The sequence below is a fragment of the Cupressus sempervirens genome, chromosome 2, assembly GCF_028749045.1.
Source record: "Cupressus sempervirens isolate cs-2001-9-10 chromosome 2, ASM2874904v1, whole genome shotgun sequence".
Classification (NCBI taxonomy): Eukaryota; Viridiplantae; Streptophyta; class Pinopsida; order Cupressales; family Cupressaceae; genus Cupressus; species Cupressus sempervirens.
The window spans coordinates 128,958,955-129,031,043 of NC_143119.1; the positions used below are offsets into that span (position 1 = coordinate 128,958,955).

The 72,089-nt window shown below is 32.9% G+C and overlaps 1 protein-coding gene across 1 annotated transcript; it reads right to left on the reverse strand.

The window, feature by feature from the left end:
• Positions 1–27,612: 27,612 nt before the first annotated feature.
• Positions 27,613–29,585, reverse strand: LOC149571377 (pectinesterase-like). The gene is made up of 2 exons (XM_089812915.1): positions 28,513–29,585; positions 27,613–28,387 (listed from the first exon to the last, which is right to left on the reverse strand). The coding sequence occupies exons 1-2, from the start codon at positions 29,558–29,560 to the stop codon at positions 27,690–27,692; spliced, it is 1,746 nt and encodes a 581-aa protein (XP_089669041.1). The 5' UTR covers positions 29,561–29,585; the 3' UTR covers positions 27,613–27,689.
• Between the last annotated feature and the right edge of the window lie 42,504 nt (positions 29,586–72,089).

Below are 72,089 nucleotides of genomic sequence, written 5' to 3' on the forward strand. Positions count from 1 at the left end.
CAATGACATTATCTAATAGAAGTCCATACTTGGTTCCAAATCTCCCAAGGTGGCAAAGCCTAACATTATCTAATGGAAGTCCATATTTTTTTCCCAAATCTCACATGCTAGAAAAAGGAGGTTGGGTGCTGGAAAAAGAAACATCGTTGTCTAAATCTTTGTTACCAAAATAAGATCGTTGACTAAATGATGTAATAAATGTTTCTTAAGTTCAATGTATATATACCAAATAGACTAAATTATCTTTAATTAGCTTTTCCAACATCTTCTGCGTACCCATTGCACACCAAGGTGCCATTGCTAGTTATTATAATCTTTATAGTTGCTGGAATTCCGTCCCTAGCCTAGTCACATTATCTCCGGGCATAAAAATGATGTCACGATTTCTGCCAGTTGGCATCTTTACAGAAGGGGCACTCGTATCGGTTCACGACCCACGTGGAGAAAAAGGTTCGCGTGGAAACAACTGTTACCGGCAAACGGGAGCTCTGCAGACGGGGCAACTGGTTTGACAGAGAAGATATTGATCGATGCAGCGCCCATGCAAATTATAATGTTTGCAGTTTGGAAGAATGCGTACAATCTCTTCCTCACCAATTCCTTCCATACAAATACAACACTTTTCCCTCTTCTCTTCTTCCACTAAACTCCCATACGCTACTCTGGGCATCCGCCGAATGTTCCACCTGTACAAACATTCTCCTTTAATCCGGATAAGGCAGCCGTCTGTTAATACTGAGAAGCCAGCAAGGAGTCCGAGCGCTCCATTGATAAATTGCAAGGAAGGGAGCAGGAATTGTTGTGTGAGATGGACAACACCATCCAGATATCTTTCCCCTGCAAGTGAATCAGAAAGAAGAAACAGCATCCCAGTAATGCACAAGGCGTCTAATATCAAAAGCGCAGGGATGACAGTCTCCAGATTTAGGATTCTGGCAGTTGATCTGCGTAGAAAGAGTTTGAGAGAAATCCAAGGCTTGTTTGTAACTAAAATCGAAGGCTGTGCCATCTTGTAACTTGATCGTCTTCTCCCGGCCGACTCTTCCAACTACTTATAAGTAGTTGGGAATGAGTCATTCTGTTTTTAAATATTAAAAGTATCCTAATCTAAATTCTTTTTAATAATAGAGGCTTCTAAATGCGACAATGGCAGCGGCTCAATCGCGCTGGTCATTTGTCGGCTGGAGAGTACTCTTGGGCTTCAACACCCCTTCCATTCGTGGTGGTTATGCTGCCACGAAAAACGTTTTATTTGCGTTGCTTTTCACAACTTTTGAAAAAAAAATCTAAAGAAACTTCAGATTCTATGATTGCTGCTCCATTCGTCGCCCATGGTTTTTGCATGTGAAAAGGAGAGCATATGTACTCCGAGTAGACAGAAATTATTGTTCAATATAAAGATGCTACACAAATATATAATATTTACTACTGTTTAATTAATTGTCTTTGTTTTATGTGATATGCTTTTACTATGCATCAAGTTAGCGAAATTTTAAATATATTATACTGTCAATTATTAGGTTTTTATCTTGTCAATTATTTCTATGAAAGAATATAATTTTCTACACAAAGTTATAAGAAATTTGATTGGCAGTCAAATATATAGGATTAAAATTATCATTATGCAATTCTTTTAATAGAGATATTTTGTAAAGGAGAATTTTGGGCAACTCTTACCTAGTAGGCTAGTAGCATCAATTCACTTTGAATCATTACTTCCAAGTAATGTGGACTTTGTTTGGGAGTCAGGGACATTCCTAGTATATTACATATAGCAAAATACATTAGACTATGACGGGAATGTTTGTTTCTTTTGTAGTATTGAAATGAATTGACAAGTTGTTGCAACTTCGTTGCAATATCCTTGGACACAACTTAAATGTTCCACTAAATTCTCTCATGTTTAGACATGCACGTTTGTGAAATAATATACCGTTGGAAACTGAGTGGTTGCAGGTGTTTATGGAAGTTCTGGCTGCATTTGGTCATTTCTGCACTATGGAAAAACACACAAAAAAGAAGAAGGTATATTTCACATGGAAAGCCTGCTTCATAGTTGTATTCCTCAAAAGGCAAGTTGGTCTTCTTTTCTTGGAGATGGCACAAAGAAAATTATTGTCCAGCTTATTGTTGTTTAAACATCATTGGTTGAGAATTTTTTAAGAGTATAAGTGGGTAATCCATACAAAACTTTGTGTTGTCATAGATACCTTTCTATCCAAGTGACGTGTGAATCTTTTGAAAGTTGGTTCATTCGTTTTCTCTCAATTATATCTAACACAGTTGATTTATTTGGGTATACAATCTACAATCTATTACAATCTATTAGGAATGATTGTGTTTAATAAGTTTTTTTTTTTGGAATGTATTTCGGCATACAATGTACAATGATTATGTCTATTAAGACTGATTTATTTGAGTATGGAGTCAATTATACTGATTTATCATAGAATTACTACATTCACTTGTTTCAAGTTTATAAGAAAGTATTTATCATAGAATTTCGATAACTTTAAACTTGAAGAGTTATGACATTGCTTAAAGCTCTAGGCTAGCTTTGCATTAATAAATTTAATGGGGTTTGTCATTAAGTTGATTCATATATAAGACATATAGGTATATCTTTTATTTGATTGATTTATATTCTTATTGTTTGATGGATCGTAAAGAATATCAATAGGATGGTATATTTAATTTATAACGATATAATAGGACAAAACACTTTCTCTATATTTAGGAATTCAAAGGAGTTTTCCTATTTCTACTCATTTTAATTTTAATCATTATTTGATCCATGTTATAATTAAGATAGGGCAGTTCATGTGAAATAATTAGATCTAAAGTGTCATGAATATAAGGTGTAATTAAATATCACTAGAGCTATGATCCTTATCTTTTATTACCTTCCTTATTCTATATCCTTGTCTCCTCCATCTAATGGTTGGGAATCAGTTAATACTACATGTTGATCTTTGGACTTTTATATCCTAGAGCATCTTTCTCACTAGGTAACATTACGCATTTATTGTCCTTTTAGACAACCCTCCTTAATTGCATGTTACTACATTGTATCCTTATCATTATCTACCATCATATTCATATTTCTCCAAGTTTCTTTCTTCTTTTCTTATTCAACATCCAACTCTGTCATCATGATCATAATAGTATGAGAGTTTTCTAAATGAGGAACTCGTTTATTCCTTGATTGATATCTTACCTTGACATGTGTTTGTATAGGATTAATAAGAATCCATTTGACTTCATCTAATGACACACAACTCCTTTAGAATCTTTCCCTACTAATTTCCAAGTGGGGTGTTCGAGACCAAGAGTAGGTAACTCACATTCATTTGAACCTATACCATAAGCATATTGAAATACTTGATTAGCTATATGATAGCTATGGTATTCAACTTCTTGATCCATGGATTCACAACCAAGCATATCTAATCGATTAATTTCATCATAGTAGTATATGTATCCTTCTTCATGGAAGAACTATTTTCCATGTTAGATAGTTTGACAATTACATAAATTTTGGCCCATTTTGACAATAATATCGTCATACCATGATAAGGCCTCTTAATAATTTTATATGTCCCTTTTAATAAGATACATAATTAGTTCACAAATTGTTTCTCAAAATCCTTTTTCTATTCTAGAGAAATCACGATTAAATATTTTACTATGCAATTTTATTCCTTTGTTTCAAGATATTATGGTAGATATAGAGGTGAAAATCTTTTTTTTAATCCTCCTTATATAACCAGCCCTTGAAAACACCCATTATTCTATCCAACTTGTTGTTTATAACTTGAGAGGCATCTATATTTCTATTATCTAGCTATTCATACATGATATTAGCTTTTTTGATATATTTCATAGATTTACCCATTGTTTATTTCAAAATTTATTATTGTGTCTTATGCATCTATCAAAATTTGTAGCTTTTCAAGTTTATAAGGAAATATCCAATTTTAGCATCAAAGGCACCACATTATAGGACAAGGAACACATAATTATTTGGCCTAAGATTTGGTTGTACCTTTCTCATTATATTTATTCATTTCTTGATGGTTGTGAGTTTACAAGAGATTTTTTTGGATCTATTATATACATATGCTATAATCTAAAATTTTTAAGAACTCATCACATATCTATATGTGATCATTTAGAGATTTTTTTGCCACCCCTTTGCACTTCACATTCTCATCCTCATTCTCATACTCATTTATGACTTTGATGTAATGTCTCAAATGATCCTTTCATTAGAGAGAGAGAGAGAGAGAGAGAGAGAGAGAGAGAGAGAGAGAGAGAGAGAGGTGGATATGGAGAGGTGGGGATAGATAGGGAGAATGGTAGAGAGAGATAGAGGGAAGGATAGGGGAAAGAAGGAGACAAAGGGGGAGAGAAAGAGAGAGAAGGATATTTGGCGAGATACAAATAGAATGAGATAGGAAGAGATGGGAGAGAGGGGGAGAAGAAAAGTAGATAGTGAGATATGGTGAGAGGGAGAGAGAAGGACACACACACACACACACACACACACATATATATATAGAGAGAGAGATGAAATGAAAAGAGTCATGCATGTGTGTATGTATAGAACTATAGACATTCATATATACACACATAGACACATATTATATATATAAATCTATACATGTTTTTACTATATAGTCAATTTAGAAGAATTTTTTTTAATGTCTTTATAGCCCATGCGAGTTATGAAGAATTTGGAAATGTATATTTTAGTTTTCAAAACCCAAGATGGTTATGCACATAATTGCGATCCATCATAATTTGATCATATTCCCATAAAAAATTAATTATCATTGCCACAAACTAATTGTACTATGAACATTAATCAACTGAAACAAAGTTACAATTATTAATCATGCATCATAACTTACCAGAGACAAGGTAGTTGCAATTGTATAGCCTCAAAAAAGAGGAAGTGACTGATATAGAATTATAATATTCCCTTGAGCCAAATAGTTACTTGGAGAACAAGTATCAAGACTCGATATAACAAAATTCTCACCATTACCAAATTTCTTCTTCCATTTCATTTTAGTCTTCACTTGAAAATGTAAATTCATACCATTTCTATATTTTATCAAGTACCACCAAATCTACACGTGTTAGCATAATGACCAATATAATCACACTTGAAACAATTTGCATTCCTCTATTCAGATCTTGCTATTTCAACTCTATATTTGTGTTGATTAGCTTTATGAATAAAATTATGATACATTTAAAAATTTGTGTGAAAGATATTATTCATTCCATTCCTTTTAATCATGAGATTAGACACTTTTAAATTCTATACTAATTTTCTTTATGACCAAACATATCATAATTAAAGTGGTGAACATTTGTTTCTTCCTCATCTTGCATTCAACAACCTTATGAACAAAATTATTTCATATAGATTGTTTTATAACTAGATGAATGATAGAGAGAAAAATTATTGTGCTATCAAGTAAGAACATAGTTTCATCAAATAAATAAAACTATTGCACATATAAAAAAATGAATGATAGGTTGACTAGTTTGCATGTCATTCATTGAACAACATAACTATTACATCTTTTAATTGCTCTCTAGAAATGAAATATTCAATTTCATCAAGCCAAACAAATATTTTAAAATTCAACATCAGTCTTAGACAACTATAGAAGTTCCCATTGTGTCTTACGTAAAGAACATTATTTTATAATGATTTTTAGACTGATTGCTTCATCCTCTAATTGACTCACTAGAATGAAGAACATGACAGAGCAACTAAATAATTTATATTATACTTTCATATAAACATTGTATCAAATTTTGGTGAAAAAACTATGAGGTTTGATTACAAATAGCTTAGAGAGGAGATTGAAAATGCCAATGAGAAGATTACAAAAATATTAATATTTTAATTATTATTTTTTAATGAATTTCATTACAAATCTTTTCTAGACAATAGAACTACTCTCAATTTTTTAGTTGTCGGATATTATGGTGGAACACAATTCAAGTTCCTCAATAGTATTTTATTATAGCCTTTAAAGTATTTTCTAGATAGTTGAACTATTCTCAATTTATTTTAATATATTTAATTGATAGAAAAGTTTAATAATTTTTCACATAATAATGGTAGGATATAATAAAATGATTAAACATTTTACTTTCATACCTATTAAAAGTTTCCTTTTGAAACATATATGAAAGGCACTAATAAATTCTTAACCTTTACATTTACCAATATTGAGGTTGTCCTTTTGTTATTTCTACCTTGTTACAAACCTTTTAAAAGAGCATGTTTCCTCTTGGATACAATTGGTTAACTGTGTATTGTCTTTGATGTTGCATAAATGCCATATCATTATCAATCAGTTTATGCTGAGCTCTCTCAGGCATTGAAGATAATTTTCTATGTCAACAGAGTGTTCCTAGTTTAGAAGGCAATATCTACTTAGTTCACTTTGGCATTGAAGGAAAATTTTCATAAGATGAGTGTTAAGCAAGCTCACTCGGTTAATGAAAAAAAGTTGGATGGAACCAATTTTAACCAAGCTCACTCAGTTGCCAAAGGATCTTTGCAAGTTTGTAGTGTTAACTGAGCTTTCATTGGTTAACACAAGAAATCATTTCTGAGCTAGTGTCTATCGAGCTAGGTCAGCTAACGAAGGCTTTTCTTGTTTTCGCATATTAAGCATAATTGATTTATCTATTGGTTCTAACCGACTGAGGTGATGAATATTAGTTATTCTAAGTTGTATATGAGATGACTTGACAATATGAAAGATACAAGTATAAGGTCAAGTTGTGGATTCAAAAAAGAGTGAGAAGTTATGAACGTATTGAAGATTTAATAATGAAGAAAGGAAGTGAATTTGAAGGATAAGAAGCATATCCTTATGGACATGAAAAGATATATTCGATCAAGAAGGATCAAGTACAAGCCAGAATAGAGATATGTAATTAGCAATTCAGTTGCATCAGAAATCATGTCATATAGCAGTGATCTAAATCTCTTAACAGAGTTGGCTTAACAGCTATTTGTAAATCCTCTAACAAGGTGGCAGTTCTATTGAATTGTCTTAAGACGTCTAACAAGGCCACTCCTAATAGGGTGACTAGATCCTTTAACATGGTCACACCTAATAGTGTGTTTTGTAACCTTTAATAGGGTTGGCTCCTAACAAGGCTCACTTCAAAAGAGTGAAAATAGTAACTAGTCGTAATTGGAGGTTTTTCTCAAATTGTTCATTTCCACGTTAAATACTGGTGTCAAATGTGTTCATGCTATTTTCTTTTCTATGTTTGCAACTAGGTTAAAGTAAGGGTAATCATAGATAACATTAAAGATTTTCATAATCAATACTTACCAAGTTACAACATTTTATGTGTTTACTGAGCATCAACAGTATTCAATTTTTAGACTTTATTTTGTATTGACATCTAAGGGATCTGGGATTTATTTTAGTAGTAATTGATTCACCCCTCCCCTCTCAATTAGTCCTCTTATATTTCCAATAATCAGTATCAAAGCTTTTGGTGCTTGTAGAAAAGGTTTCAAGGACCTAAGCTAAAGATCAGGATGTCTTACAAAAGAGACATTCCCAAGCTGAATAAAGACAATTTTATAGCATGGCAAGGACTTATGAGGTTACATTTGGCTACTATCAGTGATTCATGGTGCAAATATCTTGATGCTGAATAGAAGACTCCCACTATAACATTATTAGTTGAAGATATTGCTGAAAAGAAGAATCATAAGATCATGATGATTGATATTGCATTTGCTCTTAGTTATGTTGAATTTGATGAAGTCAAAGACTGCAAAATGGTTCATAAGATGTGGACCAAACTAAAAGACATATATAGAGGAGATGACAATGCAAGAAGAGCTAATGACGAAAGTCTTAGAAGTCATTTTGATTAGATGAAAATGAGAGAAGATGAAAATATTGCAAAATGTGTGGAAAGAATCAAAGCAAGTGTAAGTGCAATCAAAGCATCTGGAGGAGACATTGAAGAGGAAATAGTTGTAAGCCAGGTACTTATAACTCTTCTTCCTATTTATGCAATTAGAGTGTCTATTATTCAAGAGATGAGATGTGATCCAAATAATAAAATATCTTTGGATGCTCTAGTTGGAAGATTGACAGCTTTTGAGTTATATAACTTTGATAACTAAGTTCCTAGTTCAAAGGTTATTGAGTTTGCTTTTAAAGCTAAACTCTCACTCAAAGAAAAGGGTAAGAAATCAAAGTCCAATCAATCAGGAAGTGAAGAAGAAGAAACATAAGAATGTTTAGATAGTGATCTTGAAGTTGTTGAAACCCTACTTGCAAGAAAGTATTCCAAAGGTAGAGGAAAGTATAAAGGTAAAGTTCCTTTGATCTATTTTTTTTTGCAAGATGTCCAAACAAAGAAATCAAAGATGAAAAGAAAAGCAATAAGCACAAAGGCAAGAAGGATTCCAAGAACTACAAGAACTACAAGAACAAAGGTAAGAAATCTTGTTTTATAGCTAAATATTATGATAACAGTGAAGATGAAATGGTATATATTGTTGTAGAAGATGAATCTGATGACGAAGGAGATAGGATGGCACTTATCTCTCATGTTAGCAAGAATGATATATTGATAATTGACAAGAATGATATATGGATTATTGATAGTGGTTGTTCACATCATATGACTGGAGATAAAACAAAATTTGAGCACATGGAATATTATGATGGAGGTAGTGTGAGATTTGGAAACAATGAACCTTGTAACATAAAAGGAAAAGGATGTATTTCATTGACTAACAAATCTGTATGTGACAATTCTTATTAGGTTGAAGGACTAAAGAATAATCTACTGGGTGTGGCATAGTTGAATAACATTGGTTTCAAGTTAGAATTCATGAATGGATAGGCCAAACTATAAGATGGAAAAGGAAATTTGGCTGGATCTAGCAAGAAAAAAAAAGGTAATCTATTTTGTCTTGATCTCAGTGAATGTTCATGTTTTACTACTCAAGTAGAAGAAAGTTGGTTATGTTACAAAAAAACTATGTCATGTAAACTTTAATAATCTGGTTAAGATAAGAAAACATAGAAGAGTAAGAGGTATTCCTAGTTTGAAGAAACCTGATATGGGTTTATGCAATAATTGCCAAATTGTAAGATGAAAAACACTAGTTTTTGAAGCAAAAACTATCAGTCAGAAGAAGTCTTAAAAATTATTCATATAGACTTATGTGGACCTATTGGAATAGAGAGTTATTGTGGAGAAAAGTTTTTCATTCTTTTTGTTGATGACTTCTAGAATGATGACTTTAATGTATCTAAAAGAAAAATCAAAAGCCTTTCAAAAGTTCAAATGGTATCTGGTAAGAGTACAAAAAGAAACTAGAAAGAGATTGAAATGTTAAGATCAGAAAAAGGTGGTGAATTTATCTCCAATGAATTCAATAATTTTTGCATTGAAAGAGGAATTAAAAGACACGTATCAACCCTTGGTACACCACAACATAATTTTATAGTTGAAAGAAGAAACATATCCATCATGGATTGTGCAAGAACCCTAATGATTGAAAAAAATGTTGCTATCAAATACTAGAAGGAAGCTATCAACACTACAGTTCATACCTTGAACAGAGTACAATTGAGGAAAGATTCAAACAAAATTCCTTATCAACTATGGTATGGCCACAAACCTAATGTAAGTTACTTGAAAGTATTTGGCAAAAAATGTTATATCTTGAAAAAATCTAAAAAAGGAAAATTTGATGTAAAAGGTGATGAAGGAATATTTCTAGGATACTCTTGTAGAAGTAAAGCATACAAATGTTTGAATTTGTCTACTCATAAAATAATAGAAAGTGCACATATTAGAATTGATGAATTTGTAGAAAAGAGTGAAGAAGAAAGCAACAAAAAGCCAGAGGATTGCAAAAGATTTGTTTACTATGAACCTGATACCCTGCCAAACCTATCTGAAAGAAAGGAGGCTTCATCTCCTAAGTCCCTAAAATCGCCAACAATTACCGAGTGATCAACAGTGCAACCTGAGTCACAATCTGAAGGACCTGAGTCATGATCAGAAGCTACCGAACTAGTTCAAATCGAGTCTGATGGACCTGAGTCACAAATAGTGGGACCTAAGCTTGATACTGAAATTCATGATGACTGGAACTCATTCAAAACCCAAAGAACCCATGTTAGCAAGATATGTCAGAAGGCATCATGCCCCAGATCAAATCATTGGAGACAAATTTGATGGAACAATGATAAGAAGAAAATTAAAAGGTACTTGTTACTTACTAAATTTGAAGCTAGAAATGTTAAAGATGCTCTATCTAATGAAATTTGGGTTGAAATAATGAATGAAGAGATAGAACAGATAGAGAAGAACAAAACTTGGACTCTTGTTCCTAGATCCAAGGATAAAAATGTAATTGGCACAAAGTGGGTGTTCAAAAATAAGATGAATGAAGATAGAAAAGTTTTCAAAAACAAGGCAAGACTGGTATGTAAAGGTTATTCTCAAAAAGAAGGTATTGATTATGGTGAGATCTTTTCTCCTATTGCAACATTAGAAGGTATTAGAACTTTACTAGCATATGGAGCACACACAAGATTTAAAGTATATCAAATGGATGATAAATCTACATTTTTTAATGGAATTCTTGATGAGGAAGTCTACATTGAACAACCAGAAGGTTTCGTGGATCCTAGCAAAAGAGACATGGTTTGCAAATTACACAAAGTGTTATATGGTCTCAAGCAAGTTCCCAGAGCTTGGTATGAAAGACTTCATAATTACTTGATATAGATTGGCTTTCAAAGAAAATATGATAATAGTAGTCTATATATCAAAGAAGGACTAGACAAGAAGATTGTGTTGGCAGAAATATTTGTTGGTGATACTTTATTCACAGGAAATGATGACTTGTGCAAAGCATTTTTAGAAGAAATGAGTAAATAATTTGAGATGTATATGTTTTGTGAGATAAAAAAAATTGTTGGGTTGCAAATACAATAGAACAAAAATGGTATCTACATCACTTAATCTAAGTATATAAAGGATATACTAAAGAAATTTGGAATGGAAGATTCAAGATTAGTTGGAACCCCTATGTCTACTAGACATAAGCTTTCCAAGAATGATGATTCCAAAGAAGTTGATCAGACTACATATAGATCAATGATTGGAAAATTTTAGTATGTACTGCATACAAAGCCTGATATTGCATTAGCAGTTGGTATGGTGGCAAGATTCTCAGAAAATTTCAGAGAAAATCACATGATGGAAATCAAGAGAATCATGAGATATTTGAAAGGTACTAAAGACAATGGATTATGGTACAAACTTGGAGGCAATTTGGACTTGAAGGTGTCTATTGATGTTGATTGGGAAGGAAGTCTTGATGACAGATAAAGCACTAGTGGTGGAGCATTCTTTCTTGGTAAAAGACTAGTGTCTTGGACAAGCAAGAAACAAAATTGCATCTCTCAATCCACTGCAAAGGTAGAATATGTGGCAACAACAATTAATTATTCTAGCATTATTTGGTTCAAACAACTATTGGAAGGAATGAAGATAGAGATCAAAGATCCAATAGTCATATACTATGATAAAACCAGTACAATCAATGTATCAAAGAATCCAGTGATGCATACCAAATCAAAACACATTGCTATAAAATATCACTTCTTAAGAGAGTTGGTGCAGAGTAAAGAAGTCAGATTGGAATATGTAAATACAAAAGAGCAGATTGTAGACATATTCACCAAGCTGTTACCTAAGGATGCATTTTTGTATCTAAGAGGTAAGCTAGGGGTCATTCCCCTATCTGAAGCTCACTAAATAAAGTTTAGTGATGCATCAACCAGAGTAAGTTGAAGATCAATCTGTTGGCGCAGAATTGACAAGAGCATATTGCAAATGAATCAGTACTTAAGGTACATTGATATTAATAAAGTTGTTGTCTTTGGCATGTGTTGTCAAAGAGGGAGAAGTTTACTATAATATCTCATAGATATTTTATTACAAAGAAGGAGAAGTTTTTTGTAAGAGGGAGAAGTTTGCTATCATAGAAACTTTATGAAGAAATTTATCTATGAGGGAGAATGAACTTGGTAGAAGTTGTTGCAGACAGAGGGAGGAATAGAAGGAAAAAAGAGATCACACTAATAGAGGGAGTTCTCATGAATAAAACTAAGGATATGTTCCTTACTTTATTCTTGTTCTAAACTTTTATTGTGTTATGACATGTTGTGTTGCCATCAATGCCAAAGAGGGAGATTGTTGGATACAATTGATTAATTGTGTATTGTCTTTGATGTTACACAAATTTCATATCATTATCACTAAGTGTATGTCAAGCTCACTTGGGTAGTGAAGACAGATTTTTGTGTCTATCGAGCATTCCTAGCTCAGAAAGTAGTATCTACTAAGTTCACTTAGGCATCAAAGGAAATTCTGCAGAAGATGAGTGTTAACCGAGCTCACTTAGTTAATGAAGAAAAGTTGGATGGAACCAATGTTAACTGAGCTCACTCAGTTGCCAAAGGATCTTTGCAAGTTTGCAGTGTTAATTGAGCTTCTATTGGTTAACACAGGAAATCATTTCTGAGTTAGTGTCTACCAAGTTGGGTCAGCTAACAAAGGCTTTTCTTGCTTTGACCTATTAAGCTTAATTGATTTATCTATTGGTTCTAGTCAATTGAGGTGATGAATATTAGTTATTCTAAGTTGTATATGAGCTGACTTGACAATATGAAAGATACAAGTATAAGGTCAAGTTGTGGATTCAAAAAAGAGTGAGAAGTTATGAGTGTATTGAAGATTTAATAATTAAGAAAGGAAGCATATTTGAAGGATAAGAATAATATCCTTGTGAAGCTGAAAAGATATATTCGATCAGGTAGGATCAAGTACAAGCTAGAACAGAGATCTATAATAGCAATTTAGTTGCATCAAAAATTAGGTCATCTCATTGTTACTCTCTAACCATTGTAGCAATGATCTAAATCTCTTAATAGAGTTGGTTTAACAACTATTTGTAAATCCTCTAACAAGGTGGCAGTTCTATTGAATTGTCTTCAGACCTCTAACAAGGCCACTCCTAATAGGGTGATTAAATCCTTTAACATGGTCACACCTAACAGTGTGTTTTGTAACCTTTAATAGGGTTGGCTCCTAACAAGACTCACTTCAAAAGAGTGAAAATAGTAACTAGTTGCAATTGGTAGGTTTTTTCCAAATTGTTTGTTTCCATGTTAAATCTTGGTGTCAAATGTGTTCATGCTATTTTCTTTTATGTGTATGCAACTAAGTTAAAGTAAGGGTAATCACATATAACATTAAAGATTTGCATAATCAGTACTTACTGAGTTACAACATTTTATGTGTGTTTACCAAGCATCAATTGTATTCAGTTTTCAAACTTTATTTTTTTTTAGTAGTAACTGATTCATCCCTCCCCTCTCAGTTACTCCTCTTATATTTCCAATAGTTTCCTTCATAGATTTTACTTAAAATCCCTGCTTAAGCTCAATTAATTTAATAAATAAGTTGCTAGGTGTTGTCATTTCTTATTTGTTTTTCAATGTTTTAGCTCAATTCTCTCAGTGGATAGGAAGAGTTTCTAATTGATTTATATCACCTAATTGTCATATGGAAAGCATCACATTTTTTAATAAAGCAATTAAAAAGTTAAAATCTTTAATCAATGTGAGATTCAACAACTACATAGCCTCTATGACATTGAAATGTAAGTAAAGGGGAAACTTTCCATGACTTTATCTCGTATCTCCTCTCACTCTTAGAGCTTTTTGTGCATGGTTAATTGATCTAACATCTTAAAACCACAATAAGTGCAAGTGTGTAAATTTATGACTACAAAAATAGTTTTATTTTTATTGTAGAGTGGAAAATCCTTTTTAGGAAAATTTTACATTATAAAATAGGTAACCAATGTATAATAAAATTTTAATAATAAAATTTTATTTTCCTTTATAGAATTTGAACAATGTTTTTTTCAAATTCATCCTATAAAATAGATAAGAAAAGGAACCAAGAGATGACAATTCTTTTTATATTAATAGAATACAACATCATTTTATATAAGTTGAATGAAAGAAAGATATATTATCGATAATGTATTGAAGGGTCAATGTAAATTAAGTAAATTAACAAGAGAAGAAAATTTGAATGACTTTTCATTAAATTCATCCTATAAAATAGATGAGAAAAGGATGAAAGAGATGGTATTTTTTTCCTGAAGTAGGATATAAATTTATTTTATATATTTAGAAATAAAGGGATATATATTATGGGCAATATATTGAAGGGTCAATGTAAATTAAGTAAAATAAAAAGTAATTAAAAGGCAATATTTAGTATAATTCAATTAACTCAAACATTAATAATAGAATACATGAAATTTAAAAATATAGATTTGACTCATCATATTAAATATATTACAATAGCTTAATTATATCACAAAAGTATAGAAGTATATATAAAGTCTAAAATGAGTGTGCATTTCAAAGTATTAGCAATCTTAAATATATTTGTAAAGTAATTATTTAGAGACCAAATTATATAAAAATGATTAATATAAAAATATATATATCCTAAAATTTGTTATTGTACAATTATGTACGTCTTCTACTTGGGAGAATACAAACTAGAGACCAAATTATATATAGAGAATTATTATGAAATAATATACCCTAAAATGTGTTATTTGCAAGCACATTTTATAATGTGTTCTACTAGAAAGAATACAAAGTAGAGAGAATGCATTGTAAGAATATCTTATGAGTTCAAAGTAAAAATTAGGTACAAAATAAGAGCTTGTTTAATTATCCAAGAAATATGAGAAAATATAGAGAAAATATACATGTTTAAGAAATAACATTGGTGTCTTTTTGGTAATGATTACATGACAAGGTATATTGAGGACATGGTGAGAATATATGAGATTATATTATTTATCCATGATTACAATTCTATATAACATATGCTACCAATCAAAATCTCAACATAAGATTGTTAATTTAGGATTAAGCACAAACATAAATAACAATTACATGCAAATATAAGCAATATCAGAAAATAATAAATTGCAAAAAAGAGAACACAAGACACCAAGATTTAATGTGGTTCACCCAATCCCTAGGCTACATCCACCAAATAGTGAGTCCAATATTATTATCCTCCAATGGTTACAACCTTATTACAATTTGTAATCCCTTACAACTCAATACCACCGCAAGAAGCAATTTTCGCATCAATTGCCACTTATCAATAGTTGATAGCACCAAATAATTCTTCAAATAAATTTATCTTTATGTTATAACTAAATGAATGATAGGGAGAAAAATTATTATGCTATCAAATAAGAACATAATTTCATCAAATAATATATATTATGACAAATAAATAAAAATTAATGATAGGTTGACTCATTTGCATGTTGTTCGTTGAGTGGTATAATTATTACATCTTTTAATTTCTCTCTAGAAATAAAATATTCAATTTCATCGAGCCAAATAATTTTTTTGAAATTCAACATTAGTCTTAGACAGCTATAGAAGTTCCCAATTTGTGTCTTACATAAAGAACCTTATTTTATAATGGTTTTTAGATTGATTGTTTAATCCTCTAATTCATCCACTAGAGATTCAATAAAAGGTTCAATAGTTGCCAATTAGTTTCAAGTTTCTTGTATGCACAACACACAAGTGAGTGGGGTTACAAGTTCAAACTGATTTTCACTGTCAAATCAAAGCTTATGCCTCCTTATCAAGTTCTATTGTAATTAAAAGACATTCTTTAGCTTCTCCAAAACCAAATTCATCTTGCCCACCATGCAAACAACCCCTAAGTTGCAACTACAACTACTTGGTACAATGAGCTATACAAGTAAGAAACGAATAATAGATCAAATTTCTTACTACTACAAGTTGTGACTATAACTGACAAAATACACCTGTGCATTATGGTTTGATTGATGGTTGTACTTTGTTCCGAAGCACCCATGGTGGTAGATCTAGGAAGAATTTGACAAAGATTCTAAAATGTGGTGTTGCACCTACCTACAATTATTTTTAAAACCTTTCAATAATTCAATTCTGTGCATATTTTGTAAGCATTACAATCCATGAAATAACATTTATTTGAGGCATTCTATCAAGAAATTCACATGCCTTGTCTATACTTCCACACTTTGCATAAATGTCTACTAGGGCAATTGCAACTACATCATCATAAATGTCTACCAGGGAAATTGTAACTACATCTGATAAAATTCATCCATCGATTTTTCTTTGATGGATGAATTTACCCTGATCTAAAGCTCCCATTTTGGCATAGGCAGCAAGGATGCTGGCAAAGATTGTGGAGCTTGGCTCAAGGCCACCAATTGAATTTGCCTAAATGTTTCTAAAGCCCTTTCATCCATTTATGCATTATACTACAATCATTGCATTCCATATGACTTTGAATGTCACATTGGAGAAATAAGTAGCAACATCCTTTTTATTAATGGCTCCCTTAATAAATGTCACAATATAACCCACTAGATGATTATCGATTTGAGATGTAAAATAACTTCATGTTGTTTGATTTAGAAGAGGCATTCAACCAAACATATGTCTATTTCAAAATAATCTTAGTGTTCAAAGTGTTGTTGTGTATGTTTATGGTCTTGTTGGATTAATATAACCTTTCAAGGTGGTTGTGAATTTATTGAATAGATGGAACCTTGTGGATGTGGATTGGCATTTGGCTCTGGTTATTCAACAAATCACTTGGTTATGCAATTCTCTGGATTTCGTGTCTTTTATGCATATTCCTTGTGAGTGGAACAATGTGGTGGATTGCTTGTATAAATGGGCCTCCGAGCATGTGCCGGATTGGAACATTATTGATCATAGGATGCTTCCCCCTAGTTTATCTTAAAAGCTGGCTCAATTTGAGGACCAGGATAAAGCTCTTTAGTGCTCTTTGTTTCTTCTGTTGTTCTATTTTCTTTTGATATTCAATAAAAAATTTATCCTTCTTTTAATTAACAATATGGTTTTATTCCATGCTTCCATATCTTGCATACATGTCTTAAAAAAACTAGTGTTTTGTGTAAGAAACGACAAGAGGTTGTTGCTTATAAAAATGTATATGCGTCCTAATATAAATTTCTTACCTTCAAAAGGATTTTTCCTTAGAAAGGATCATTCATTGGATTCAAAGTAAATACTAGTGCACATCGAAAGACCGAACAAGGATTTGTCGTGAGGAAATTACAATATTTGGATTTAATTTGACCTATTTCAAATAGAGATTAAGATTGATTAGAATAGAACATACCAACCACTGTACATTTGAAGAGATTTCATAATAAAAAAATGGTACTCTGTGAGCAATTTTTAGCAAAATACAACTCAGACTCTGAAACAACTGTACAATGAAAGTGGAATGTGCAATAATGACTTCTACGCAGAAATAGGAAAAATGAAACCAAAATAGGACTAATTGAAGCGAGGACCTTTCTTCATCTTGTGTTGCTTGTGGGAATGGTTGGGTGCCTATAATTTCCAAATCTGGAGAAGTAGTTTTTTCTGTACTCTAAGACATGCCCACACCAATTATTTTTATGTGCAGACCTGCCACCACTAGCCATGGGTGTCATCACTTGGCATGAATCTGTAGCACCTTGTGATAGACAAAGCACTTATCACCCAACATCCATATTGAATCTCAATGATACAATACAGAAAAACAAAATACATGGTAATTCTAGAAAAAACAACATTTGGAGAGCGTCTACAATGCAAGCAACTGTTGCAGCTTCGTTCCGATATCCTTGGACACAACATAAAACTGAGCCACTTGGACGTTTATTGGGAGTTGAATACACATTATAAAAAAATGGTGGATTGGACGCAACTTTTGTTTCCTACTAAATTCTCTCCTGTTTACACATGCGCATTTGTGAACTAATATACTATTGGAATTTCAGTGGTTGTAGGCGTTTATGGAACTTCTGGCTGCTTTTGGTCATTTCTGCACTATGCAAAAACACACACACACACAAATCTATATTTCACATGGAAAGGCTGCTTCATAGTTGTATTCCTCAAATGACATGTCAGTCTTTTTTTCTTGGAGATGGCACAAAGAAAATTATTGTCCAGTTTATTGTTGTTTAAACATTATTGGTTGAGAATTTTTTAAGAGTAGACGTGGGTGATCCATATAAAATTTTGAGTTGTCATAGATACTTTTCTATCCATGTGACGTGTGAGTCTTGTGTAAGTTGGTTCATTTGTTTTCTCTCAACTATATCTAACACGAATGATTTATTTGGATATGCAAATCTATAATCTATTAGGAATGTATTTTGGCATGCAATGTACAATGATTATGTCTATTAAGACTGATTTATTTGAGTATGCCGTCAATTAAACTGATTTACTATAGAATTACTACATTCACTTCTTTGAAGTTTATAAGAAAATACTTATCATAGAATTTGGATACCTTTAGACTCAAAGATGTATGACATTGCTTAAAGCTTTAGAATGCACCATGAAGTTATAAACTAGCTTTGCATTAATAAATTTAATGGGGCTTGACATTAAGTTAATTCATATATAAGACATATATGTATACCTTTTATTTGGTTGACTTCTATTCTTATTGTTCGATGCATTGTTAAGAATATCAGTAGGACATATATTTAATTTATAAAAATATATTAGGACAAAACACTTTCTCTATATTTTAGGAGTTCTAAGGAGTTTTCTAATTTCTATTGATTCTAGGTTTAATCATTATTTGAGCCATTTTGTAATTAAGATAGGGCAGTTCATGTGAAATAATTAAATCTAAGGTGTCATGAATATAAGCCATAATTAAATATCACTAGAGGTATGATCCTTATCTTTGATTGTCTTCTTTATTCTTTGTCCTTGTCTCCTACATCCAATGGTTGGAAATGACCTAATACTACATGTTGATCTTTGGATTTTTCTATCCTGGAGCAACTTTTGAACTGGGAAGCATTATACATTTATTGTCCTTTTAGACAACCCTTCCTAATTGCATGTTATTGCATTATATCCTTATCACTATCCACCATCTTATTCATAGGATCATATTGCCTTTCTCCAACTCTCTTTCTTCTTTTCTTATTCAATATCCAACTCCATCCTCATGATCATCAATAGTACAAGAGTTGCCTAAATAAGGAACTCATATATTCCTTGATTGATATCTTGTCTAGACATGCATTAGTATAGGATTAATATGAATCAATTTGACTTCATCTAATGGCACATGGCTCCTTTAGAATCTTTGCCTACTAATTTCCAAGTGGGGTGTTCAAAAGCAAGAGTAGGTAACTCACATTCATTTGAACCTAAACCATAACAATATTGAAACACTTCATTAATTTATGATTATTATGATATTCAACTTCTTGATTAATGGATTCACAACCAAGCATATCTAATCAATTAATTTCATCGTAGTAGTATATGAATCTGTCTTCATTGAAGAACTATTTTCCTTGTCATATAATTTGACAATTTCATATATTTTGGCCCATTTCAACAATAAGATCCTCATACCATGATGATTCCTCTTAATAATATGATTTTCCCTTTTAATAAGATACACAATTAGTTTTCCAAATTGTTTCTCAAAACCTCTTTTCCATTATGTAGAAATAATGATTAAATATTTTACTATGCAATTATATTCCTTTGTTTAAAGACATTATGGTAGATCTTGAGGCAACAACCTTTTTTTTTAAATCCTCCTTATATAACCAACCCTTGACCACACCATTATTCTATCCAACTTCTTGTATATAACCTGAGAGGCATGTATGTTTCTATTATCTAGCTATTCAAACTTGATATTAGCTTTTTTGACGTATTTCATAGATTTTCCCATTGTTTATTTTAAAATTTAATATTGTGTCTTATGCATCTAACAAAATTTGTGGGTTTTCAAGTTTATAAGGAAATATCCAACTTTAGAATCAAAGGCACCACTTATAGGGCAAGGAACACAAAATTATTTGGCCTAAGATTTGGCTGTACATTTCTCATTTTCCTAATGATCTTGATACTACAATCCACCACCATTACATTTATTCATTTCTTGATGGTTTTGAGTTCATAAGAGGATTCTTTGGATCCATTATATACATATACTATAATCTAAAATTTCAAAGAACTCGTTGCATATCTAGATATCATCATTTAGAGCAATTTTTTCCACCCCTTTGCACCTCACATTCTCATCCTCAATCTCATACTTATTTATGCATTTGATGTAACATCTCAAAAAATTAGAGAGAGAGAGAGAGAGAGAGAGAGAGAGAGAGAGAGAGAGAGAGAGAGAGAGAGATGAAATGAGAAGAGTCATGCATATGTGTGTATATATATACAACTATACAAACATACACATATTATATATGTAAATGTACACTTATTCTTACTATAAATTCAATTTAGAAGAAATTATTTTGATGTCTTTGTAGCTCATGTGTGTTACAAAGAATTTGGAAATGTACTTTTTAGTTTTCAAAACCCAAGCTGGTTATGTATAATCATGATCCACCATAATTGATCATATTCCCTTCAAAAACTAATTATCATTTTCACAAACTAATTTTACTATGAACATCAATAAACTAAAACATAGTTACAATTATTAATCATGCATCCAACATAATAGAGACAAGGTAGTTGCAATTACATAGCCTCAGGAGGGAAAGTGATCGATATAGAATTATAATATTCCCTTGAGCCAAATCATTTTAGTTACTTGGAGAACAAGTATTGAGATACGATATAAAAAAAAAATCTCCCCATTACCAAATTTCTTCTTCCATTCTATTTTAATCTTCCAAGATTTGCTTGAAACTATAAATTCATATTTCTAGAATTTATTAAAGCACCACCAAATTTGCAGATGTTAGCATAATAACCAATATAATCATAGTTAAAATAACTAGCATTCCTCTATTATGATCTTTCTATGTGAACCCTATATTTGCATTGATTAGCTTTATGAATATAATTATGATGCATAGAAATTTCTGTGAAAGATAGTATTCATTCCATTCCTTTTAATCATGAGATTAGACACTTTTAAATTCTATTCTTATTTTCTTTATGACCAAACGTATGATAATTAAAGTTTTCAACATTTGTTTCTTCGTCATCTTTCGTTCAACAACCTTATGATCAAATTTATTTCATATATAATAATATCCATAAAGTATAAGTATGTTTGAGCATTCACTTGCCTTACTAGAGGCCTTTTGTAGATGTATGGATTTTGTTTATATCCATGATTTCACTTCTTCTTCAACCATATTTTTGTTGCCTTTATCCTTCAAATCTAAACATTTTCCACTAAATTCCAATCCTTTTATATCTTTACAACTTTTCTATATAGCCAAATTTTGATCTAGAGTAGTTATTCTTTCATAAATATTTGCTTCAATTCCAATTCTAGGTCCTCATTTTTTTTCAAACTCTTTTTGATGACGTCTTTTATATCTCCTTCTACTTCTTCGATTCTTCCAATTTTTATTCATGAATTCCTCCATCATAGACTCCTTGACATTTTTATTGTCATTTAGCTTATTTTCCAAATTTTCCACCTTTTCCTTTTATTTTTTCAATTCCCAAATGCCTTCCTTGTTCTTTTTTGAAATTTTAGATTTGATTAATCAATTTACATATACGTGCATTTTATTCCTTAATATTTTCTTTTAGCTACTCATTATTTGACTTAGCACTCTCAATTTTTCTCATTGTGATTTTCCAATCCTCATCAAAATAGTATTTTCCTTCATCTATCCTAAATCTTTGACAATAGGTTAAGATTTATATGTAAGGGACCAATCTTTGATATCAAATATTAAATAGGATGAGTAATTAGAAGGGGCATGAACATGTTATTCCAAAACATATTCTTAAAACTTAAAGAAACTATTAAACACTTAAAGCCTTCAAATAATTACGTCTGAACAAACATAAAAGAAGAATAACACTGAACACCAAAATATCATATATAACATTGTGCAAACCCATTTTTTGAAAAACCACATGTACAAGCAAATTCTCATGAATGTAAACACCAGTTAAGATGATTTTTACGTAGGGACCACTTCTAGTTTTCTCACTATTGCTTGACTCACTAGGGGTTGGGCTAACTACCCTTATAAAAAAGGATTAATATGAAATATTTTATTGACATAATGAAAACTAATAAGGTTGCATCTGAATATGCATGATTAGTTCTAGCTAGTAGCATAGTTACCACAATCGTCAACTAATCTATTTATAGATATTTTGCAAATATACTCTAGATCAATCTTCTACAATTCTCTATGTAAACCCTCTTTTATGTCATAACTATCTTTCCCACATTAACTTTCATCTTACATACAATACCACTACGTACTTGCTCATAAAATCAATACTTTAATATCTGCCATAGTATAATATCTCCACACACTCTCTCTACTACTTCAAATATGAAGAATATCTTTATTTTACATACATCTGATATAACACATATATGTCAACCAAGACAAGAAACATGTTAGCCACAATTCAAAAGATATTATTATTATATTTAATGCACTACCAATGAACCTAAATATAGGTCATATATAAGAGATATTTTCATTACGTTACCATAGGACCTAAATATTGGTCATGCTTAAGAAACACATGTTTCATATTATATTTACCAAATTATAAGAAAGTTATGGATCTTCCATAGCACCAAAACCAAGTACATGACTTGGTCAACAAAATATCTAAAGCAATTTATCAATGAAACTAGATAAAACTATCCAGAAGAAGAAATGATCATTATATCAAAAACATTTGATGAACAACATGAATGTTTAGGTAGCTAGAATACCAAAGGAGTTATGGCTTAGTAATCAACCGTTACCAAAAAAAAAATCCATTTATCTACAATCACCAAAACACATAGATGTACCAAAGCTATGTATAATAGTAGTAGTAGCAAGTACATCTAATGTGTACTAACCTAAAAATTGTACATACTGAATCTAGTATGCATATAACTAAAACCTTGATGTCTAAATAGAAACCAACAACCATTTGACCAATTCTTCCAATAATAACCAATACAACTAGGTAATTAGCATAAGATTTTGACATCAATGACAATGGTGTTGTAATCTTGGTAATATATTTAACTCTCTAATCCATGTTATATCTATGAATAGTATGCTCAACCTTCTAGATCTTGTTCGAGCTATTAGACTCTTTCAAAGGAACTAGCTTTGATATTAATGATTGAATATACATAAAATATTGAGAGGAGAGAGGTAAATTCTAGTATTCCTAAATGAAAGACTTCAAAATTTTAAGAAGTTATCCACATAACATTATTTAACTTTACTAAAAAGGAAAGATCAAAAATAAAATAACACAACACTAGATAACATCATATATTTTATCATGGAAACCTAAGATGGGAAAAATAATAGAGGGGATTAACTCTCAAGCATAAGGTAGTTGATTACTAAATATAAGGGTGGCTCCCTACAAGATAGATTACTATTGGGAGGCTAGAGTAAAAAGTACAAAATTGAACTATCATAGTTGCATTTGAATATCCATAATTATAGTTCTTTCTAAAGTATAGAGTCATTCTATATAATCACTAAAATACATATCAATTCAATACATAACATCAAAGGATTGTACTATCATAAATCATATATCAACACATCATAGGGAAAAAAAAATCATGTCGATGTCACTTCCAATATTTACATGCAAAAAGTTGTATCCTTTCATGTCATCTTGGACCAAAGACAACATCTTGTGAGTGTGCTATCCAAAGTTGTTATAGGTGTTAGCTATATACAAATATATTTCATTTTAACAAACATAGGTGTTGATCAAAATATTGGCACATCATGATATAGAATAAAAATATACTAGTGACAGTACTACTAGTAATACCAGTGTCAGGTCCAGAGATAGACCAGAGATAAGAATGTGGGACCAACTAGGACAATGACATGAATGAGAATACATTAATAATAATGAATGAATAATGCCATCAAGTAGTTATTCTATGCAAACATCACCTCCACATCTCCCTAAAGAATCAAATTAATGTGATCCCATAATTCCAAGAGAGTCCAAAAGAAACTTGGATTCCTATTAACTTACATATTAAAATATGATCAAACAAATAAATCACATAACCTATAGTTGAATCCAATCAAATAATTAGTTCTTACCAATATTCACTTCTTTGTAAGCACACATTCACCTTCGAGACTCATGGGTTCCTTATTTAAGATAAAAGCTCTTGATTCTGGTAATTTCTTAAAAATTTGTGTACATGTACATGTACAATTAGGGATAGATCCATCTCATTTAAACCCTCACATTTTTTCCCATTACACTTTCCTTTTGATAAGCTATCAAACCACCAAAATAAAAACTAAAATGATTCTCAATCAAAGTTCCCACACCTCTACACTGGGACGGCTTAAAAATCACACACTAAGTTTCATTCCTAGGCTAAAAGTGCTAAATAGTCAAAGTTGACTTATTTTTTTCAAGCTTAATTTCTTCCTTAGTGTGTGATGTTTAAGGGTGGCCCTCTACACTCACCCCACAAAAACCATACATTCATGTAGCTCTAACAACATTGATTGATAAAAGTGCGAAGTTGTGTCACTTTTCAAGATGACTTATCAAAATGACTCAATTTGAATATTTCTATCTAAAAATAAATTTTTATTTAACATATGGTCTAGATAAATTCATTCTAGCTAAGTTATTAAATACATGTTTTATACTAATTTGTATCCAATTACTAAAGAAATAAAATTAGTTTAGAAAACTAACATTTCAATAACTCTTAATATTTTTAATGATATTTTTTTAATAACATATAAACACCATTTTATAGAGCTCAAAGTCAAGAATATTCCCATATAGAGTTTATGTTGTTTTAATTAGATATAGTATATTGTAATCAATAAATTCTACAAGCACGTATTGTAACACTTGTAAAGATGTTGATTTTGAGAAAGAAAGAAAATATTAAATTATATAAAAAATAAAAAATTATATGACATTTTAGAGGAGAGAGTCGTCTTCTAGAATGTATAATTTTTATTCTGGTTAGAATAGATTTTTTTTGAAAAATGTGGTGGGAGATGAAAACTATCAATTTTAGGTGAGTTGAAATTTGAATCATTATAAAAGTGAAAATATAGGTCTAAAGCCAATTTTTATATTTGATTTTTCTAGTAGCTATATATGTTATCTATAACATAGTCTCAGATCAAAGAAAAATGAGTTTATTTCCATATAGTTTTGTAGTGGGAACTAGACCCCTAATTTTTAGTGTATTTTAACAACTAAAAAATTATCTATAGAAATTAGGAAAATATATCAATTCTTATTTCAAATAATTATTAAAAATAAAAATCATAAACTTCACCAATTTCTACATATTTCATTACTTTACTTTATTTTCAATTCTAATTAATAATATCAATTTTATGTCATTGAAGGTGAATAGTTATACTTTTGTTAGCCTTATCCTTTACAAAAGGGTGGCCCCAAAGAAAATAGGAAAAAATTCACCCCCACATGCTTGTTGATTACTATAATGCAATACCCAACCTTACACAACAAATACCCTCTTATAGATTATAGAAAACTTTAAGAACAAAGAAAGAGGTGTGGCTAGCCATGTTAGATCCTAGCACATTATCCAAGCTCTCTCCTCCTCCATTTGGACCTCATTTAATCTATATTAAGTAATTTGCGTTATTAGTTAACTCATTTTTTATATTTGTAGCATCTTTATGAAAAATAAATATTTAATAAATTTATAGCTACATTCTTACATTGCTAAACTTCATTTTCAAAAAGAAACTTCTCCTAAAATATTGATTAAATAAATTAATCTATTTCTTGATTTATCTCTCATGAATTGGAAAAGTTGTTTTTCCAATCATGTTGACTCTTCAACCTATCTAGCTAGCTCAATTCTTTGATCTGATACTCATCCATTTATTAGACTTCAATATCATTTGTATTGTTCAGACAAGTTTGTAAAATTATTGAATACATGACATAAAGATAGACTCGTAGTCATACATAAAACTTGTGTTGAATAACACACAATCTTATTCAATTATTGTAACCTTTCTTATACAAACAATAATTTTTTGATTATGCATATAGATTTTAAATATATATATATATATTTATTTATTTTATTTTTTTTCAAAATAGTTTTAATTTCTTAAACATTTCTCAATAACTTAGTTTTCATACTATATAATACTTTTAGTGTGTAAATTTCCTAAAAACTATTTCAAAAGCAATAGAATGATATTGAGAGGACTTTTTAATGACAACAAGTTTCAATAGATTTTTAACTCCTTTTTAATGACAACAAGTTTCAATAGATTTTTAACATTTTAATTAACTTTTTATAGATTTTTTACATTTTAATTAACTTTTTATATAGTATTTTGAAAACAAAATAGTTAACAATGATAAACAATTCTTTATAGTTTTTAATTCCTACAGAATATATAACTAAAAATAGATATTTTAAATGCTTGCTTTCATTTCTATCTTATCTTTTTAAAGAGAATATATTATTATATTATGACTTCAAATAAAATTTAATAAGATAAACATTTTTAAACTGTCATATACAAATTGTATGAGAACTATAAAAAAATATCTTTCTTCACACAAATGAAATTCGCTACTCCATACTCTAATCGCATAGAACCTTGATAAACTTCATATGATAATATTAACATAAAAATTTAAAGAAAAAGTTAAATCTCTAACTTAAAACCAGTGCAAATCTAGTGATTGATCAAGAACATGTGCAGCATCACATAGGTCCACGTGAAGCACAATAACTTATTATGTGGTGAGAAAGGCAGCCAAATTTAATGAAGCAATGAAATCTTGAAAACACCATACAAGTAGAGCCCCGCCAACACCATGGGGATGCCCTATGCCACAACAAGTGGAGTGAAACAGTGGAACCCAAACTAAGCCCTGGAGCCCCACGAGATCACATGGTGCATGCCCATTTACTTTTGGTGCACATTAGAACCCCAACAGGGATGTATGCTTATTATAACACACGGGTTAGAAAAGAGTGGGGCTACGGTGTGAATAAATTACTCACTTGAATAATAATGGCGCGCACTAGATGGGGGACGAAGATTTGATGGGTAATGCACATCATAAAGAAAGGTTGGGTAACGTGGCCTACAACCGACTTGGGAGTGTGACTGTTGCAACATGAAGTAAAGGAGAAGAGAAGAGCAATGGTTCAGATGGTACCTACTATAACTGAGCCAACAGTTGTACACCATTATCTCAAAAGTTGCATGCTCTACAACCTGTCAGCTAGTTCTCTTACGTGCAGCTTTGATTTTTAATAAGTATTTGTATTTCTCAAACAAGTATACAACAATATTGTTGAATGCATATGTAGATTCACGCCAACACATTATTGATGTGCTGAGAAAATCAGAAATACACAAAATCATATAATTAATTTATTGCAACCTTTCTCACACGCTGAAATATTAGATAAGGAATTATTTTCTTTATTCAGCTAGTAAGAGCTGCAGTAAACTGAACGCCTGTAGAGGGCAACCATGAATTTCCTTGTAGGAATTGATTGACCGTAAACTGGGTGGCCTCGGTGGAGGTTTTAATGACACGGTAGCCCCCCCATTTGACCCTATTAGCAGTGCTAGCCCCGGGTCCACGGTTCATGTACTCTCCATAGTACAACGTACTCAATGCGAAGTTCCCCTCCCATTCATGCCATCCAGCAGGGTGAATCACATCGTCCAAGTGAGACTGCATTATTACAGTGCGAGAATATTGCTTCCACGGCCTTCCCAGATACACCTGGAACGAGCTCTTCGCTGCGACCAGATCAGATGTCGCCGACATCCTGCAATTTTGAATGGAGATGCCCGTGTTCTGGTTGGGATCCTCCCTTCCCTGGGCGGTGTACATTATCTTCTGGTTTGCTGCGGGCTTTCTGGCCATGATGTTGCAGTTCTGGAAGACGACGGCGGCGTTGCCGAAGATGAAGTCCACGGTGCCGTAGATGTCACATTCCCGGTAGAATTGGCGGAGGGAGTGAACGTAGAGAGTGTCCTGGAATCCCTCGAAGGTGCACCTCCAGAACGCCGACAGATCTGATCCCACGCGAAGTGCCACCGCCTGGTGCTTTGCCGGCCCTGCCGTGTTCTTGAATGTTATGTCACGTGCAACGAATCCCTTCCCCGTCACAGCTGCAATCATTACCCATGGTCCATATTTACAAATCTTTGCAATTGGATCTTAAGAGACCTGTAGCTATTGAAATTGACAACAATAGAGATACTAAGAAAAAGTTTAAACTTGGAGAATGGCTTACCAACGGTGGCAGAATGAAAAGTTGTGGAACCATCTTGAACATTTCGGCTGCCAGTGATCACAGTGACATCTTTGCCGTCTCCGATGAACATGATGTTGTGCTTGTTTTTTGAAACTTCAACGTTCTCCTGATACACCCCCTTCTTAATATGGATAACATATCTGGAGCTGCTCTTCTCCGGAGCCGCAGCCACAGCCGCCGCAATGGTCGTGTAACGGCCGGTGCCGTCCTTGGCAACGACGGCATTAACCTTCACGCTTTGTGCAGGGCTCTGCAAAAGCCGTCGATCTCCCGTCGACATCCACGACGGGAAGCCCTCATTGTCCGACGACACGAAATCGTCGGACAGAAGACGGCGCTGCCGATCGGGAAGTGCATCAGCGTTGCCAAGCAATTGATTCGCTTTATCGGAAATGTTACACACCATGGCCAGCGAATTGCTGACGAAACGCGAGATGTTGAGCAGCTCGGCATTGAGATCTTGTTTGAGATGGCCTTTGCAGAGGTGGAAGCCGTCCAGACACGTGTACTGGTTCGTGATGGCCCCGCTCAGCAGCGTCTTCAGATCATCCGCGTGGCGTGGCATCGTCAAGAAGGTGGTGTTCTGCAAGTCGGACAGCGTGTCGTGGAGCTCGTCCAGCGTGTCATCGAACATCTCCACGCAGTCTTTGAGGGCGCCGCGCTGCCTCGTGTCAAGGCCGGGGCGAGACAATTTCTGCACGTGGGTTTTGATCTTCTCCACGGCGGTTATGCCCACCTTCACGGCGGTTTGCACGACGTCCATATGACCGGCTCTCTCCGACAGGCCGCCATAGCTTGAGATGGTTGAGACGCAGAGCTCTGGATGAAGCGTGCTGCTGCATGCATCATGCAACACGTTTGGCGTCTCTTGCAACCTTCTAGAACCTCTCGCAGATTCCACGTGCTCTTCTTCTTCTTCTACTCTCTCTTTATCGACTCCCGTTGTAACGAAGATGAGTGCACCCAATACCAGCAGTGAAGCCAATGCAGGAAACAGAAATCTCTTACTCTTGCTGTCGGAGCCCATTTTGCTAAGAAGCTAATGAAAAGATAAGAAATATGAATGGGTGGAGCAACTATAAATACACTTTTCTGGTGAAGCGAGAGTGGGCCATTATCCATCGCTTTGTCTGCAACTTGAAGAGAAAAGTCTCGTGGGCTCTTTGGCCGCCTCGTGGGCGTTATCAAAAGCCTTATTTCATTCATTCATGTTCGGCATCAAATGGAGACTGACAATCGTACAAACGATCACGTGGCTCTGCATCCTTTAAGAACAAACATTTTGTCTCGGTGCGATAAAATTATAAAATCTTTAATTCTCCTTTAGTTTGAATTTCTTCTTTTAACAAATCCTGCGCTTGGAGGTTTGACTGCTTTAATCAAAACTGGTTGCGATTGATCGAGACCGCAGACCTTTGAAGCCACTCAGTTTCTTCCCTTACGTGGGTTTAGCTTGATTAGGTACGTCTTAACAGGCAATGGCTAAAGGGTAAACTATTTTGTTTACCCTGCCTATGCCTTAGACACCGCGTACGAGGCTAGACTGTCAGGCCTGACGTTCCATTCTGACATCGTCAGTTGTGTCACAGTTTTTACCGCATTTTGTTTCATAGTAGTGATACCATTGTACTAATGTAAAAAATTTCACATCAAATTAAAAAATTTCTTCAAGAACTAAATCTATTTCTTTTTTTAACAATAGTGTTTTATTATCTAAATTTTACTTTTTGTTTTGTTCTATTAGAATAAGATTAGACTTCGTTTCATAGTAGTAACATTATGATGCGTTAATTAATATAACATTTTTATAGATTTCTTTTATAATTATTAAAATTTAAATTATTTGATTTTGATTTTTTTAAATATTATTTTGTTAAATCTTTCAACATAATAATTGAAATTATTTTGTTTTATATAATTATATTATTTTAAATAATTATAAAAGAAATCTATAATAATGTTATATTAATTAAACAAAGTCAAATCTTATCTTATTCTAATACAACAAAACAAAAAGTAAAATTTAGATGATAAAACACTACATAAAGTTGTTAAAAAAAGAAACAAATTTAACCCTTAGATGAAGATATTTTTAATTTTAAATATATAATTTAAATAAATAATTAGAAAATATATTTAGAAAATATTATGTGAATTGTTTTACATTAGTACAATGATATCACTACTATGAAACAAAATCAAATATAAGAAATAAAACATAGAGCATAAAATAATACAAAATGCTTCTTAAATTAAATTAAACAAATAAGTTTTGAAAAGCTTCTTAAATTAAATTAAAAAATTTATTATTATATTTTATAAAATACATTAAATATTTTTTTTAAATGTTAAAATTTAATAAGTTATAATATTAATTTATTTTAATAACGTGCCAAATTATTTCTTCTCCCATCAACTACTATAACTAATTTATTAAAAATTTCTTTAAAACATTTTACTTATAAAATTTAAAATTTACAATAATAAAATTGAGATGATAAAATAATACAAATAAGTTTTAAAAGCTTCTTAAATTAAATAATTTATTATTATTATTATACATTAAAGATTTTTTAAAATCTTAAAATATAATAAGTTATAGTATTTGTTTATTTTAATAACGTGTCAAACTATTTTTTGATAATAGTATAAATTTGCTTTGTGAGATTTAATTTCATCCTCTATTATAATTAATATATTAAAAAATTTCTTAAAACATTTTATTTATAAAATTTTAAATTTTCAATAATACAAATTATTTTATAATTATAAAAATTCACCTATAACTTTTTCTACTTATCTAAAAAAAATTTAAAAGAATGAATATTATACAATTCCTAAAAACAATAAAAAAATTAGAAACTATTAAAAAAACAATACAAACACAATATCTTATTTTACAACAATATAAATAAATATGTAATTATATTTATAATTACATATAATTTTTTACTTAATTCAAAAGAATATAAATACAAATTATCTTACAACAATATAAATAAATATGTAAATATAAAAATTTACCTATAATTCTTTTACTTAATTCAAAAGAATAAAATTTATTTTAATATTGTACAAAAATTTAAAAAACACACAATATATTATAAACATAATAATCTAAATAAAATTATAACTATCCTAAGTTTTGGGGGGCGGTAAGAACTGTGACACAACTGACGATGTCAGAATGGAATGTCAGGCAAGACAGTCTAGCCTCGTACGCAGTGTCTAAGGCATAGGCAGGGTAAACAAAATAGTTTACCCTTTAGCCATTGCCCGTCTAACATTCTCCTATCGGTCACTCTGCACTTTTTTTAGACAGCATATTAGCAAATCGATAAGGGCCTGTTTGGCGAGTGGAATAGTAATACATATTCTAGAATACATATTTCAAAAATTTTGAATTCCTTCTTTGGATGCACCAAAATGGAATTGGAATACGAAGTAAAATAGGAATACACATTCCAATTTTGGCCCAAAAAAGGGGTTTTGCAATTCCACCCAAATAGGTGTTATTGGAATACGTATTCCTATTCCACTTTTTTTTAATTTTAGAAAACATAAATTTTGGGGTCTGCAAATTCCCATCAAATATTGGCTGAACCAAACGGAGAACAGGAATACGTAGCCCCCTTTTCTATTCCAGAATACTTATTCCTATTCCACTCGCCAAACGGGCCCTAACAGACACCATCAATAATATTATCTTGGTAAAGAGTACACATGGAAGTTAACATCTAATAATTATTCTAGCGACGAGTTTGGCCGAGTTTGGCCATGAAGGGAAGGAACTGGCAAAGGTGACAAGGGTAGCTGATGAAACAAGTCTGCAATGCTTATTCTTGGACCGAGAGGAACCTATTCGACATAGAGGTGGTTTTATGTGGGAGAAGCTCCTTGAACCATGTAATGAGGTCTATTTGATGTTGATGAAGTACCTAACACTAGAAGGGGGGTACGATATCTATTATTATTACTGCTTTCTCCTCTTAAATCATTTTTGCCACTAGGATTTAATTCCATTCTTCTTCTTTTTTCTGTTGCATGATTTAGAAGACCTGGTGACTAATGTAAAAGAAAAAATGAGAAAAGGGGTAAATGTTACCATTTTACATCAAGGGTTAATTTTTCATTTGTACCAGTTCCACCTTGACCTAGTCCCCTATAGGATAGTGGAGGTTGATATTCCAGCTCATCCCAACCCGCGTCCCCAACTGGTTCCCCTCAGGATCACGGGTCCTAGAGCCCCAACCCCACAACCTTCACCTAGCGAGTCTCCTATGGAATTAAAGCCCACTTCTCTTGGGGAAAAAGGGAGACAAGATAAAAGGAAAGAGAAAGAATAGGTGGAGTCGAAGGAAGAGGGAAGAGGGGGGAGGAGGAGGTCGGGAAGGTTAGCAAAATATAATGCTAAAAGGAAATTGAAAGAAAGGGGCCTTGCAAAAGGAGTAGACATATTCGAAAGACATAGGCTACCCCAAATGGAGAATGGAGGAGAAGGCTTTGACCTTTGGAGAAGGGAGAATGGAGGAGGAGGAAGAGGAGATCACAGATTCTTCTTTGTTAGGCTTGGATGAGGGGTTAAAGGAGAGAAAGGAGGTGTCACATGTTTCGGCAACCATCAGGCTAGGATGTGTGGACTTAACAAGGGACCAATTCCCTAATACAGTGGACAGAGCTCCCTCCCCGATAACAATTTCCTCCCTTGTTAAGGCTTTTTCCAAGGATAATGCTAACTATCCAATTGTGCAGGAAGTTAATATGATGCAAGCGGATGATTTTCCTAGTGACATGCAGGAGGTTAACATGGAGGTCACGAAGAAGGCTGGCAGTGAGGTCTAGGAAAGAATTCATGCGCTGGAGGAGAGAATGCACTTACTAAAAAAGTTCATTGTTAAAGTGACACATGCTATTGCTACCATACTAAACCTGCTCAAGGACTCGGAGGGGGACCTGCAAAAGGAGGATACAAAAATGTTTTTTGACTTCCTTGTGGAAGATTGGGCTAACATCCTCCTAGGGAAGAAAGAGGCTAAGAAGCCTTAATGGCTTTTTCTTTTTTCTTTTATGTTGTAATCTACTGGTCTTTGAGCTTGATGGGGTTTAAGGCTATCATGCCTTTGTTTATATATTACTATAGCTTTTATGGTTTTTACACAGGTAGTATGTATGTTAGGCCTACTAATACTCTTTTAATTATGGATTGGAACCTTGTTTTTGTTCTATTATGTGGTAGGGGGTAGTTTTGTTTGATGGTTATCTGCTAGTAGTAGGCCAATTTGATTGTTAAAGGGCCAACCCCCTAGTTTTGGCTGCTTTTAATTCAAAAACATCTAATAATTGTTGAGATGTGATGCATGAGCCTCACATGATGCAATCTAATTCATCGCACAAATCAAATGGATGTGTAGTACACTAGTTATGATGTGCAATGCAAATAAGGCATACGCAACTTATGGTTTGGTGATTAGTTAGTACCAATAAAGCATGCTTGACATGCGTAGTTTAACTATAATTTTCCACGACAAATTGCTTGTGCTATGTAGTTGCAAGTATTTGCCAGATAATTAAATATAATTATAATAATCGATATTATAATGTTGTAATATCTAATATAATTAAAATTATAAAATTTAATGTAATAAATATAATTTTAAAATATGGATCTAAATGATTATTAATTAATTAGTATTATATAATTAAAAATAATTGATAAATTTTTATAAGGATGTATATAATATAATAAATAATATTGATAGAATGAAATTTAAAATGTGCCAAATTTTAAATTCTTTGGAATTGAAGCATTTTATAAAAAAACGTTTAAAAACATTCATTTTGTTGAAGATTACTTATATTAGATTATAAATTTAATAGAGTTGATAAGAATATTGTAAAATAGGAAGAAATATAAAGAACACAAAAAGAAAAAAATAAGTAGTTCTTTCAAATATATTTTTAAAAATAAAATAAAATTTTAAAAGTTATTCAAATGCAAAGAGTAATCATATAGCTTTATCAAACAAACTTTTTATATATTTCTAATTATTATTCAAACAAATTTTGATTTGTTAGTATTAAAATATTTTATATTATAACATATATAATTATATATATTATTTATATTTATAAGCTACAAAGAAATTTTAAAATTAATATAAATTAACAAAAAAAATTTATATTGAAAGAGTCAATGATTAAAAATCGTTCACAATTATTAAGTTTTTAAATTTTACTAAGTAAATAAAATTGGAGATAGTAAGCAAATAGTTATTATGAGTTTTTTTTTTTTGGAAAATAATAGGTATATAGATAAATACTATAATATATAAAATAATAAATTTAAGAAAACAATAATGAGATGTGTCCGAGAAAATTGCCCTAGAAAGTGTGATACATAGTGTTCTTGCAAAATCTGTGTATAAGACCCCAAATTGATTAGCCAATCACTATGCATAAAAATAATTTTGATCATATTCATACTTAAAATTTTAACATCTTTAAATTATTATTTTTTTAAAAAAATTACCAAGAATAAAAACACAAAGTGATGATTGGTTGAAATCAAGTTTTATTAATAACTAGTAAACAAAACTTGATTGGAATAGTATAGAGCCTATAGAAAATACTAATAAGGGTAGTTAATATATAGTTAAAATTGTTGTTTGAAGCAGTAAGTTGTAGCTTCTTTTCTTCGTAGGTTTTTTCCAATCAATATTACTTTATATATATGCATCTTAAGTTGTAATTTCGAAACAGTTATAGCCATAATGATAGAATAAAGTTCGTCTTTCTCCATAATTGTGTATTCTCTATTTTAAATTTTTTAAAATAGAGTTCTCTCAATCATGTTTATTTTGTTATTTGAGCATTTTGATTGAAAAGGAAAGTTGTGCATAAATGTAGCTAGTTGATATTCTACAATAATATATAAAGGGAAGATTCATTAGTTAGAGTACATGTTCAAATTTGAAGTTTCTCACATAGGATACTCCTATCTAATGTGTCATCTTTGCTTTTAATTTTCTTATCAATAATATATTTTGTTATAACATTTTGTGCAAATATATGCATTGTATTTATTAATAGAAAGGGACTATTTATCATAAAAAAATGCACTATATTTTAGCAAATCTTTTACTTATATTTAAAATTTTAAAGTTTATGTTATCAGTTATTGAAAATATTGAATTCAAATCAATAAATATTATTACTCTTGTTAGTCCCTGCTGAGGTAGAGAACTATTGTTGAGGCTGCAACATAAACGGTGATTAATCTTATCTTGCATTGCCAATAATACTTTCTCATTTTTTGATTATCTCAAAAAAAGATGATCAATTTTTAAGGGTCTTTTGTATCATATGATTGGTGTCACATTTATCTTGGCCACTTTAGAGACATGCACATGTTTCTATGCACAAGGAGGAGTGAATATCAAAGCAATGGCGTTGGGGTTAGAGTTTTTACAAATTATCTTTAATAGCTGGTGTGTGTTGGCAGGAGGTCATCAAATACATTAACATTTTTATAGTTGGTGTAAGGTTTTTGTTACTACATATAGTGTTGACAATTGGTAGGTTTGCATATTTTGCTTGTTTTTCCTACATATTGATTATTCATGTGTTGAGCTGTGTAATATTCAATCATTGATTTGGGTGATACACATTCACCCATAATAAAGCAAGAAACTACATTGAAATTTGTAAATATGCAACTCTCTTTTTTTAGTTGTTGTTTGGGAGATAATGAGATAAATGTACCAAAAATAAACTTATTTGTACAGAGTCCTTTTCGTCGAGGCTCAAGAGACTACAGGGCATCCTTAACCTATCTATTGGGTATGGTTGCATCCGTTATTTCATTACACACAATAATCATGAAATTCAATAGATTATTTTGTTTTCATCAATTTAAGATTTGTGATTTGACTTTAGCTATGAATCTAAGGTTTTTGTGTTTTTTCTCCTGATTTACATTCATCTTTCAAAACCCTTGTGTCCATTTCCAAAGTTCTAGAAAGCTCACCTTCGAGTTGTGACAAAACAACATTGGGCTCTAGTTTAGAAGTCTTAACCCCCATTAAATCTTCACTTTCATCATCAATTGTGTTCATTTCCAAAGTTCTGAAAAGCTCACCTTCAAATTGTGACAAACAACATTGGGCTCTAGTTTCTAAGTCTCAACCCCATTAAATCTTCACTTTCATCGTCAATTGTGTTCACTTCCAAAGTTTTAGAAAGCTCACCTTCGAATTGTGATGTAAACAATATTGGGCTCTAGTTTCCAAGTCTCAACCCCATTAAATCTTCACTTTCATTGTCAATTGTGTTCATTTCCAAACTCCTGGAAAGCTCACCATCGAATTATGACAAACAATATAGGGCTCTAGTTTCTAAGTCTCAACCCCATTAAATATTCACTTTCATCGTCAATTGATATTATGAAAAGAGTAAAAATAGAGTTTATATAAAGAGGAATAATAACTATTACCATAAACAAAAGAAAAAGGATCAATGAAAAATATTTATGCACTTGACCAAACTCTATGTGACTATAAACATCCTCTGGCATCTCCAATGTCAAAGAAGCTTCACTATTAACAAGCTTCTCTTTTGTTAGTGCTTAATCTAAATATTATTGTTGGTCATATTCCTATTTTGTTTCTTGCATAGTGCTTTCATAGATTGCATTGTATCATTATTTCTAAGGATGTCTAAATGTGAAAACATAGGGGATGATTTTGTGTGTCTTTGGTTGTCTTGGGTGTAAAAATTGAGCAATTTAATAAATTATAGCAGCATTAGTATAAATCAGGAAAGCTAATATTCCTTTAAAGCTGAAATCAAAACATTCTATTGTACTTTGATTTATTAATGTTGGGTAATAGATTATCAATGTTGTGTATTTCATTGTCATATATCTTATTGTAGATTGGTTTTTGTTTTGGAAATGTTGGCATTTATCCATTATATTGGTATCTAATGAAATTAATTTTGTTTTATATTTTTTGAGTTTATCAAAATCTAAAAAGACTTTTGTTTTTCGTAAGTATTATGTTGTAATAGATGGTAAACTCAAATTTAATGTTCACATATAAATTTTCATTTTCAAGGCTACTCAACACATTTAAAACTATTATGAGAAAAGAAAAGTTTTGAACGAATAGAACTAAAGTTAATAACCTTCAATGTTAATATAATAAGGGCAGATCTATCTACATACAATGGTTCTAGAAAATTTTGAGATTAATATTTTATCTAGAAAGAGTAATATCAATAGAATTGAAATTAATATTTTATTTTAACTATGCATATATTATAAAAAAAATTTACTATTATACTTCTTTTTAAAATTATATTATTTCCTCAAAATATTTTATTCATATGAGAGATTGAAATTATATATTAATAAAATAATTTAATTTTAATTTTTAATTGCTTCTTTGAATATTAGAAAATAAATCTAACAAGATATTGTACTTTTATAAATTCAATTTTTTAAATTTCTATATTCATCTTCAAGTTTGTTTACCCAATTTTAAAAACTAATTTGATTTGGATGCACCAAGAATTCAATGCTATACATTTCTTAGTTTAAAAAAGACATCTATCAAAAATTTAAACTCAAAAATTCATTAAGAAGAACTAATATTTCAAGAGGCTGCTCAAAAAGAACAATTTGATTCAAATCTAAAACAATCAACAGTTCTTAGTTGGTTGCCAAAATAGCTTGAAGCGAATCTATGAATGAATTTGTTTCCACTAATTTGGAGTTCTCTACAGAATTTTTTTTAAAAAAATCAAAAGAAACACAAGACTTAACCTGGGATACATCAAGATCATGAATTGCACATTTATTATCCTACTAGTTAACAAATGCAAAGATGATAATGCTCCTACAAAATACCAAGTTAGTTTTGTCAACCTAAGCACTACTTCAATTAAAGGAAGCTCAAATGTTGTAGGATGCAATAGAGACAATACTGAAGAGGATCTATAGCTCTACTAAAAGCTTAGGTACAAGAACTACAAGATTATATCAAAGACTAGTCAATCAAATCCAACAAGAAGAGGGATGTTTTATGCCTCTACTAACTTGATTCTATCTAAGAAATCAATTGATAAACTAGAAAAGATAGAATCCATCACAAAGAACAATAAGAATTTGATTACTAGTTTTCTTGTTAGAAAAGTTCAAACCCTGGAAAAATTTGATTGCTACATTTTTGTTATGAAAAATCAAACCCTAGAAAATTTTGCTAAAAACACATGATATGGCCCTAATGTACCTTTAAAGAGTAAATATTATAAAATTGAGTATGACAATTTTAACACTTTTTTGAATGAGATTATTTCTCATTTAAAAATATAACTAGGCATTTTGGATAAGGTTCCGTCAAATGAGAAGATATTGTATGTAGAGAACGTACATAATCTAAATGATTTGGTTCATTCTTTGAGCTTTAAAAAAAGGTTATGGAGAAACTTACAAATGATTGCATCAAGATATTAGAGATAGTTTTTGATAAAAATAGCAGCAAATACGTGTCATTCCCACCTCACCTCCATGAAATTTCCAATGGTTCCCCTCAATGACCAAGAATAAAGACACTGGTCCACCTCAAATAGCTAATTAATCAATTGCATTCTATATTTTAATATAAAGTATATTGTACATCAAGAACTTCGATATGAACTCCTAAGATGTGAAATCTTGATATGTGAAATTTAAAATTTTGGGGTTTGATTATTTTGTGGATTTAGGTAAATACTAAAAATTAAAGGATTAAGAAATCAAATCTTGTATGTTTTCATATGTGAGTTCTTCTTCTCATTGCTAAGGCCTTGGTTTTTAGCCCCATACTTAATAGTTAGTCTCTTTTTGAAGGTCTCTAATTATAAATTAAAGAGCTTATAGACATTTGGATTCTTCCATCATGTTCATATTTGTGAACAATTTTCTTATCTTATTTGCTAAGTTGGTCCGTTGAAGTGATTTTCTCAAACTTGAACTATTTAACTTTAACTTAATTCACACTTTCATCTAACAAAGTTGTCTAATATTTGGATTTGATAGAGATAGGTTTTTTTCTTGAGATTAAATTTGAATATTTAGAATGTTTTACCTACTTTGAATGAATAATTTTCTTTCTCAAATGAATTTCCATGGTGACTTAATTGTGTATGGAATATTTTTTTTAGTAGAGATTTATGTGGTTTCTCAATTTTTCGTGTACAGTCAAAATCTCAGTCTTCTATCTAAATTATGTAATTTAATTTGTTCTGTTTGTATTTACAAAGTGATATGATTGAAATTTTGTCAAGTTGATTTCTTTGGCTGTATTATTACCAATACCTCGCTAAAATTACCTTCTAAAATTCTCAATCTCTGGAATAGTCCATTGAATTGAATGCAATATGTTGTATTGCACTTGCATCTATCCTTGTAGGCCTTGGAAACATGCAACAAACACAAGAGATGACATAAGAATATTGTCTGGTAGCTAAAGTGAGGTATAAGTTGCTTAATATAATTATATATTGAATGACCAATGGCAATAGAAGTAGTATGAAAATATTAAGCTGTAATATCTCATTCAAGTCTTCTAACTTTGTTGCAAATATAGGAGTGCAACAAAATGACTAGATTTCAAACCATCTTGTAGAGATTCATGTACCAATTAGATTGACAACGAATTGTACCCATATGATTTGAGCATGTGAGATGGAGCTGACAAAACTATAATAATTTGGATATAATATTCCAATGCAGTACTAACTACCATGTATGATAGCAAGTCACATAGATTCACAAGGATAACTTTAAGAAACCCCCTTTAGAAAAAGTACAAATTTTGGCGAATTGAACATTAGCTAAGGGGGAAAAAAATTAATGATCCTATTATTATTATATGGAGTCTAATTAATTATCAAACTTTAAAATTAAATTTAGCCTACTTTTATCATCACGGATTCCCTCCAAATTATTGAATAGTGCTTTGGGGGAAGCAACCCTATTATTTTTAACCATTGGATGATCCTAAACCAATGGCCTAAATTCTATTTCGAGCAAATTTTTTAAAAGGATACCAAGTTTTAAAAAAATTTCCTAAAGTAAAGACGTGTGTCCCCAATCAAATTTATTTCAAACAACAAAGTGAAAAATATAAAAAGTTTCATGACAAGTCTTTAGACTAGAGACACTTGTCAAATCTACTTACTTTATATGTAGTGTAACTTCAATTTTATACTAAATATTGGTGAATATAACCATCAATTAAGACAAGCTTTGAAAATTGTAGGCAAATATATTTCAATTCCTACATAGAAAAATTAGATTCCATTGGCAAAGTCATTACTAAAATATTAATCCTTTTGTACTATTATTAGCAATTAGCCTAAGCATGAGACCTAATTTTGGTAAAGCGCAAGCAACATGGACACCCCAAAAGTGCAAAAACATTAGCCAAATCTAGGGTCCCCAATGAGTGAGATTAGCCAATTGGTGAATATTAGCCACTAAAGTTATCCTTGACATAGAATAGAATAGATACCACAAATAATAGATCTCTCTTCAGTAAGTAGTAAGCATAGCTAAAATCCACTCATAAGTCATAGTAGAGACAAGAAGGCAAACTAATTTCGTAAATGAATTACAATATTTTATGCATGTCCTTGTTTCTAGTAATTTGGCTCATCTTCATTAGCACTAAGTTTATACAGTATAAATGATACTATTTTGAAATTAATTTGAAAAAAATGAGGAGGCATTTATTTTACACTTAATAGGTAAATAGAATACTATTGATATAAATCTTGTGCATGCAACTAAAGTTGAATAACCATCACCAAATATCAAATTTATAATTTTAGTATATTGCATAATCCTCCATTAATAGTGTTTAACTATCTTTGCATAGTATGATCGGCAATAAACAAACATATAATTTTTATTTAAAGGCATGGCAACTATGCAGTGGTAGGTGTACAAAGATCATGCTTTAAAAGTTGTAGAAAACACAAACTACTTCATCCCTTATTTCAAACATATTTTCAACAAGCCTCCCAACAAATCCAAAATTGTAAATCCTTATTATAAAGAGAAAATTCATAAAATCTTTATCAACCCTAGTACATCTCAATACATCCTTTCTTTCCTAACTTCTTCATCATTTTTTCCTATTTCACAAAACTTGCCTGCCAACACTTGTTATAATATCTTTAACTATTAAATCATTTTCCTTATTAAAATTGTCAAGTAACTTCAAGCTTTGTAAAATTAATTTGCATAATATATGCTTGAAAATTAGCTAGATTTTCAACAAAAAAATTATAGTCTGGTTTTTATATGCATCAAAGGATTTTATTTATACATGTATTTAGCAACTAGCAAATGATTTCTTATAGTTAAACCAATTAGAATAGTTAAGATTATTTGTGATAAAATGTCTTTTAATTTGACAAGTATATTTTCAATGTTTAGATAAACATATATCAAGCATGTATACATGATAATTATGTATCCATTATTGTTTCACTTATTCTGTGGATTAATAAGCAACAAAATATGGGTGTTGTATCTTTACAACCTAGGCTTTTGGGTAAAAAAAACTGCCAGAGGAAGCTACATTAAAAGTCAAAATTTGAAAGTAAACCGACCATTAACAAAATACTTGCACATTTTTTTTCTCTGCTTGAATCCACTATTTTATTATTTGTTTTAATATAAGTTTTGGATAGCTTTACAAAAAATAGCATGTTGAGGTGGCATTATATTTGATCACGTGAACTTGAAAATAATTTTTTTAATTAGGCAACTTAAAAAGTAAATTATTCTACAAAATTGAATGTAATTTAAAATATCCAAGAAGAATTTTAAAAAGTGCGAGGTTAGAGTGAATACATAGTGAGCTCTCGCCTCTAGGTGTTTACTACAATATTGGAACACGTGCTATTTTATAGTCCAGATTATATTTTATATATGTGAACTTTTGTGTTACCCAAATAGACACCTACACATGAATGCATACACATGCTCTCTCTAGAAAGAGAGATGCTCAAGCAAGTGTATGTAATTATATATAAATATTGACATGTAATAATATATAATCGATAAATACTTTATAAGTATTAAACTAAAATCGCTATTTTCTTAAAATTTTGACTCATATTTCTATATGAATAAATTTGTCAAATCTTTTGCTATGTTATATCTTGATTATTTCTCATTTGTTGTATTTATTGTAGGCTATACTATTGAAATCACCTATACTTAACTAGCGACTAATATTTTTGATTTCAACTAATTAGATGTGATTTTTTTATTTTTTTTTACTATTAGGCTTGATTTTTCTAAAGTACATATGATTTTTTTTTTTTTGTAAATCAGTAAAATTATTTTATTGCAAGTTGATTGGCTCATATATTTGGGTGTTAATTTTTCTACTTTAGGTTTATGGTCTACTCATCTTCATTTATATTTTATATTCAAATGTTTCATCGACTTTTTTTTTCCTACCAAAAATATTCCATACATTATGACTCGTCATTTTAATAATTATATTTTATTCATATATAAAAAATTACATAAATATTTTAAATACTATTATAAATTAATTCTAAACTATTTTTAATTTGTTTTTGTAATTTCAATATTACATAATTATTCTATTTAAATAAACTCGCTAATTCTTTTTGTATTTATTAAATTTTAATATTAAATAATTATTCCATTTAAATAAACTCGTCATCAATTTTTTAACATTTACTGTTATTGTATTTATTAATTAATTTGATAATTTAACTAGCTTTTATATATATATATAAAGCCGAGAGATATCCTTGTTGAGGTGCCTATTTTCATAATCCCATAATTTTCATTATCGCATATTTATGTGAGTTTAAGAGGCGTGAGAAAATGATTCGGAACTCTTGATCTACCTCATTTTTACTTCCATTTTCTTTTTGTAATTTTCACGATTTTAATTATAATTATATTTAGTTTATTTCTATTTTATTTTTCTGACATGTAAATGAATGTCAATTTATTTTCAAAATGAAAAATGTTTACATTGAAGACTATGCCACTGTAAAAAGCCTCTCAGCATAATAAACTTTTAATTATTACAATTCATAGCAAATACAAATCAACTACGTGACACTTGTTATCTTTTAAACCCCAAGCACAATAATCTGCTTAAATAAGCAGCTAGTCTTTCATCTCGAGACGTTGATTCCCGAGGTCATAATAGCGTATCATTACAGAAATTCAGGAGATAAAAGCACCTAAATATAAAAATATAAAGCATCTTATTAATTATTTTTTAAATATGAAAAATAATGCATCTCATAATTTATAGTCAATACGAAGCACGTGAAAGACTTTATCTTGTCGCTGTAACCGACAGTTGTATCGGTGTCATTAATTCAATTAGGACGCTCGCTTTAGCTCCCGGAATCTTTGCGCTTTCGACTGGATTAGTACTGTCATTATTATCCATCAAGTCATTGACACGTTGCCAAAGACAATTATTAGGGCAAACACATGCGTGTGGACCACGGTTTGTCTTCTTGCGAAGTACAAAACTTTTAATTTTTGGGAAAAAGGAGTCGAAAAAATCAACCAATCGCCGGAGACATTATTGTTTTAATTGCATCTGGGATTCATTTGAAAGCCAGGATTAGTACTGGACAGTATATCTGTACTCCGAGTCGGCAAAAATTATCGTTTAATATAAAGTTGTAACACAAATATATAATATTTACTATGGCTTAGTTGTTTTTGGTTTTATTATTATTAGAATACTTTTGCATTTGGTTCGGTGCATAAAACTTAATTACTCCAACCAATAACATTTTAGAATTAATTCCTTCTTAAAGTATGTTTAATAGTTTATTGTTTTTAAACATTTTTAAAACTGAAAAATCATTACTAATCTGATTTTTAATTGGCCGCCATCAAAAAAGGCAAGGAGAAAAATCTTTTCCCAAATCAAAATTAGAAAGAAAATTTAATAAAAAAGAATGTGACATTAATGGATGCCTGTACTTTATTAGATCATTCTCCTCATTTTTTAATATTTCTTTGCCCACCGCCACATCCACTATCCTCATCTTTCCCCTATTGGTTTCTTCCTTCATACGCTATCTAAGATACGGATCCAACGAGACCCACAAATTCTGCAGAGCGACTTGTCCTTCTCTAAATTAGAAGAAAGAATCTCTTATTTGAGCGTGATATTTTCACTTTTCTACTCGGAGGATCACATATTTAGACTAAAATAGCTGTGTTGAGTCTGGAATCGATGAGCAGTTTTATTATTGATGATTTAGAACAAGTATTGTAGGATATTTTTTTTCCACGGATTTTTGGAACTGGGTAATGATAATTTTATGAATTTATTGTTTGATAGCTAGATAGACACATATATTTAAGGGGACTGCAACCTAAGACTACATATAGAATTTTAAGAACATAAATCCATTTATGGCATAAATTTTTATCTCTATAATAGCTTGCTCTCTAGAATCAGAAGGCCTTGGCCAAGATGCATAGACCTATTCTGTAGGTGTATCTTTCCTTTTCCCTTCTATAATTTATGAGTTTTACTTACATGTACATTATTTGTGCAGCAACTGCAATAAGACAAGACTGATGTTGGAAGTTAATGATTCATATGCGATTGGAGTTTTTATATAATATACACTTTTGTATAATACCCACATGAAAGTTATTCAATAAATTTTTGCATCTGTACTAACCTAGTATGAACATTAATATTAAATTCTTTCATCTTACATGGAAAAATTGTTTATTGGAACTTTAAGATATCAAATTCTGAATGTTCTATGCTCTTTTTCACTCATCAAATTTGTACATGTACATATGACTTGAGCAAGAAGCTAATCATTATTTTGTGTTAAGCAATTTCAATTGTTTTTAGTTTTTACACACACATTCACATTTTTTTGTGTGTTCTAATCTACTCCAAGCTCCTTTGTAGCATATGCCAGGAACTGTGATGCATCACATCCCTTGTTTGATATGTTTTAACTATGTATAAACCTAGCAAAATTTAAAATATAATTTTTATAGATTTTATATCTTGTCAATTAATTTATTGTACTTATTTAGTAATCAAGATTTCCTCATCTTTCATGTTTATTATTCTTTTTGTTGGATGTCTAATAAGTCATTTACTAATTTTTTTGGATCAATTTGAACATATAAAATAGATTATTAATTTATTTTTTAGCCACATTATATTCAACCAAAAGGTAAAGTTGGACATGTTCCTCTTAGTCTTGGACCCTAACACATAAGAGATTGATTTAATCCTAAGTTGATCGTTAAGAGTTGTTTCTATAGAAGAGACATGGAAAAGTTTTGGTTCATCACTTAAATTTTCTCACTACTCGTAAAGGAAAATTGCAGGTTATTTGATGAGTACATATAATTATTCTTGCTAACTTATTTTGGACAAAAGATTCACTTCTACTACAATTCATTTGGAAGGCCAAAAACTTTGCAATAAATTTTGAAGCTAGAAAGATGCTTCATTGCAACATGCATTTAGTTTTAGAAGTTCTTCGATTTGGTCGAATAGATTGGACAACTTAAACATTACACAGTAAGGCTTGATTTTTACACTTAAAGTGTTAAATATTTTAAGTTAACTTTTCCCAAGCTTAATTGTTTGCTTAGTGTGTGATTGTTAAGAATGGTTGGGATAGAAGGACACAATATCAAGGGAACCTCTTGTAGCCTCTTTCCCTAAGCATGTTGATCATTTCTTAAAGAAAGCGGTTCATTAATTTGGCGACGTTTGGAATTTTTTCTCTTTTGAGTGTTATCTCTCATAGTCTATTAAGTGTTAGTTTAAAAATAAACTACTATATGTTTATAGAATTCTTATTCTTGTGATATCATTAGTGCTTGTAGACCTTGTTATGAAACTTTATACCTACTTACAGTGTGATGTTACTAAGAGATGACTATGATCAATCAAAGTATCACTTCTCTTGCTTCTCATTAAAAAAATCTATTTAACCCCCTCCACAATTTATCACTTAATACTAGGGTGAATAAAAAAATAGAAATGTGAGTTCTATGAAAATAATTGGAGATTAAATTAGCAAATATGAAAATACAAAGAAGATACTTTACTACTCAAAATTTAACATAAAATTTTTTGTGCATCATTATTTAGTAGTTGGGGTTTAAAAAATCTATTAAACCCCCTCCACGATTTGTCACTTAATTGCTAGTTAATCTTTTTCTATTGACCTTTGGTTTACTAATTTAGTTTGTTTATTTTCCTTATTAGTATTCTTTTAAGTACTCTTCCTTAATGCAATATTTTATTTATTAATGCATTATTCAATTAGAAAATCCAATGATAGCATTCAAGGTTATAATAATTTAAATAGAATGTTAGAATGTCATATTTTTAATAACAATGATCAATATTTAACTTCATATGCAAGAGAGTATTGTAACGTTGAAGTTTGTATACCTCGGTAAATTCTTATTTAGTTATTAGGTCTATATGGATGCAATTAATTTATACAATTGTATAGTGACATGTGACATACTTTTGTTCAAATATTTGGCATATTCCTTGATCTTTGTCTAATTATATTTTTATGTACCTATCAACATTTCATCTCATGATTGTAACTTAGTCACATTTACAAATAGACACATTCCCACATATTTATCATTAGTAAGCATTCATCACACACAATGTCACACATATCTATCATTATTAGTCATTCACTCATCTACCATCACATATTAACACATTCAATCTCATACTAAAATTTAGTTTTCTATTATTGGTTCATCCCTCAATTTCAAATTGATCTAGAATGTAAATGTTTAATATTTAAATTCCAAAGTATTGCTTTTGGTTTAGTTGGTTACATTGGTAGTGATTTTATAGGAATTGTTCTTGGTTTAAAAGTGTTGTCTTTGCCTTCTAAACTAAACTCACTTTTAGTTAAGTATGTAGCTACAACTTTAGTATCATGCTAAGAATTTTTGTATAAGGAAAATATGATCACCCGTAAACATCATACATTAAGCCAAATAAATAAACTTGGAAAAATTTAGTCAATGTTAACAATTTAACAGTTTTATTTAAGAATTGGATCTTAGTATGTGATGTTTAAGCCTTTATAACATAATTAATCAAGAACAAAGAAGAGAACTACATACCTTATAACAAATTATATATATTTCTATCAGAGAATATAATTTTTTACATAAATAAGGATGCTGATATGAGATATCAATTTATAAGAGAATTGATAGGCAACATGAAATATACCGGATTTACGTGAAATATATCAGGTATTTTAACTAATCATTTTGCAATTCTTTTAGTCGCAATATTGTTAAAGAGGGAATTTTGGGTGACTAATTATAGTGTCAACAATTCCTTGTGAATCATTACTTCCAAGCAATCTGAACTCTGTTTGGCAGTCAGGGACATTCCTAACATAGTTACTTATTCAAACTCAATACTCAACTTCTCATTGGGCGGGCACTCTAATTTACAGTGTGATTATTATGACCGCTATTTGCAAGCATGTGTTGGGCAGTTCCTGTGACAAACAATCACATGCAAATTACATTAGGCTATATCTTATATGTCAATAATTGTTGTTTCTTTTGGGCCACCCTTAAACATCACGTACTAAAAAAATTAAACTAGAAAATTTAAGTCAATTTTGACTATTTAACACTTTAAACCTAAGAATTAAGCCTTAGTGTGCGTGTTTTCTTTTGTTGTATTGAAATGAATCGGAATTGTTGTTTCTTTTGTAGTATTGAAATGAATCCAAGTTGTGCTATCTGTTAAAGGAATTAAGGGCTAATTAGATGATGTTGCAACTTCGTTCCAATATCCTTGGACACAACTTTAATGTTCCGTGCACCAGTAATCTGAGCCACTTTGATGTTTATTGGGAGTTGAATACACGTTATTAAGAAAATGGCTTTTGTTTCCTACTAAATTATCTCCTCTTTATACATGCACGTTTGTGAAATAATGCACTTTTTGGAAATTTAGCGGTTGCACATGATTATGGATGTTCTGGCTGCTTTTGGTCATTTGTGCATTATATGCAAAACAAACAATTTTTTTTATTTTTCACATGGAAAGCCTGCTTCATAGTTTCATTCATCAAATAGCGAGTTGGTCTGCATTTCTTAGAAATGGCATAGAGAAAATTACTGTCGAGTTTATTGTTGTTAATACATCATTGGTTGAGAATCTTTTAAGAGTATAAGTGGGTAATCCATACAAAATTTTGTGTTGCCATATATTATACTTTTCTATCCAAGTGACATGTGAATGTTGTGTAAGTTGGTTTATTCGTTTTCTCTCGATTACGTCTACCAAGAATGTTTTATTTGGGTATACAATCTACAATCTGTTAGGCATGATTGCATTGTATAAGTTGTTCCTATTTTTTGGATACAATCTACAATGTTTATGATGTCAATTAACATGATTTACTACTGATTTACTACATTCAATTCTTTGGAGTTTATAACAAAACATTTATAATTGAACTTGGACACCTTTATACTTGAAGAGGTATCACATTTTTATGAAGTTCTTTCATATTATGCTAATTCATGTATTGGAAATTTGGGTATATCTTTTTCTTCATTAACTTCTATTTTTATTGTTCGATACATTATTAAGAATATTAGTAGGATAGTATATTTAATTTATAATAATATAGTAGGACAAGACATTTTCTTTACACTTAAAAATTCTAAGGAGTTTCTCTATTGCTACTAATTCTAATTTTAATCATTATTTGAGCCATGTCAATTTGGTTGTAATTGAGATAGGGTAGCTCATGTGAGAAATAATTAAATCCAAAGTGTCATGAATATAAGGCATACTTATATCACTAGAGGTATGATCCTTATCTTTTATTACCTTCCTTATTATGTGTCATTGGCTTCTCCATCCAATGGTTTAGAATGGGCTAATACTACATCTTGATCCTTGGACTTCCATATCCTAGAGCATTTTTTGCACTTGGAAGTGTTACACATTTATTGTCCTTTTAAAGACACCCCTTTTAATTACATGTTATTGAACTATAACCTTATTATTATCCACCATCTTATTTGTAGGATCATCTTGCCTTTCTCCACCTCCATGTTTCTTCTTTTCTTATTCAACATTCAACTTAGTTGCATGATCACCAATAGTATGTGAGTTACATTCAATGAGGAACTTGTCTATTCCTTGATTGATATCTAGTCTATACATGCATTAGTATATGCTTTATATGAACCCCTTTTTCTTCATCTAATGGAATGGTTTAGGACTTCATAAATTTTCGGTACTAATTTCCAAGTGATGAGGTGTTGAATATGCTGAGTAAGTAACTCACATTTATTTGAAACTATACCATGTAATGATATTAAAACACTTGGTTAGTTGCATCATGTTGGTGGACATATTTGTCTTCGCAAAATAAACCACTTGGTTTAACTCTTCAAACCCAAAATCAATCTAAAGACAAAATAGAACCAACAGTTGGGTCACGTTGCAATGAGATTGTGCAAACACCCTTTGAATTTTATAGGGTACAAGTCCCCGATTAGATATACAAAGAATGAGTTTAATGGATGCTTTTAACCTAAAAGTGAAGGCCACCCTCACTATTCTTGGATAGCGGGTGCATAACTTGTTAGAAATTTGTTCAGCACTCCCCTCAAGATTTATGAAAAAGGCTTAACCACCTCCTATGTACTATAAGCTGAGTGGTTGTATCAAGCATTCAAAGATTGGTCTTTTGGTGCAATGACAACCCCACTCTAACAAGTGGTATTAGAGCTTGGTCGCAGGTTCAAATCCTCAGATCCTCAGGTAACCTTGAGGGGGAGATTGTTAGAAATTTGTTCAGTGCTCCCCTTAAGATTCATAACAAGTGCTTAACCACCTCCTATGTACCACAAGTTGAGTGGTTGTATCGAGCATTGAGAGATCAGTCTTTTGGTGCAACAACAACTCCACTCTAACATAACTATTACCTACTTCACATAAAACACTTCACAGCCAAGATATAGACATGCAATCCTTTATTCTGTTATGAGCTAAGAACATAAAATAGATCACAAATATAGAATAATGATACACTTTCAACTCTTAAAAAAAATTGATGCACAAGGACATAAAGGTCATAAAATACTCCATGATTCACACCATAACCAAGAAATGAAGAATTGAACACATTGTCTAAATATCCTTCAAGAGATCATTTCAATTAAAAAATAGACATATCTCAGAATATCATGCATAGTTTCATCATTTAGAAAAACCACAAGAAACCAAAACTACTATTTTATCTTTCCATTTCTTTCCCTTTCTAACATACAATCCAATAAGACGAGAAAATGGAAAAAGACTCCTCCTGTCATGGAACACCCTATTTACAAAAAAGTGGAACCCTTGTTACATCCCAAATTTTGCAATAAATAATGTTTCTAGATTGTGTTTTAGTTCCCATAACCATTTCTTGGAACTCTTTTAGTTATTCCCTTCCTTTTCAATTTCCCAACCTCCTCGAATAAAGATGTTCCCCTAATATTTGCAAATTTATTTCATATTTTTCTCTCTTTTATGATCTTTAAACTAAAATTCTTCTCACCTTTCAATATATACATCATCTTCATAATTACTAAGGTGGCATTAACGAATCTCCATTTGCACACGTGGCATCCTTTAGCATGTTGAAGGATTTGATTGTACCTGGGTCTATTGTTGATAATTGCCAATGTGGACAAAGCCCATATCAATCATTTTTCAAGGGTAAGTGCACCAAGTTGTGGTGCCAAAAGGGGGGTATAAGTGGACACTTTTTTTCTAAAATCAGCAATTTCTGAACTTCAACAAGAATTTGAAGATAGTTATGCTCAAAATTTTAAGATATGACAAAAACAAAAGTAGTAGTCCTTTGAATCTAGTTTCTAAACTACTAATTTTTTCCAAAATGGTTTAGTTTTACATCCTCAAAAAAAGGGGCCACAGAAAGTGGTATTGTTTATTCAGAAAAAACATAATACAATACAAAGTGTGGCCCCCCTAAAATTTTAACTTTTTTTTTGAAATTCTTTAATCACTTTGGTCAAAAGTTACCTAACGCTGTGTAGTTTAACCCAAATTTTTTGGGTGATTTTATAATGTGTATTTTTTTAATAAATTTTTTAATTGGACACGTCCCAAAAATGTGAAATATATATGTGCTTCCCCTAGAAATGATTGAAAACTAATCTAAAATAAAAACTTATTTTTTTTGAAGTGTGTAGAATGAAGTCTAGTTTCTAAAAAACTAAGTTGTTGCAAAATTTGATGAACGAGCTAAAATTTACAACCCAATTAGTACATGTTGGTTTTTGACAAAAAGTGGACATACATTCAAAATAAATTATAGTTGGAAGGCTTGAAATAGTTCAACTAAAAAATAAATTATATGGTTATATAGCTAATACAGAGACCTACAATGTCATGTAACTTGATTTTATCGATGCTCAACCTTAAAGAAACTTGAAGGAGAGCACACAAGAAAAATCAATCATTTTTTCTATGTTTGCAGCAAAATACATCTTAGACAAATTTAGAGACTCCAAGCCTTTGGGTTGGATCCCCAAGGAAAAAACAAGCCTTAGTCTTGGTAGAATGAAAAACTTTAAATAGTGTGTGCTATTTAAAACTTTTTAAATTTGAGTCTTAATAGTGTGTGCACGATTTAGTACATACGCACTTTAGTGTGCATGCACTATTAAGACCTACATTTTAAGAGAGAGAGAGAGAGAGAGAGAGAGAGAGAGAGAGAGAGATGGGAGTGTGTGTGCGTGAGAGAGAGAAAGTAGGGGATGGGAGAGGGGAGAGAGAGGAATTGTGTCAGAGAGAGAGAGTAGGGGTGGCAGAGAGAGAGAGTAGGGGTGCGAGAAATGGGAGAGAGAGTAGGCAGTGGGAGAGGGAGTGAGAGAGAGAGAGGGGGGGGATGGGAGTGAGAGAGAGAGAGAGAGAGTAGGGGATGGGAGAGGGGAGAGATAGAGTAGCCTGAGAGAGAGAGAGTAGGGGATGGGTGAGAGAGTGTGTGAGAGAGAGTAGGTAGTGAGAGAGGGAGTCGGAGAGGGAGAGAGAGGGGGGGATGGGAGTGTGTGTAAGAGAGAGTAGGGGATGGGAGAGAGTGTGAGAGTGTGAGAGAGAGTAGCCTACAGTGGAAAAGAGAGAGTATGGGATGGGAGAGAGAGAGATTGAGAGTAGGGGATGGGAGAGAGAGTAGGTGGTGGGATAGGGAGAGGGAGAAGGAGAGGAAAAGGGAGGGAGGGGGAGGGAGAGAGAGAGAGGGGGGGGTGGGAGTGTGTGTGTGTGTCAAAGAGAGAGAGTAGGGGATGAGAGAGAGAGTAGGTAGTGGTAGAGGGAGAGAGAGAGAGAGAGGGGATGGGAGTGTGTGTAAGAGAGAGAGAGAGTAGGGGATAGGAGAGAGTGTGAGAGTAAGAGAGAGAGTAGGAGATGGGGGAGAGAGAGTGAGAGTAGGAGATGGGAGAGAGAGAGAGTAGAGAGGGAGAGAGAGTGTGTGAGAGAGAGTAGGCAGTGGGAGAGGGAGTGGGAGATGGAGAGAGGGGGGATGGGAGTGTGTGTGAGAAGTCTAGAGAATAGGGGATGGGAGAGGAGAGAGAGAGAGGAGTGGATGGAAGTGTGTGTGTGTGTGTGAAAGAGAGATAGTAGGGGATGGGAGAGAGTGTGAGAGTGTGAGAGAGAGTAGGAGATGGGAGAGAGACAGAGTGAGAGGAGGGGATGGGAAAGAGAGAGAGAGAGAGTAGAGAGGGAGAGAGAGAGAGTGAGAGAGAGAGAGAGTAGGCAGTGGGAGAGGGAGTGGGAGAGGGAGAGAGAGAGGGGGGATGGGAGTGTGTGTGAAATCTAGAGAGTAGGGGATGGGAGAGGGGAGATAGAGAGGGGTGGATGGGAGTGTGTGTGTGTGTGTGAGAGAGAGAGAGAGAGAGAGAGAGAGAGAGAGTAGGGTATGGGAGAGAGAGTGAGAGAGAGAGAGTGTAGGTGGTGGGAGAGGGAGAGAGAGGGGGGTGAGAGTGTGTGTAAGAGAGAGTAGGGGATGGGAGAGAGTGTGAGAGTGTGAGAGAGAGTAGGGGGTGATAGAGAGAAGAGAGAGTATGGGATGGGAGAGAGAGAGTGAGAGTAGGGGATGGGAGAGAGAGAGAGAGTAGGGAGTGGGAGAGGGAGAGAGAGAGAGAGAGAGAGAGAGAGAGAGAGAGAGTAGGGGATGGGAGAGGAGAGAGAGGGGGATGGAAGTGTGTGTGTGAGAGAGAGAGAGTAGGGGAAGGGAGAGGGGGGAGAGAGAGTAGCCTGAGAGAGAGAGAGTAAGGGATCGGAGAGAGAGTAGGGGGTGGGAGATGGAGAGAGAGAGGGGGGATGGGAGTGTGTGTAAGAGAGAGAGAGAGTAGGGGATGGGAGAGAGTGTGATAGTGTGAGAGAGTAAGGGGTGGCAGAGAGAGAGTATGGGATATGAGAGAGAGTCAGTAGGGGATAGGAGAGAGAGAGTAGAGAAGGAGAGAGTGAGAGTGAGAGAGACAGTGAGAGAGAGAGAGAGTAGGGGATGAGAGAGAGTAGGTGGTAGGAGAGTGAGTGGGAGAGGGAGAGTGAGTGAGAGAGAGTAGGCAATGAGAGAGGGAGTGGGAGAGGGAGATCGAGAGAGAGAGTGGGGGATAGTGAGAGAGAGTAGGTGGTGGGAGAGGGAGAGCAAGAGAGAGTAGGGGATGGGAGAGATAGTAGCCGATGGGAGAGGGAGAGTGAGAGAGAGAGGGTGGGGATGGGAGTGTGTGTCTGTGAGAGAGAGAGAGTAGGGGATGGGAGAGGAGAGAGAGAGAGTAGGAGATGGGAGAGAGAGTGAGAGAGAGTAGGTAGTGGGGGAGGGAGTGGGAGAGGGAGAGGGAGAGGGAGAGTGATAGAGAGAGAGGGGGATGGGAGTGTGTGTAAGAGAGAGAGAGAGTAGGGGATTAGAGTGAGAGAGTGAGAGAAAGAGAGTAGGTAGTGGGAGAGGGAGTGGGAGAGGGGGAGCGAGAGAGAGAGGGGGGATGGGAATGTGTGTAAGAGAAAGTAGGGGATGGGAGAGAGAGTGAGAGAAAGAGAGTAGGCGGTGGGAGAGGGAGTGGGAGAGGGAGAGAGAGAGAAAGAGAGAGAGGGGGAGATGGGAGTGTGTGTTTGTGAGAGAGAGTAGGGGGTGGGAGAATGAGAGAGAGTAGGGGATGGGTGAGAGCGTGAGAGAGAGAGTAGGTAGTGGGAGAGGGAGAGTGAGAGAGAGAGTAGGGGATGGGGGAGAGAGAGTGAGAGAGAGAGTAGGTGGTGGGAGAGGGAGAGCGAGAGAGAGAGAGTAGGGGATGAGAGAGAGAGTGAGAGAGAGTAGGGGATGGGAGAGGGAGTGGGGGGGTGAGAGAGAGAGAGAGAGAGAGAGTAGGTGATGGGAGAGGGAGTGAGAGAGGTAGATAGATAGAGATAGAGAGAGTAGACGTGGGAGAGCGGGTGCGAGAGGGAGAGTGAGAGAGAGAGGGAGGATGAGTGTGTGTGTAAGAGAGAGAGAGTGAGAGAGTGAGAGAGAGAGAGTAGGTGGTGGGAGAGGGAGAGAGAGAGGGGGGATGGGACTGTGTTTCTATGAGAGAGAGAGAGAGAGACTAGGGGTTGGGAGAGGAGAGAGAGTAGGGGATGAGAGAGAGTGAGAGAGAGTAGGTAGTGGGAGAGGGAGAGTGAGAGAAAGGCATGGGAGAGAGAGAGTAGGTGATGGGAGAGGGAGTGGGAGTGGGAGAGGGAGTGGGAGTGAGAGATAGATAGAGAGAGAGTAGTGGTGGGAGAGGGAGTTTGAGAGGAAGCATGAGAGAGAGAGGGGGGATGAGAGTATGCATTAGAGAGAGAGTAGGGGATGGGGGAGAGAGCAAGAGAGAGAGTACAGAATGGGAGAGAGAGAGTGAGAGAGAGTAGGCGGTGGGAGATGGAGTGGGAGAGGGAGATAGATAGAGAGTAGCTTGAGAAAGAGAGTAGGGGATGGGAGAGGAGAGAGAGAGAGCGAGAGAGAGTAGGGGATGGGAGAGCAAAGAGAGAGCAAGAGAGAGTAGGGGATGGGAGAGAGAGTAGGCAGTGGGAAAGGGAGTAGGAGAGGGAGAGCGAGAGAAAGAGAGAGTAGGGGATGGGAGAGGAGAGAGAGTGAGAGAGAGTAGGAGATGGGATAGAGAGTAGGTGGTGGAAGAGGGAGTAGGAGAGGGAGAGTGAGAGAGAGAGAGTAGAGGGATGGAAGAGGAGAGAGAGAGAGTGAGAGAGAGAGTAGGGGATGGGAGAGGAGAGAGAGAGTGAGAGAGAGAGTAGGGGATGGGGAATGGTGGGATAGGGAGAGATTATTTTTCACATAGTGCATATGTGCTATATGAAAATACCAAAAAATAGTCATAACACAAGTTTGGGTCCTTGCTGATCCATATTTTTCTTTTTGTCTATTGTGTATTTTGTTGTTTTGATAGAAAACACGGGTTTCAAGCTATTTGAAGTTAGAAAACACTATTTGAAGGCTTTTTGAACATTTTTTCATTCTATTTGAAGCTAGCAAATACCAAATTCAATCATTGGATATGCTATTTGAAGGCTTTTTGAATATTCTTTCTATAGAAAAGCTTAGTGCAGTCCTTTTTAAATATTCTTTATTGTTATATAGAGACAAATTTGATTATAATTTGACATGTTTAATATATAGCGAATTCATTGAAATTTGTATGTTTGAATGAATTGTTATTTGGAAATGGTTTGAAATTTGACAAGTTATTTAATATATATTGTGTATTCATTGAAATAATTATAATTTGTATATGTATTTGAATGATTTGTAATTTAGAAATTGTAAGTAATTTAGATGTTTGAATAATTTGAAATATAGAAATCATCATCGTGCCAAGGAAGAAACCAAAAACTCAAAAAACGGAAAAGAGGGAGAGACATTTGGCAATTAAAAGAGATAAAATGAAACTACTACACTAACAAAGAAAATTGCAAAGCAATAATGAAGAATTAACTTTCGAAGAGGAACAAGAACCACCGACACAAAGAAGCAAAGAGGAAGAATTGGAAAGACAAAGAGAACAAATGAGACTACTATGCTCAAGAAGACGATTGAATTGTGAAGCTACACCATCTTCCAATGTTGGAGTCATATCATCATCTCATGTTGAAGAGACACTAATTTGTAGATTCGATGATGTACACACTCCATCATGTCATGTTGAAGGCACAACATCAACATATCAAGTAGGTGATATTCCATCTTTTTCATCTTATTGCCAAGGCACATCATCTTCGATTCAAGGTACACAAAGCACTCAACCTTATGTTGATGTTCAAAATGTTGAGAGAATGGAAGAGATTATAACACCTTCTAAAATTTATTTTAGAAGACCACAATATTTGATTGATATTGATACTAACATTTTGAAATCAATGCTTAAAAAGATTAGCAAGCGTACTAGTCAAAGAAAAGTTGATCGTATGTGGAGATTATTCTTTGAAAAATTAAATATTATAGGTCAATGCCAATTATTTGTTGAAATGATGAGAAATTTGAAATTTAAGCCTATCATGAAGATTCTTGGGCTAAGAATGATGGATGATTCAAATGAACAAAGCATTGTAAAGAATCTAATGAGTGCTTATGACAAAGTGGGTTCTAAATCACACACCAAAGATAGTAATATCACAAGACAAGTACTTACATTGATAATTGTAAGTACCCAAATGAAGAAATCTCGAGGGTAAAAGTACAAACCCGTGTCACCCTTTTACAAAGAAAAAGGCTAACAAAAGTATAACTATTCAACTTCAATGACATAAATCTTGTATTATTATTTAGAATTTGAAAATGAAGTAAACTAATGAAATGTGTAGAAATTGATGAACTTTAGGATTATAATTTTTAATAATTATTTGCAAAAAAAAATGATAGGTTTTCCTATATTTTAAAGATAACTTTTTAGTTTTTGAAAAACACTAAAAATTAGGGGTCTAGTTCCCACAACAAAACTACAAGAAAATAAATTTTTTTCCTATTGATCTTAGATCATGCTATAGATAATATATGTAGCTAGAACAATAAAAAATAGAAATTGACTTTAGACCTATACATTTTCTTTTATAATGATTTAAATTTCAACTTATTCAAGTCAATAATTTTCATCTCCCACCACATTTTTGAAAATAAATATATTCCAACCAAAAGTAAAATTAGTGATTCTTGAAGAGGACTCTCTCCTCTAGAATGTAATATAATTTTTAATTTTTTTTAATATGATTTACAATTTTTTTCTTACTCAAAATTGACATCTTCTCGAGTGTTAAAATGCATACTTGTATAATTTTTTAATTATAATATATTATATCTAATTAAAACACTATGAACTCTATATGAGAATATTTTTTACTATGAGCTCTATAAAATGGTGTTTATATGTTATTAAAAGAATATCATAAAAAATTGTAAGAGTTATTGAAACACTAGTATTCTAAAATAATTTAATTTGTTTGGTAATTTGATACTAACTACTATAAAAAATGCATTTAATAAACATTTCCAATTAGAAAAGTGTGAGACCATATATAACTTAGCTAGAATAAATATAACATGATCATATGTTTGAAAAAAATTAACTTTTAAATAGAAATACTCAAATTTAGTCGTTCTGATTAGTTAGCCTAAAAGGTGACACAACTTTTTACTTTCATCCTTGACTCATGAGAAAGACAAGAAAAACATTGAAAATTGGTAGAGGTACTCTAAGGAGAGCCATGCTAAGGTGTGAGAGATTGAAAGATCCAACAAAAAATGAGTTATGGACATTTAGTGGTAAATTACCGTGAAAGGATAAAGAAATTAGTAAAGCTTTGAAATCATTGATCGAAATTTTTTGGACAAATAACACATGTGTTTCCTCTAATCAAAGAGATGTTGTAAGAAGGAGGATTGATAACCAAAATCATGACCCACATGTGAAACATTTTTTTGGACTCAACTCAGACTCAATTTTTTGCAAAATTTATTGGTATGTATCCTCAAAATTGAATAAGTCAAATATTTTTTGATATGGGTAAACCTTTTTATGTGAAGATAAATCAAACACACACAACTTGTTGTAGGATACATATTGAATTTTCTAACCATTTTGATGTTTTTAGGCATATATGTGTGTGTTTTTGCATTCTAAGTTTGTTTTGTAAGATTGTGACATGAATGAGCCACCTATATCTTCAAGGAAATTCATAACCAACATTTTATGTGAAATAGGGGATGGCCAACAATTTTACAAGACATCATGTTTGGATGGTACATGATTATTTTGTGGTTCTTTGCAACTTTTATCAACTTGTGAACATATGGATAGTACACATGCAATTGGAAATGAAATAGTAGATTATGGAATATATAAGATAGTGATGTATGTTCTAAAAGATGGAAAATAGGGTAAAGATGTGATTTAGTCATTGAAAAGATTTCAGTGTATGAGTTCATATAGATTTTTCGTGAAAATATTATTTACAAGTATGCAAGGCATACACATAGAGCTTGATGGCTGGATTTGAAATTCAAGTTGTGCAAGGATACGTTTCCTCTAGGTACCATTATTTCGGTTGTGGACTTCACAAAGAACTACACACTACAACCACAAAATGAGGTGCAAGTAAAGTATTATACTTCTCAACAAGTTTGCATATTTTTTTAGTAACATTCATGCATTCACCTACAAGTACAAAGGATGATAAGAAGATTTTGAGGGAGTACCATTTTTACATCAACAATGATCAATCACATTCTATAGAGTTTGTACATGGTTTTTTTCAACTATTTTATGAAGATTTGACTAATAGGGGCATACTATATTGTTAACACATTATTCAGTTAGACAATTGAGCATCTCAATTCAAGAATGCACATATGTTCTATTGGTTGAGCAAGATGCACAAGTTGTCTACAATTCAATATATGTGGAATTTCATAGAGGCTTGTCATGGAAAGGGAGAGCGCGATGGTGTAGGTGCATGCATCAAAAGAGCCTTAGCTCTTGAAGAACTAAAGTAAAAATATGGAGCAATATTGATAGATGCAAAATCCATCATCCAGTGGTGTAACACTATAATGGGTCCAGGTAAGGAAGGTGAGTCTATGGTTTGTAGATTTTTTGGTCGATAGATAATACTAATATTGCACCATATGAGTATTGTTGCACACTAACAAGATCAAGTGAGTTGCACTCTTTTAGAAGCTCTGATACAGGTTCATGGAGTATCCACACATGAAAAATGACATGCTATTGTCCATCATGCATAGAGGAAAATTGGGATGACTATGAGTCGACTGAATAGGTGGACAAATGGGATATATGGGTTTTGGACCCAATTGACACTTATTATCCCCTACAAGCACTGGAAATGGTAGAGATGGATTCATCCGTTGACTTTAACTGCTTATCTGATCTAGTGAAACCTAGTAATATATATATTTATATATCTTTGTAATTTCAATATGTAACTTTATAACTTTTACCTAAGTATTTTCTAAATTAATGACTGCATCTTGTACATTTATCATTGCAGGCCATGTTTTTGCTATTATTGCACCTAAAGACAATGAAGAAGGGACAAATTATTATTTGTGTCATTGTGTCCAAGCCAAACAAAAATTGGATCATTCAATTATAGATGGCAAAGGTTTAGAGTACCATATCGATGTGGTGGTTGTAATTGGCACATGGCTTAGACAATATTATATGAAAAACTCTAACATGTGGTTATTCGAGGATTATAAAATAGAGAGGAATATTCTTCATTATTTGAAACTTTTTGTCACATCAAATGTCCACTTAATAAAATATGGTGGAAAAAAACATAATAAGACTCTTTGGAAAGTTCACAAGTTAGACCAGGAGGCAATACTTGAGACATTAAAATGTAGAGCAGATCCATTTGGTTCATTAGATTGAATAGGGAGAGAGGGAGAGAGAGAGAGAGTGGTGCAAGAGCACCTTGAATCATAAGGCCCTCACCTTTTCATTTTTTTTGAGTTATCCTCCAAGTGAGCCTTGTAAGTAGAATAAGGGTCATTGGACGTAGGTGTGATAGTTAGGGTATTGGATGCAATTTAATGTCCTTAGAAGAATCACTATTTTGGCCTAAAAATCAAAGCATACATTGTCGTAGGGAAATGAGTAACCTAAGGGATGATTCATTAGCTTAGGGAAGGGTACCTAGCATGGAATTGCTAAGGGATAGCCTAAATAACAAGTTAGAAGTGTTAAGAAGAGCAAGTAAGAAAAATCCAAAAGTTGTTATATTGCAATTTTGCAAGAAATTGTGGATTTGTCTTTTAAAACCTGAAGGAGGCCGATGCAAACCATGAGAATGAAGGGGAAAGATGTAGGAGGAGATATAAAGACTCTCCAAACCCTAAAATGAGAGAAATTAATATCATTGTGTATGGTCAACATGCTATAGCATGATATTTGAAGGCAAAATTATTGAGTTCTTGAGTTTTAAGGAGTTTTTGACATTGTTTTTGTAGACTATACTAGTTTCCATGGTAGATTGGGTTGTTTAGAACAATTTTGTTTTAGGAAGTTTGGTTTGATTGTCTTTCTTTTCATAGTTGCTCAAAAAGTTGCTTGACAACTTTTAAGGAACTTCTTAAAAAGTTGTTAAACTTTCAAAAACTATTCCCCAAAGGGCTAGTTGGTTTAGACCAACCTTATACATATTGAGGACAACCTATATTAGCCCTTACAGGTGGGTGATAGGTATGATGTACTTATTTTTGCAAGAAATCAATAAAATAACCTATTTTTCCTACAAATTTCCATGTTTCAAAGCACTGTATAGATTGGTATGGACATTGGGACATGTACCAGTGATCCCAAGAGTTAGAGGGGTGAGTTACCTTTCATTTTTGCTTGGTTTCATGTTTTCATCCTTTGTAGTTTGCAAGTTATTCAAGTTTTGCTAAAGGTGTCTAGAAATTAGCATTAAACCAAAGGTTTTACCTAGGGCCTTGTTGTTTTGGTACTTTCCACCAAGGGAATTTGATGCCCCTTAGTAGAATGCAAGGCCTATCAGTTTACTTTATGATTTTGTAGGTTTTATAGATGGCCAAGCAAGGAATGAATTTTACCACCATACCCTAGGTGTATGGCTCCATACATGCACCATCAAGCATTTCACCATAGTCACTATAATGCTTTCTCTAGAGTGATCCAAGGTCTATAACTTTGGATTTGGACTTGTTTTACATGTCCCTAGATGTTTCAATACTTGTTTTATAGATTGGCATGTGTGAAAGGGTGCCTATAGTGTAACTGCAACCTAATTAGGCCTATCAACACTTTCCAAATGTTGTTACAGCAGTGGCTTCTAGTCTCTTCTAGTTTGTTAGGTTTACATATATTTTATATTTCTTAAAAGGGTGTTTGAATCTCACTTTAAACTATCTTTGTTGGTATACACATGGACCCAGATTTTAAACTTTTAGTTTCAAGTCTTGAACCTTTCAATTTTAGGTTTTGAACCTCTTTTAACTACTTCAAAGTTGGTTCAAAGTGGTTCAATTTTTTCAAATCAGGGTTCAATGTGGCTTATTCCATGTTTAGAAAAGTTCATGTGGTGTGATAGTTCAAGACTGTTCAAATCGGTTCAATAGTTTAGACTGGTTCAAATTGGTTCAATCAAGTTTGATATGGTTTAAATTTGGTTTAGAAGGACTAGTCTACCTCATTATGGTATAGTAAAGGCCAAGCTAACTCAATTAGAATTCAGTAACGCATAGGTGCAAACTCAGGTATAAAGTTGCAAGCAGTCTAGTGGTCTTAGTTCAACGATTCAAAGATGCAAATATGAGTTCAAAAGTACAATCAAGTTCCCAAGTTTATGATAGTTTAGTGATCCAAATGATGTAAATTCAATTGCCTAAAACCCAAGGTTCATAATTCAAAACTGTGAATATGGGATATGTAAAAGAGTGGGAATGGATGGAATTTATACATTTTGGGATTAGCCAATAAGACTTGTAGGGACTATGGGAAATCATGTTTTGCATACAACAAGATCAGTCACAAGCATTGGTTAGATAGTTATATTTGATAATTTGATGGAAAAGAGTTCGAAGGTAGTGAATCTCCAAGAATGATCGAGGTGCTATCACATAGAATGGTTATGACATCAAATAAAAATATAGTAAAATGTGAATTTGATGGAGCATTCTTATTTCGATGACAATACAAGTAGCATTGTCACTCTAGTTTTCTACCCATTTTGTCCCTTGCCTTATGAAACATTAAATAGTTCATAGAATAAATAATACAAACAATTTTTGAATGGATATATACATCATGCTTTTATGAAAAGAAGAATTCAAGAAGTAGTTATGATTTCTATAACCATATTTTTGCAAGAAGCTAGAAAATGGGTCTCCATGCACAGGGCATAACTCCTAACTCCACCGTTGGATCATGCTCCATTTTAGATATGTGTGAGTAATCCTAATTATCTAATCCTTGACTAAAGATATCTTCAAAATGTTTCCATATTTAGGAGTTACATATGACTGTTTGTACCACTGTCAGATCAGAAATAATAGTCACAAGTTGTAGATGACAAGAAAATTAGTCTCGGTGCAGGTGCCATAACTCTAAGCTCCAAAATTAGATCTTCCTAAAATTAAAATATGTTGGAATTATCATAGTTATCTAAATCCTCACTAGAGATATCTTAAAAATTCAATTTTTTTCGTGAGATATAGCTAACTGTGTACAGGTCTATCAAAATTATCTAGAACCATCACAAATGCAGATGACAGAAAAATAGTCATATTTCAGGAGCCATATCTCTCAATCCAACCATTGGATCAGCATTTAAGATATTTATTGAAAAACCTAATTATCTAAATCTTCTCCAAATATTTTAATGAGATTCATTATGGATCAAAAGTTATGGGTTTCTATTTGCACCTCTATCAGATCAACAGTAACAATCACAAATGCATATGACAGAAAAATTAGTCTCAGTACGGGGGGCATAACTCCCAACTCCACTGTTGGATCTTTATGAAATTGAGATATATTAGATTAATCCTAATTCTATAAATTTTGACTACATTGATCTTTAAAATCTTTCCAGGTTCATGAGATACATGTGACTGTTTGCACCTCTATTCGATCAACACTCTATCACCAACAAATGCCACCTGTCAACATATTTTAGATGGTCGTGAGATCAAGAAAAGATCCATTATGTCACTTTTGGAAGAGTATATGGGTGGATATTTTAATATGAAATATGATTATTAATCTATTCATATTTTAAATGTTTGTAAAACATTAAAGCTAATAAGGGGATACTTTTCAAGAAACGGTTATTATAACCGTATAATAGTTTTGAAATTCTTTATATTGGGAAAGCAACAATGTAAAAGGGGTTCCACTTTTCTTTCCTGGGGATAGACTTTGTGCTGTAGTAGGAGGGGAAATTTTTTCTAAATTTATTACCAACTCTTGTGACGGAGAGAGAGTAGGGCTTGTGTTTTTCTGAACTATGTGTTGGAGAAAGGGATAAATTTTGATTTGTTTTATGTAATGAAAGGGAAGAGATTTCCATTTTCTTCTTGGTAGTGATTTAGATGCATATGTATAGTCTGGTTTGTGTTATCTCTTATTCTTTAGATAAGGGATATTGGAAGATAATTGCACATCAAAACCTAGAGTTTAAGCAGTTTCTTTCCACTGATCGTAATCTTTGCATAACTTTCAATTTTCTCTAACAATGTATTTTAATGTCACTATTTTTTTATTATGTTTTCATTTCAAGATATCCTTAAAAAGATCTAATTCTTCACTTACTTTGGAAGATGGAAGATTTATCCTTCGTTTTCATTGCAACATCTAGGCAAATAAACTTTGTGTCATTTGTTGTTCTTTCAGTCAGTTAGTTTCCACATCTATTGCATGTTTACGGGTAGATGTTTGTAAACCTTTTGTGTTTTCTAGTTAAAAAAATCTATATTTAAATTCATTGTACATCATATATGAGGAGCTATACCTGATAAAATTCAGAGGAAGGTTATCAATCCAATGATAACCTATCCAACTCTTAGTGCTAATTTAGTCTTCTTATTTGGGCATTTAGAGTTAATATGCATGTACTTTTTTGGAAGACAATCTATTCACTAACAGTCTTCATGTGGGGTTTTTTCATATTATGTTCAATTTATAGTTTGAAGGGCTACTAGCCTTTTCAACGGAAAACTGATGTAACTGTATATCAATGCTATTTGGACACAACAAAATCACTTTATTTGTTGTTTATAGACCTTAATAGGTCTAAGGTGTGTTTGTATTCCATTCAATGGTAATTGTTCTCTTTTCATTCATATTTGGGTTTATGTTCCCTTATTAGGCTTTTGGAGAATCCTTATGTTTTGGTGCTTTTGAACTTAGGCAAACCTAGTGGTTAGTTTCCTTGCCTTGTTTGGGTTGTGATAACCTGTGATAAGTTCATTATTGATGCTTGTGATAAGTGTCCCAACACTAAACCCTCCTTTTCGGAAATTTGAAGGATTCCAACCTTGTCTAATTGCCTACTAACTTGCCTTGTAGAAGCTTCCACCATGCATTGTTGCATCACAACCTATCCTAAGTGAACTATCTAGGATCCTTAGGTGCCTTCTTTGATGAGTCTAGAATGGGTGCTCCTGCACCAATCATCTACTTGACTAGGACCTATTTGGGAATTGACAATCGCCATTTAAACTCAAGTCTCTATTTAAAGGTGGTAATGAGTTTTTGTTGTTCTAATAAGATCATTAATATATATTTTGATGAGAACTTTGAGGGATCATGCCCATCTTGAGTATCCTAGCTTCCCAAGTCCTATAAATGCAAGGCCATTGATGAATAGGCATTTCTAATTGAAACATCTGTGGTGCTAGAATGAAGTGTGTGACCAAATTCTTTGCCTACTAATGAGTCAATTTGAGGCTTCACTTCACATTGCTTTGTAGACAATTCTATAGCACTTGTTACTTCTCTATCTGAAAATTTTGTGTCTGTGTACTTGTGAACTCTTCCCCAGTAGCTATAGGTTTTATCTCTTCATCGTAAGTAATTGGCATACCTTAGATGACACTAAGATAACCATTTTCTTCTAAAATACCCTTTTCTCTTAGATTAATCTCTCTATTAAGTAGGTTTTCTATATCTTCCTTTGTATATTTAATAGATGTAGTTGCAATTCCTCTATATATATTCCTTTGTATATTAAGCTTTCCTCCATAGGTTTTGTATATCTTTCTCATATCTCTCTCACCATTTTTCATGAGATTGAACTATCTATTTCATTAGCTCTAGATGGCTGGGTAAACCTTAACCCCAAGCTTGTCCCATCTCATTGAGCGCTTGAAAGTTCTTAGGCACACCAAACCAAAACATCCCTAAGAGTCACTAAATGTCATAGGCCAATGATCTTTGACTAGGCATATTTCGGAGCTTATTTGAGGTATGGATGCAATTATAGGTGTTATAGAAAAATGTTGTAGAGACCTACAATAAACTCTCTCACTTTTTGGAGATCTTACTCCATTTTGATTTTGTGACGCCATCTCAAGTGATGCTGAAACTTGTAGTGTTGGCTAGTGCAAAGTTGCCAACTGCCAAATCTTCCTCATCATTCATCATGGGATCATATTGTCTACTCCATTAGCTCTAGGTGGCTAGGCAAACCCTAGCCCCAATCTTGTCCCATATCATTGAGTGCTTGAACATTCTCGAGCACGCTGAACTGAAACATCCCTAAGAGTCACTAAATGCCATAGGGCAGCAATCTTTGACGAAGCATATCTCAAAACTCATGTGAGGTATGGATGTGATTCTAGGTGATATAGGAACATGTTGTGGAGACCTACAATAACCTCTCTCAATTTTTGGAAATCTTATTCCATTTTGATTTTGCGATGCCATCTCGGGTGATGCTGAAACTTGTAGTGTTGGCCAATACAAAGTTTCCAACTGCCAAATCTCCCTCATCATTCGTCATGGGATTGAACTATCTATTTTGTTAGCTCTGGGGGGCTGGGTAAACCCAAGCCCCAATTTTGTCCTATCTTGTTGAGTTCTCAAACGTTCTTGGGCACGCCAAACCGAAATGTGTCTAAGAGTCACTAAATGCCATTGGGAAATGATCTTTGATGGGGCATATCTGGGAGCTCATGCAAGGTATGGATGCAATTCTAGGTGTTATAGGACCATGTTGCGGAGACAAAGTTTCCAACTACCAAATCACCCTCACCGTTCATTGTGGGATCAAACTATCTTTTCTATTAGCTTTGGGTGGCTGAGTAAACCCTAGCTCCAAGCTTGTCCTATCCTTTTGAGTGCTCAAATTTTCTCAAGCATGTTGAACCAAAACATCCCTAAGAGTCACTAAATGCCATAGGGCAGCAATCTTTGACAATGCATATCTTGAAGCTCGTGCAAGATATGGATGGGATTCTAGGTGCTATAGGACCATGTTGTGCAGACCTATAACAAAATTTCTTTCTTTTTTGAGATCTTATTTTATTTTGATTTGCAACGCCATCTCAAGTGATGTGGAAACTTGTAGTGTTGGCCAGTAGAAAGTTGCCAACTACTAAATCTCCCTCACCATTCGTCATGGAACCGAACTATCTATTCTGTTAGCTCCATGTGACTGGGTAAACCCTATATAAACTAATCTAATATGCTAGAAATACTAATTTAATGAAAAAAAAAGCATTTACACATTAAACTATCATAACATATAAGAGAGACAAAGTGAAGTCCTCAAATGAGAATATGAGCCATGGATGGGCTCTCTCAATGAGGATGATCACTTGATTTGGAGATATGTCTATTATGTGGATGTGGGATGTATAATTAAGCTTCAAAATGCTTCAATGGAGATGGATTTAGGATTTTTGGTGTGGATATGTGAAAATGGTATGAACTTGGCTTCTTATACTGACATGGTAACTTTAGCTTAAGGATTGTGATAAAATGGCTTGGGAGGGGATCTAATTTATAGGCCAAGGGCTTGAGGGATGGAGGGTTAAGATGCAAGGAGAGATGAAAGCTTTAGGGAGGGCTAGGATGTATTCAAAGGGGAGCACATGGATTGTGCTTGTTTAGCACCAATTAGGGAGTGATACATGTCACAGGGTCATTAGGTGGAGGAAAGCGCAAGGATGAGTCAACAAAGGAGGCTCAAGACCTTAAATGGCCCTCATAATGGCTTCTAAGAGCTTTTAAGAGCATGTAAGAGCATTGAAGGCTTTGTGGTTGGGATAAAGTTTTATGGTTGGGATATTTTGAGGGAGGGGACTTTGGTTTGGCTTAGGAAAGTCTTAAGCTTACTTAGGGAATGTGACAAGGTTAGGGGGGGATTAGGCTTGGGTTAGGATTAGATTAAGGATGTTAGAGATGTGCAAGTGGATGACATTCATGAGGGTGGGTGAGTTAGTGGCTAGGCTATGTTAGTATGGGTGGATGGGGTGGATTAGGCTAAATGGAGGATTTAGGATAGTTTAGGGGCTATTAGATTTGAGGGGTTTATTTATTAAAGTGATTTTAATAAATTTGGGATTTGGAATTAGATAGGAGAATAGGATTAATTGATAAATAATGGGTTATTTGATTTATCAATTAGGACTATAGATGATTAATTAAATTAATTAGCTAGGGGATGGAAAAGCATTAATTAAATAGGAATTTAATTAATGATGCCTTTAGAGATAGCTAAATAGGATTACCAAAGCGGTGTAATCGACTTTAGGTGTCTACATTTTGCCCCTCTTTGACATAGTGTTGAGACAACACTATTTCAAAGAAGTTTGAATGGAGATGACATGAGGAAGATGTTTTAGCAACAAGGTTGCCCCAATCTCGGATAAGAAGAGGAGAGACTAGACTTAGAGATGCCCCCTCAAGAAGGCGGTAGGGAGAAAATGAGGCTCGATGGCTTCTTAAAAAATACAAGAATCTGGGATGAGCAGAGACACAGAGTGGCAAAGAGAAGGGGCGAAATTAGCTCAAACTATCATGATGGGAGAGTGATAAAGGTAGATCAGATGCACAAGAGGAAGCAAGCATAAGACGTTCCAGGATTGAGGGGAGGATGAAGGAGGAGAGCACTATAAAAGGAAACCAGGAGGAGGGGAGGGATGAGGGGAAGATAAAGTTGATGCAATAGGTTTTAAGGGTGGGAGAGATGGAATATGGGTTTCAGAGATCCCTAGGATGAGGATTGTGGATCTCGAAAGATGAGGCTTGGTGGATTGATTTGATGGGTGGATCCCTAAGACTAAGATTGTGGATCCCTAAAGCTAAAAGTGAAGATTGATTAAAAGAGATACTGATGCATAAGCTAGGGTAGGAGAGACAGATGCTGGATATGGATGGGGGATAATGGAGATGAAGGCAATCCATTGAAGCTTTTTGAGCAAGGAGATACTTCAAAGAGAAGTACCACCATGTAGTTGAGCACTAGATTTTCTATAGGACTATTGGTTAATTGCCAAGGTTACCAAGAACATAAAAGCTGTGTCACCAACCGTCCAGAGGACTGGCTAACTGACTCAAAACAAACACACAAGGATTGTCCCAACATCACACATGAACCTGGGAAGAGTCAGAGTGGGAACGATAGTAGGGAACCCACAAGTAAAAAAGAAAAGATGAAAGACCTGATCAAGACCTTGCTCTCAAGTTGCCCCATTCGTAGCACACCATGATATAAAAGATCATGGTGACTGTGAGGAGGGAACAAAAAGAGTGTTTGGAAAAGATACATGAAGACCCAAAAGGGAAGAAGCCAAATAAAAAATAAAGCAAAAATTTAAAAGAGAACCATTTGCTAAGGAGATGGGTAGTGGGAGGCGGTTTGAAGGAGCTGCAGAGACTACAAGGAGAGATGGAGGAGTTGAGGGAGAGGGCTAGGTTCAACTGGGGGAGGTACTATGTGGCAGTGCCGGCATCACAGATTGAGCATTATAGGCGGCCGAATCGGTCAGGCACAGCAGGTACCCATACAGGGATGCAAGGAGGAGGGGAGAGTGGATGGAGCACTAGGGGAGAGAGTGCAAGTGGGTCCTAGCGCACAGGGCATAGTTTGAGAGTAGGGCCAAGCCAATGGCATGGGATGGGAGAGGAGGAAGAGAGCTCTAGGAAAGGGGGAGGGCTAATGGGGCCACCACCACCACCAGGGGCCAGGAGAGGGGCACAGGAGGAGACTAATGATGCATGGATGATGGGTTGACCATTGATGAGTAGGTGTCTTTTTGGGATACTGAGTATTATGTATATATTGACTTTTTTGAGATAGATGGAAGTTTTGTGTGGACTCAGACCCATTTGTATGATATGGACATTTGTACACTGATGGACTGTTATTCTTTCATTCTTTCATTTATATATAGATATGATGATTTTGGTGATATTTGTGTTTGGTGATGTCATGTATAGTGATGGATAGTGATGTTTTGATGGTATTTTTGCAGGATGCGACATATGCTATGATTTTATAATTGTTCTGACAGTTTGTGATGCAGGATGTGGTTTTTGATGACATTGTATACATGATACAATATGATTTTTATGTGATTTAGCTATGATAGTGTAGATATGATGTGTTTTTAATCTATGATATCACAAATGTGATGTGATCCTTTATGACATGATTTTCTTTATGGTATTGTAGATGTGATGATGATGAGATTTTCTGTATGATAGATGTCATGTAGTATGATAAGTTTTTGATATGAGTCTGATGATGTGATGTTGCTTTATGATAGATGTGATGTGATCTCGAGAAATTGATTGCTTTGGAGAGTATTTGATATGATGTTGTATGATGATAAGTACAAACTATAAAATAAGTGATAAAAAATGAATCACCAATGAAAGGATAAACAACAGATTTATGATATGGAAAAATGAATATAATGCTATGACACTTAGGATATGCTTAACTAAAGATGGAAAAAAGATTAAAATAGATGATTTACAAAACAAAAGAAAATGAAGTATAACTTAATGATGAACTACAATGCTAAAATAAAACCTATCCTAATGATAAATGACAACAATGCTAAAATGAATCACAATCTAATGATGAATGGTCAAAGTGAATCAGGATCTAAATGATGGATGATAATGCTAAAATGAACTATAATCTAATGATGAATGGCTTATGTTTAAGATGAACTAAAAAGGAGAACAGTAAACTTATGATATGCTAAAAGGAACAAAAACTAAAAGATATATTTGAGATTTATGATGAGAAAGCGAGAAAATCATAAAAAGACTGAATGCAATGATATTCTGCAATATGATAAAGGATACAAGCTACAACATACGAGATTTTTTAGGAGATGCAGGACAAAAAATGATGGTGGAATAAGATAACCAATATTTTTGACTTATGATAGTGTTCTATGATATGAAAAGTGATCATAGGAGATACTGACTCTAAGGAGAATAATGTTGGAAAAAGAGTGACCAACAAACTCGCAGTCAGGAGGATAGCAGAGAGTTGAGAGCTAGGATAGTAACTTATGATAGGGATCACATCATGATGAGAATAAGATAAGAATTTATGTTCTAGGCTTTGAATCAAAAGATTCTGAGGGTGGAAAAAGTGATAGTTCAAGGTAGAGGGGTGATGACAAGGAGGAAGAAGCTTGAACATGGGGTACTTCATGAGGAAGTACCACTATGTAGTGTAAAAACTTTATTTGATATAGGAATATTAGGGATCTGCCAAGGTTACTAAGAACATCAAGGCCTTTTTCCCAAAATTTCATAGGACTGACTCAAACAGGCATGCAAGGATTGCCCCAACATCACACATGAGTCTCAGAGAGATCAGTTGTGGAATGATGCTGGATGATCCACAAGCAAACAAGATTACCCTAGTGCATCATGTTTTATCAAAAGATGAAAACATGTTGGAAATATGCAAGGATAATATCAAACTGACTCTCAAGCAACAAAAGACTGTGATCGAAACCAACCTCCTTAGTTTCTCCAATCAAAACACACCATGATATGAAATGATCATGGTGATCTTGAGGAGGAAACAACAAAAGGTACATGGAAACAATCAACCAAAAAGAGAAACAACAAAAGACTCCACAAAGTGAAAAAGAAACCTTTTGCCAAAGAGATCAACTAACGAGCTACTAATGGGTTGCAACAAGACTTGGACAGTATGTACAAGTGAGACTAGTTAGGGACATGAGAACTCGAGACTAGATAGAAAAACTTAGTAGGTATATGTGTGACAGGGGAAAGCTCAGGATGAGGAGATAGTGTTGTTACAATACACAATTTTTTTGAGGTGGGTTTATGTAAAGTGTGATTGATGTACAGGGGTCCAGATACTGCTGTATTCGCATAGGTACGATATATGGGAGACAAGGGTTAG

Coding starts and splice junctions, on each gene's coding strand:
- LOC149571377 (XM_089812915.1), bottom strand. CDS start 29,560: ATGGGCTCCGACAGCAAGAGTAAGAGATTTCTGTTTCCTGCATTGGCT. Junction 28,388..28,512: donor TTTTCATTCTGCCACCGTTG/GTAAGCCATTCT, acceptor TAATGATTGCAG/CTGTGACGGGGAAGGGATTC.